Below are 69,969 nucleotides of genomic sequence, written 5' to 3'. Positions count from 1 at the left end.
CTCCCCAGAGTCTGTTCAAAGGCCTCCAAAGCTCCAGAGGGTGTGAATCCCCATTCACTTCTCTGACCGCACCTATTGTCTCCTTCCTTCACTTGTACCATTCGAGCCCCACCAGTCAGGTCTCCCCTTGGAGTTTGTCATAGCCTTTCCTCCTGCCTAAACAATGTGTCCTCCAGTCTCATGGCATCTACTGGATCACCTTCCCCACTGCCTACCTCCTACCCCCATCCTGTCCTGATTCTCTTTCTCTAATCTTTTTTTTTTTCTTTACTTTTTTCCCCTAGCACCTATCATCCTCTAACATGCCCTATACTTTAAGTATTTCTTATGTTAATTATTTATTGCATATTTTCTTCCTACTGGGATATAAGCACTTTTTTGTTATTATATCATCTGTTACATCAGATGTATACATGTTATTTTCCCTGCAGTATTCCCAGCCTTTAGAACAATGCCTGGCAAGTAGTAAGTACTCAATAAATATTTCTTGAAGTGAAGTGAAGTGAAGTTGCTCAGTTGTGTCCAACTCTTTGCGACCCCATGGACTGTAGCCTACCAGGTTCCTCCGTCCATAGGATTTTCCAGGCAAGAGTACTGGAGTGGGTTGCCATTTCATTCTCCAAATATTTCTCAAATATTTCTTGAATTAATATATAAATGGTTTGATTGATGCTGGAAAGGTATATAGGTGGTGGTTGGTCAGATGGATGAGGGTTGAATGGAAGGTAGATGGAAGAATAAAGCTATGATAAGAGAAAATTGAATGGATAAGCAATGGGGAGTGGGTTACAGGTGAATAGTAAATGGATGGATGAGTGATGAATAAATAGGTAGAGGGATTTAATTCATTCAGCTACTATTTACTGAGTACCTACCATGTGCCAGGCACTATACTAGGTACTGGAGATATACTGGTGAGCCGAATTAGCAGGTGCCTGCCCTAAGGGAACTTACAGCTTAGTAGGGGAGACAGATACATGCATAAATAATATATAATAATTATATATAATTAAACATATGTATAATTCCAAATTATAACATGTACTATGAAGGGAAAAAACAGGGTGCTCTGAGAGAGAAAAACATGGATGTTGTTGTTGTTGAGTCGTGTCCGACTCTTTGCAACCCCAAGAGCTGTAGCAGGCCAGGCTTCCCTGCCCTTCACTATCTCCCTTTCCTTGAAAAATGGCAATAAATGGGAAGATGGAGGTAGATAGGACTTGGGCTGAGCTGCTTAAACTTAATGGTCTCAGCTAGCCACACACACCATCCGTTTCCAGACCCAGGGCCCCCCTCACCTCTACCCGTATCTCTAACCTCAGGGACACCATCCTTTCTCTCCCTGCGCTGACTCAGCACCCACCTCAGCCCCCAGTCCCCCTCCCCGGCCCCCACTTCCCCGAAGTGGCCCTGCCTGACTCCCTGTCCAGCCCCCACCCTGCTGAGTCACAGTCTTGGGGTAATCAGAGGACAGCTCCATGGGGCCCCAGCTCAACCTAGCCCCTTGGCCATCCTCATCCTGGGAAGGCGTAAGATGCTCAGAAAGGAGGCCTGCAGGTGCCAAGCTCCCAATGCTTGTGCCTGAGCACAGTTCCTGATTCTCTGGGCCTGAGGTAAAAGTTGGGGCTTAGCTGAGACTGGGATCGGGGGTCAAGATGGGAGAAAGTGGGTGCCCCATCTACTTTCAGCACTCAGCCTGGGACCAGAGTCAGGATCTAGCCATGACTGGGGACAGTGATCAGGGCTTAGGCCACATCTGAAGGTTTAGGTCAAGATTTAGTCAGAGTCCACAGCCAGGGAATAAGGCTTGGTCTATGATGAGGGCTCAGTCCAGGGCACCGGACTAGTCTCCTCTTCCTCCAGGGAGGGGCTGAATGGGCGGGTTGGCCTGGACTGGTTGAGAAGCATCTTCTAGTCTAAGGTTCCATCTCCCTGGACAGATGAGCAGCACCAGCCCCAACCCTCCCCTCCATCTCTGGCCTGGGCTAGGTCACGCCCCATGGTCCAAGCCTGGCTCAGTGTCCCCAACAATACCTAACTATCCCCACTCTGTTACCCCAGGGTATGGGGTAGGGGTAACGTGGGGTGGGGGTAGGGCTGTGGGACAGGGCTCTGTGCCTGACCCAGGAGGGTGCCTTGCGCAAGGCTTTCTGATGCAACCAGCTGCTGGCTGAACACCTCAGCACCCTCCACCCAACACCCTGCAAGCTTTTCTCAGAAAGGGAAGGCCAGGCGCTGGCCTGGATTGAATACTCATAATCCCTATCCTTCCCTGACCCTGGTAGCTTCAGGACAGGCAGGAGGCAGGTCAGAAGGAAGGCCGGGCAGGAATCAGATGAGTCAGCAACTCATCTGCGGCAGTGACTCCAGGATAGCAAGGGGGCTTCCTCCACCCCCAGGGGGAAGGCAAAGATGGGAGTGGGGATCCCTGGAAGTCCAGAGAGCGCCACCCCAACACACACAAAACCGTAATTATGTGGCTGAACCTTGAGCCAAACAAGGTCACCAGCTGTCCCAGGCAAGGTCAGAATCAGAAACAAGTTTTTCTCCTGGGTTTCTGGCTCCACCCACCACAGATGGGGGATCAGGACTCCTTTCACTTGAGGAGGGCGTGGGACTTCCCTGGGAACTTTCTCTCTTTCTTGTTGAGACTCCTGAATCGGTGGACTGACGTGAGCTTTTTGTTGTTCAGTTGTTCAGTCCTGTTCTCTTTGCGACCCATGGACTGCGGCAGGCCAGGATTCCCTGCCCTTCACCATCTCCCGAAGCTTGCTCAAATTCATGTCCATTGAGTTGGTGATGTCATCCAACCATCTTGTCCTCTGTCATCCCCTTCTCCTCCTGCTTTCAGTCTTTCCCAGCATCAGGGTCTTTTCTAATGAGTCAGCTCATTCCATCAGCCAAAGTACTGGAGCTTCAGCTTCAGCATCAGTCCTTCCAAAGAATATTCAGGACTCCGTTAGGATGGACGGGTTTGATCTCCTTGCAGTCCAAGGGACTCTCAAGAGTCTTCTCCAACACTACAGTTCAAAAGCCTCAATTCCTCCACACTCAGCCTTCTTTATGGTCCACATGACTACTGGAAAAACCAGAGCCTTTCCAAAGACATGAGCTTTGGAGCCATTGTGGGCTCAACACTCCCGCTTTACTGTGTGAACCTGGGCAGGTTACTTCCTCTCTCTGATAACTTGGTTTTCTCACTTACAATATGGGCATAAATTCACTTTTAACTCACAGGGTTGTGGTCAGGATTCCATGAGAAAGTAGATGGAAGGCACAGCCCAGGCATGCCACAAGGGGGATGCTCAGTTCTCAAGGGTTGTCTGTTTGGGGGTGGGGTTAGCAGCCTGGGCCCTGTGGACATAATATTAATCACATATCATCAAGTGCTTACCATGTGCCAGGAACTCGTCTAAGCTCTTTGCCTGTAATGAACTCATATAACTTTTCATTTAATCCAATAATAGCTCTCCATAATGGTATGCAGTCCGTAACCCCACCAGGAGGAATCTATCCTCAGTTCGATTTATAGATGAGGGCTCTGGGTCTCGGAGTAGTTAAGTGACTTGCTCAGTATCATCCAACTGGATGCATCCAAAGACCGCCTGGCTCCAAATCCCACTGCCTAGCTCCTCCCTTAGGCCAGTGATGTCACCTCTCTGAGCCCGGTTTCTTCACCTGCCCCCAGGGATGAAAATAGCAACCTGGTGGAGAAGTTTGTGGAGGCAGAGATGATGTAAGGGAGGCACCCACACAGGGCCACGTTGGATCCATGGGCACAAGAATCACATTCCTCGTGAAGAAAACCCAGGGCCATTGGGTAGAGATGTATCACCCAACACAACCATGGTCACCACAGGGCCCCCACTAGGCTGGTGCTGTGCCCAAGCGCTGGTTTTCCTGCCTTTCCTGGGGCCCAGCCTGAGCCAGATCCTGATGTTGAGGGGTTTCTGCTGTGCCCCTGGTAAACCCCAGAGAAGGGGGAGGTACCCAGTCTCCTAATAAATGCTCCCCAAGAGGAGCCCAGGCCCCGAGTTGTAACTCTTGAATAACCCACAATTTCCCCCCAATGGATTGGCCCAAATCCATTTACCCATCTGTATTATTAGTTTCATAGTGTTTTTCTTTCAATCAGCTCATTAAAAAAAAAAAAAAAAAACCCTTAGGTAAAGTCATGTAAAAGGGAAAATTTCAATCACTGATCTCAACTGGAAAACTGCTATCATTTGCCATAAAGAGGAAGTAACTGTATAATTAATTATGAGGAAAGCAAAACAAAATTCTTAAATCCCAGCCAAATCTCATTTCTTGCTGAAGGCTCTGAACTGAGCTCTGCTCTCCCTTCCTTGCCAGTGAGGTGTTAAAAAGACAGATGCTGTTAAATGAGACTGTCTTCCCCAGTAATTGCAGGAACTGGAAGAAAATCAGAAGAAAATACTTGTATCACAATATGATTCAATATCATTTAATAGAGTCTTGAGACCCTAAAACCTCCGGGCATATGTGTGTGACATATTGGGGAAAACCCTGACCTAATCCAACTCTCTTCCTATTTTACACATGAGAAAATTAAGGCTCCCAAAAAGGAGAGGAGGTGACTTGCCCACCATCTCACAGGGCAAGTGACTTCAGCCAGACCTGGAATGCAACCAGAACTCTTCCTAAGGCATCATTTCACTTTTGTGGGGAAAAACTGAAAGAGGAAAGTTTGAAGGACACCAGTGGTGAAATTTCAGGCTTAGAGCAGAAACCAGGGACGTCTGGGTGCAGAGGAAGGAAGCAAGAGTGGCTGCTATGACAGCCATTCACGACGCCCCCTCCCTTCCTTCCTCTGAGTTCCTCCTGGAGGTGCTGAGCATCCTCAGAACTACAGCAAACAGAAATGCAACCTGATGGCTCAGGCATCTAGATAGAGGGATGTTCTGAGCCTGGAGAGAAGGAAATTCATGAAAGCCGAACTCTCTTTTCAGAAAAGTGCACATTTTTTTGCATTTAATTTGAAGAGGGAGTGTTGGTTACCATTTATTTTCTCACTTTTTTAACAAATGCTTATATCAGATTTATATTCCAGGCACTTCACAAACACTGCCATTTAATCCTCACAACAAACCAATATTCCTGTTTTAGTCATTCAGTTGTGTCCAACTCTTTCTGACCCCGTGGACTGTAGCCCTGCCAGGTTTCTCTGTCCATGGAATTCTCCAGGCAGGAATACTAGAGTGGGTTACCATTCCCTTCTTCAGGGGATCTTCCCCACCCAGGGACTGAACCCAGGTCTCATACAATGCCATCTGAACCATCAGGGAAGCCTGACAAAACAATGAAGTAGGTACTATTATTATCTCCATTTTACAGATGAGGAAACTGAGGCACAGAGAGTTTAAGTAGCTTGCCCCAAATCTCCCTACTCAGGAGTGGTGAGATTTGAACCCAGAAAATGTGGTTTGACTATGACATAAGGATGCTTCATGCATTTAATCCTCAGGCCTACAATGCATGGAAGGTATAATTAATTTCATGTTATAGATGCAGAAACTGAGGCTCAAGATTATTTGGCACCTTTGTTGTAGATTCAACAGGCTCTTCACATTTTGCTATACTCCCTGGATTCTGTGCCAGGGATTCTTGGTCTCAGTATACCAGCATTTGCTGTAGGTAACTACTGACCATTTAATCTGGCTAGGGTGACTGACAGGCTTCCTAGGTGGCTCTGTGGTAATGAATCTACCTACCAATGCAGGACCCACAGGAGATACAGGTTCAATCCCTGGAAATCAGGAAGATCCCCTGCAGGAGGAAATGGCAACCCACTCCAGTATTATTGCTGGGAAAATTCCATGGACAGAGGAACCTGGAGGGCTACAATCCCTGGGGTCGCAGAGAGTCAGACATGACTTAGTGACTGAGGATGCACACACGCACAGGGTGACAGAGGAACTGAACTTTTCATTTTTTTTGGATTTTAATTTTAAAACAAGTGAAACAGTTTCTCCATTAAACACAACTTAATTGTTTTGATACTTTAACTTACTATAACCACTGACAATTTTACTTTAGTCACTGACAGCTTAGCTTCCATGTTGATTTGTATCCAAACTAAGTGTAAAGTATATGCCAGATTTTAAAAATTTATTTATTTTTGGGTGTGCTGGGTCTTCGTACACAGGCTTTCTCTGGTTTCGGCGAGCACGGGGCTACTCTTCATCGCAGAGTACTCACTGCTATGGTTTCTCTCGCTGCGGAGCACTGGCTCTAGGCTTGCAGGTTCAGTAATTGTGATGCATGGGCTTAGTTGCTCCTTGGCATGTGGAATCTTCCCACACCAGGGATCGGACATTTGTCCCTTGCATTGGCAGGCGGATTCTTTACCACTGAGCCGTCCGGGAAGTTTTTGAAGACATTACTATGAAAAAAAAATTAGGTTATCTCATTAATAATTTTTTACCATCTGTTGAAATGATCATAAGCTACAGGATAAATAGACTATATTATTAAAATTATTTTCACCTGCTTCTTTTTATTCTTTAATGCATAATTAGAAAATTTGAAACTATATATTAGGTTCATGCTGTGTTCTATTGAAAAGTCCTGGTCTAGAGAATTGGGGTTTGATACCCCTAACTGTGATAACGTCCTCAGGCCTGGGGTCCATGCCCAAGGTACAATTCCAGTGACCATACCACAAGTCTTAGAGGAGGCTGCCAGGTTGCAAAGATTGTGAAATGTCCCTGGACATTGTGGGCACTGGAGTCAGCTGCCCCAGATTCAAATTTCAAATCTGCCTCTTATAATAAGATGGGTGGTCTTGACTCATCTATAGACTAGAAGTGACATTGCCCATTTCACAGTTCTGTAAGTGCCCCAGGGCCATTACACATACTTTTTCCTCTGTCTCTTCTCACATGTTTCCACTCCCCCTCTTTTTTAAGATCTTAGTTTAAACATCACCTTCCTGATGCTGCTGCTGCTAAGTCGCTTCAGTTGTGTCCAACTCTGTGCAACCCCATAGAGGGCAGCCCACCAGGCTCCCCCGTCCCTGGGATTCTCCAGGCAAGAACACTGGAGTGGGTTGCTATTTCCTTCTCCAGTGCAGGAAAGTGAAAAGTGGAAGTGAAGTCGCTCAGTCATGTTCGACTCTTAGCAACCCCATGGACTGCAGCCCACCAGGCTCCTCCATCCATGGGATTTTCCAGGCAAGAGTACTGGAGTGGGGTGCCATTGCCTTCTCACCTTTCTGATAAGTTTTACTAAAAATAGCCACCTCTCAGTCTTATCTGATAGAGAATAAATTTATGCTATTTATTTAAGAAAACACATGATGCATAATCTATTTTAAATGATCCTGGATTATTGATTTTATTTTCCTGAGAGATGTCTGTCTCCTCCACTGATTTATAAGATCAGTGAGGGCAGGGATGAGTTGGTCTTGTCACTGCTGAGTTCCCAGCACTTGGATCAGGGTCTAACACAGCATGAAACAGTTAGGACTGTATAAGCAAACCCAGCCACAGTTTGGTTTCAGAGAGGTGCTGGGAAAACAACCTGCCAATCTTTCCTTGTCCTCTCTACAGCTGTGGGTGTGTCCATAGGAGTCTAAGTTCTGGTGTAGAAAATGAGTTCATTCATTCCTCCCAGATTTGGGAGTCTCCAGGGTTAAATGAGATCTGAGAACATCCCCCCACTGTGCCCTGAAGACTGAGACACAGGTGAACTGGTCCCTGGAGTTCTGCAACCAGGGAAACAAAGGTGACTCCAACTGCCTCCCATCAACCTCTGCCTGCAGGAGTTATTTTTTTTTTACATTGGTGAATTCAGATATCATGGCCTTAAGGGGACTGGACTCTCTGGGGCTGCATAGGGATGCTTCACCAAACAGCAAGTGGCACCCGGGCTTCCCAGCCTGGGGTGCAAGTCCTACTATAGGTACCATTCCTCTCTAAGCCTCTACCATCTCCCACTCTGTTTACTGAGCTTCTACCATTCGGTGGTAAAGAATCCGCCTGCAATGCAGGAGACAGGTTTGATCCCTGGGTAGGAAAGATCCCCTGGAGAAGAAACTGGCAACCCATTCCAGTATTCTTGGCCGGAGAAATCCCATGGACAGAGGAGCCTGGTGGGCTACAGTCCTTGGGATAGCAAAAGAGTCAGACACGACTTAGCGACTGAACAGCAGCAGCAGGATTATGTGCCACAGAGTACAAAGTATTTGACATGTGTTAACTTATTTAACCCATTTCCTGATGTAGCACAGTGGGTTTGGCAGAGTTAGGGTCTGGGTACACTTACGCAGACTGGTTCCAGGGTTTTCCTGTTGTTCAGTCGCTCAGTTGTATCTGACTCTTTGCGACCCCATGGACTACAGTATGCCAGGCTTCTCTGTCCTTGACCATCTCCCAGAGTTTGCTCCAACTCATGTCCATTGAATTGGTGGTGCCATCCAACCACCTCATCCTCTGTTGTCCCCTTCTCCTCCTGTCCTCAATCTTACCCAGCATCAGGGTCTTTTCCAATGAGTTGGCTCTTCACACCAGGTGGCGAAAGTATTGGAGCTTCAGCATCTGACCTTCCAATGAATAGTCAGGGTTGATTTCCTTTAGGAGGGACTGGTTTGATCTCTTTGCAGTCCAAGGGACTCTCAAGAGTCTTCTCCAACACCACAGTTTGAAAACATCAAATTCCAGGGTACTTCCTCTTAACTTCCAGGCTACACTGCCTGCATCAAGTGAGTGCTGTGAAGGCCACTGGACCCCAGGCCTCTCCAGGGCACCACAATGGTCCTGTTGAGTCTGGAGTCAGCCCCTAAGTCTGTGGTCTTTGCAAAGCTCCTGGGTTATTTTCTCATAGTTGGGCCTCAGGCTGCCCCTTGGTAGAATGGGGAGAATGGAGCTTCCTGCCAGCCCAGGGTTCTCCTAAAACGTTCAATAAAGCACTGGTGGGAAAGTGCTTTATTACCAGCGGAGTACCCAGGGAACTGTTAGGGTTTGTTTTTTTATCCTCCACCCATCCTGAGAAAGGGTGTTTTTCCTTCCATTTCACAGATGGGAAAACTGAGACTCAGAAAAGCAGAATACTTTTTCCAAGGTGATCGGGAGAGCCAGCCTCTGGCATCGCTTTCAATCTTCGGCCGCTGTGCGGGAGGGGTCGGGGGAGGGGGGAGGCAAAACACCCCTAGAGGGCCAGAGGGAGGGGTTCCGGGACAGCTAGTTGTTCGCACGGGAGGGGCGGGGCGCGCTTGGAGGTGACGGGCTGGGGGGCGGGGGGGGGGAGGGGAAGGGGGCGGGGCTGGGGGGGGAATGGTGCAATCCCCGGCCTGAGGGCATCAGGCGGTGGCTGATTAACTCAGGTTTACATCACCCGGGCCAGAGCTGGAGCCCTGCTCTCCGCGCTCCCGAGACACTCGCAGCGGAAGCGGCGGCGGCTCCGCACACGTCCGGCCGCTGGGGACCGAGGCCAGAGCCGCACCCGGAGCCGAGCTCGGCGGCGGCGGAGTAGCGTGGGCCACCGAGGAGTGCCAGGCGACCCTGAGCTCTTTCTGCGCCAGGACCCCGCCGCGTGCTAGGGCAAGGTACTCGGTAGGGGCGGGAGGGGCGGGCAGGAGGGGCGGCTGAAGTTGCCGCGAGTGACACACACTTTTAAGGAAGCCCGCCGTCCGGGGAGCGATGTTGGCTGAGTGTTCCCGCTGGGTGACGCGGCTCCGCAGGGCGCGGTGTGGCCGAGTGTGGCCGATCGGGCTGCGGGACGGTGGATCCCCGCTGGGCGGGGAGGCGTGTCCGGGGGAGGAGGGTGTGCGCCGTCCGAGTCTGTCTGAGCGTGGGGCGGGTCCGGAGAGGTCCGTGGTTGGGTGCGGGGAGGTCTGTGGGGTCCCTGGGAGTCAGGTGGTCCCGGGTGCCTGTGAGATGTGTTCGTGAGGATTTGCTGGAGTCCGCGTGGGCCGGTGGATTCCGGGTGGGGCCGTATGTCCGAGGACCGTGCGGAGGCCTGGGCACTGGGCGGCAGGTACTGGCCTTGCCGGGACCCACTGGGGTGCCTGTGGGCGGGGCGGGTGCGGGGTCAAGGGCGGCCTGGACGCTGCGCGCGCGCACAGATGTGCGGGGCCTGATGACCACCGGTTCGCCAGCTGTAGGATGCGCGCGTATTCTGTTTCTGCCAATGATGTGTGTTGTACCTGTTGATTCTGGGGTGTGCGGGCAAGGCCGCTTATCTCAGCCCCAGGGCCCAGCCTCCTTCCCTTTGCCTGTCCCCTCCCAGTCCTCTAGCAGCCCCTCGGTTTCCGCTCAACCTTCTGCTGGGGGTCGGGGGCGGGGACCGAGCGGTACTCCTGCAGCCCCGCCGCTTCCGCTCCCACGGGAGGAGCCCAGCTGCTGAGGGTGGGGCGAGTCCGCCCACTGCCTTCTCCGTGGGAACTTGGGGGGGTGGGGGGGTACAGACTGGACGTGTGGCCTTGTTGGTATCCGTCCTGCAGTCGTGAGTATAGTTGGGAGAGCTCTCGGTGAGTGTGCCTGCACCCTTGCGGGTGGAGGGCCAGTTGTGTGTCACTTAAGGACACGGATGCCCCTTTCTGCCCTGCCCGTGTGCCATGGGGGCCGGTTTGGACGACTGTGTTTGGGAGGGGCGCTTGTACACCTGCCTGCCCTGGGTTAAGTGAACATGTGTGTTGGGTGTGACCCACCCTATTCCCCTGGGAGGGATAGGGACCGGCAAGAGGTAGAGACTAGGGGCTGCCTCCATCCTACTGCAGAGATTCTAATCTTGCCCTGTGGCCTGCAAATTCCTGTATTCATCTATAAACTCAGTTACCCCGTCTGTCCACTGGAGCTCATCCCAAGCAGGACCAGGCTCCGAGCCCTGGATAAGGCCAGAGCAGCCTGGGGTACTGATGTAGCCAGGGGAGAGTCACTCCAGGGAGTCTCGCTTTGCAGGACACAAGGCATCTACATACCCAGGGATCATCTTGCTTTACTCTTGGAATAACCAGTGCAGTAAAGAGTGTTATCCTAGCCTCATCCCTGGGGAAGTTTCTGAGACTCCCAAAGGTAGCACTTCAGCATCTTCAGCTGTGAATAATAATAATAATGAGCCAATGGTAGTGACCGTTTTCCTGACACCCACCCTGCAACAGGGCCGTGTTAATTTATTTGTATTTTCATTTCATCATCACAAAATCCTATGGGCTTTGCATCCTGTTTCCACTTTACAGATGAGGTACAGAAAGTCTGAAGAACTTGCCTAGGGCTATCCAGCCAGGAAGGGTCAGAGACAGGTTGAGATCCAGGGAATATATGATGACAGCCACCCCCTACTGCATTCTCACCAAAACGGGATTACGGCTTTTCATTCAAGATGATGGCTCCTTCCCTGCCAAGGCAGCCCATGCATTTGGGAGCAGCACGACTGGAGAGGTGGGCATCAGCCTGAGAACTGTCTCTGAGTGATGTTCCCTCTAATCCTGCCTGGGACTGTTGGGAAGGTCTTTACCTGGCTGCAGTCCATTGTCCTCTAACACCTCATTCCTGGGCTCCTTGTTCCTCCCCTGGAGCCTGGATGGGTGGGCAGACGGGTCCTGGAGAGAACCTTTCTGCCCTGACATGCCATCGCCCTCTCCTCCACGCACCACACACACACACTGACACAGCTGTGTGGGGGCGGGGCGGGGAGAGGTGCTTCCTCTGCAGTTGAGTAAGTGAATCCTGGGGCTTCCAGCGACCTTGCCTCCCTGCCTCATGCTCACCTGACGGTAAAACTGAGCTGGCTGGTGGACTAATTCCGCACGTAGATCCTGTGATTCTGGTAGCTCTTGGGCCATCAGTTGATTGCAGACAAAGTTCACATTTGAGAAAAGAAATAAACTCCATCTGTTTTGAAGTACCCAAGCACTAAATAAATGTAGAATCTTTATTTTAAAATACTGAAATCGAACATTCCCTTGCCTCCCTACTGAGTCCCTTCCACTCCTGGAGTCTCCCAGAAGGCCAGAAGCTGCTGTGGATACACACCTGTGTATACAAACAGGGCTTCTCTGATGGCTCAGCTGGTAAAGAACCTGTGTGCAATGCAGGAGACCCAGATTCAACCCTGGCTTGGGAAGATCCCCTGGAGAAGGGAATGGCTATCCACTCCAGTGTTATTGCCTGGAGAATTCCATGGACAGAGGAGCCTAGAGGGCTACACAGTCCATGGGGTCACAAAGAGTCAGGCATAACTGAGCTACTAACACTTTCGCTTTCACATATATCATATTACACACTTGTGGGATTTTTTAAATAAATGAGATCATTTCATATAAATTTTTCAGCAGCTAGCTCTGTTCACTTGACAATGTTTAGTCATTCCAGAAACATCCATTCATGTGTACATTCAGTATATACATCATTCATGCATCATCCTTCATCATCCTTTCTCCTCCTCTCCCTCCTCCCATTCTTCCCTCCCTTTCAGAGGTAATAACTGCCTGTGCGACAGCACTCAACAGGTACAGTACAAAGTCTTTCTTCCTTTTCTCACCAACCATCAAGTCCATCTGTCCTCTGTACTTTTTTTTTTTCACTTAACAGTTAACTCTGGAGACTTTTCCAATTAGCACATAAAGGATTTCCTCAATCTCTTAAATGGCTACAACTATTTTATATATGGTGAAATATAATGTATTTAACCAGTCCTAACAATGGATGTTTAATTGATTCTATCATATGGACTGTAGGAATAACTTTGTACTTGCCCCACTGCATCAATATATAGAGAGTTCTTCATCATTTTTCAGAGCTGTATAGTATTCCACTATGTGGCTGTATCATGATGGTTTGACCGACTTCCAACTGCTCGATGTTTGGGAGAATTTCCTACTTTTTGCTGTTAGACACAAGACACTGATGAGCAGCCTTTCACGTACTTCATTTTTTTGGTGAACATTTTATTTGGAAGATAAATTCTCAGAAGTGGGTCACTGAGTCAAGGATATATGCGTTTGTTCATTTAATACACACTGCCAAGTCACCCTTCATAAAGGCTGTGCCAGTGTAGCCTCCCACCAGCAGAGGAAGAGAGGAGCCATCAAGTAGCCTGACTTCAGTGCCTTTCTCCACTTCTTTATAGATGCGAGCCAGCCCTCTGGCTGTTCCAGCAAGTGCCCCCTCCAGGAAGAAGCGGTTGGAGCTGGATGATGACCTAGACACTGAGTGTCCCAGCCAGAAACAAGCTCGAAGTGGGCCCCAGCCCAGGCTACCCTCCTGCCCACTGACGCTGAACCCACAGCCTGCTCCTGTTCACACTCCGGATGTGACCACTGCCTCCAGGCTTGGACCCTATGTTCTCCTGGAACCCGAGGAGGGGAGCCGTACCTATCGCGCTCTGCACTGTCCCACAGGCACAGAGTACATCTGCAAGGTACATGTCCCAGAGGCCATCTCCATGAGCATCACTGGGGCTGGGAAAGGCTTTGGCTCCAAAGAATTGCCAGGGCTGAGGGGCCCTTATGTTAATTTAGTTCTGTGTTTACTGGGGAAGCAGCCAGTGAATACCTAGGCCGAGCTGAAACCAGAAAGGTAAACCAGATGGTCCCAGCCCTGGGGGAATACAGAGCTTAGGCTGTATAGTGTGATAAATAGTGTATATATATATGTGTGTGTGTATATATATATATGTGTATATATACATATAGTGTATATGTACATAGTGTATAGTATGATTGCTGGGGTGAGGCTTAGGGGCCAGAAGTGCACAGAGAAACCTCTATTATATTAAAAGGCAGAGTCAGAAAAGGCTAAGGAGGAGTCAGCCAGGGAGAAGTGGGAGGAGGGGGTTCCAGGAAGGAGAAACAGCTGTCAGAGGCCAAGAGGAGTGAACATGGTACTTCAGAGAATGAAAAGGACTTCATTATGACCAGAGTGGGAAAGGGATGCAGACAGGGCTGGCAGATGAGAGCTAGCAGCCGTGGATTGTGAAAGCATTAGGAAGAAGCCCCGCTAGGCTTCTGAAGCTAGGGGAGCCACTGAAGGTATTTGTACCAGGGAAGGATGAGATATGGTAGACATTAGAACTCCTGGGACCATGGAGGTCATTGGGCCTACTCGTGACCATTTTATAGATGGAAAAACTGAGGTCATGAGAGAAGGGCCATGCATGAAGCCACATGGCATCAGACCTGGATTCTAGGGCAAGGTCCAGGGTTCCTGACAGAAATCAGAGTTCTTGACAGAATTCAGGCGATAGGCAGAGACACGTGATCCTTACAGGACACTGCCAGGTCTCAGCCCACAAGGACAGAGATGAGAAAGCATTTGTTGTTGTTGTTTAGTTGTTAAGTCATGTCCAATTCTTTTGCAACGCCATGGGCTGTAGCCTGCCAGTCTCCTCTGTCCAGGGGATTTCCCAGGAAAGAATACTGGAGTGGGTTTCCATTTCCTTCTCCAGGGTATCTTCCCAACCCAGGGGTCAAACCTGCATCTCCTGCACTGGCAGGCAGATTCTTTTCCACTGAGCCACCAGGGAAGGCCCTGAGAAAGCATAATCGTAGGTATCTACTGTGGACAAAGTACTATATTGATTGTGCCGTCTGCATCCTTTCTATTTTTTTTTTTTTTTTGCATCCTTTCTAATATTCACACAATCTATGAGGTAGTTACTATTATTGGGCCCATTCAATAGAGAGAGGACAGGTTCTGAGGCTCAGAAAGCTGTGGTTACTCGAAAGTGAACGTGTTAGTCACTCAGTTGTGTCTGACTTTTTGCGACCTCTTAGACTATAACTCACCAGGCTCCTCTGTCCATGGAATTCTCCAGGCAAGAATACTGGAGCGGGTAGCCATTCCCTCCCACAGGGGATCTTCCCAACCCAGGGATCAAACCCAGGTCTCCTGCATTGCAGGCAGATTCTTTACTGACTGAGCCACCCAGGAAGCCCTGGGGTTACTTGCCACCTCACAAAGCCAGGAGGTGTCAGAGCTGAAATTGGGCCAAGGCAGGTTGAACCCAGAGCCTTGGACCCCATGCTAGGACAGGTGGTTCAGATACAAGCAGGACAGGTTTGCTCTGGTGGGCAGAGGTAAGGAGGATAGGGGAGACCCAGGTACACAGGGAAGGGTAGAAGGGGGCTGGGTCCCCTTGGGAAGGCACAGAGAGCCAGGGGGACTGAAGCCTCCATCCAGCTGGCCGGGGGATGAGGGGAAAGTAGCAGCAGTGGCTCCACTTCCTGCTCATGGGGGTGCAGTGGGCAGGGCCACATCTGGACATCAGACACCAGCTTTACCTGGGCTCTGGCTGCTTGATTCAGGTTCCTAGGTCCACCCCAGGTGTTCTAGGGAACCCTTGAACTCTGGCTCCCCTTACTGCAGCATCACAGGTTTTTTCTGGTCCCCCTACGGAGGGAAGTCCATACTGAAAGGAATGACCATGGCAAGCTGGAGTCAGAACCCCTGTGCTTTCACATGACCCCAGATATTCAGGAACATTTCGGGCAATCTACTGGGAGTGCCTGTTCCTACACCCAGCGTGTAGGGACTGTGGGACTGACCTGCTGTTTCCACATTGCCTAGGCTTTTCTGGTCGGCATGTAGAAAAATCAACATCCCATCTTTCTAGACTATTGCCTTATTCATTAATTCAACAAACTCTCAGTGAGCACTTGTATACTCCATGCATCATGCAGTATGCACCACGCCATAGCTAAAAAGTGGGCCAAGCTGTGTCTGCACAGTTCATGCTGCAGGTGAATGAGTAACATATATATCAGGTGATCTTAACTGCTATGGAGAAAAACTAGGAGCTGGGAGAGAGGGGAGTGGGGAGGGGAGAAGGTACAGGTGATCTTAGGTGGGAAGTCCACCTCGGAGGAGGTGACCTGAATAGTGTCTTGAACTGAGGGAGCCAGCCCTGTGGGTATCTAGAAGAGAATGCTCAGGCTGCAGGAAAAGCAAGTGTAAATGCTCAGAGGCAGGGATGCACTTGCCCTGACTTTTAAAAAAAGTCTCCGTTTGTGGATTATTTCCTCCAAGCAACCCCAATTGCTTTAAGACATGTACTTACGTCTTTTCATGGATTAAATGTGTATATGCTTTATTTATTTTTATTGGCTATATGTCCTAGACAAAATGACAAGCAAAGGGTTAATTTTTTTATTTTTATTTTTTACAAGCAAAGGGTTTAAAGGCAGATAAACCAAAGTGCATAGACTGCTCTGCCAGTGATGAGCCATGTGGCTTCCAAGTCACCATCCTCTGATCCTTTCAGGACTATGGCATGGCTTCCATCTAATGTCCATAAACCCCTAGCATCTTTCCCTACAACCTCACCACACTCACCATAGGCCCCACCTTCCCTCCCATTCCAGCCATACTGAGCTTTGGCTGGGTTTCTAGAGCAGCGCAGTTTCTTTCCTACCTCAGGGCCTTTGCACTGCCTGTGCCTCCTACCTGGAAAGCTTACTCCTTGGGCATCTCAATCATTCAGGTCACTTCCTCAGAGTCCCTTCTGGACTATAGTTTCTAAAATAGGTGTCTCTTGCCAAAATATTTTTTATTCCAGCATTCCTTTGCAATGGTCATCAGAATTTGTAAGTATTTAGTTTTTTAAGTATTATTTAGTTTTTTAAGTAAGTATTCAGTAAAACTGTCTCATGTATTGGACTGTGAGCACCAGGAGGGCAGGGACCATGGCGGTCGGTTAAGTTATAGTCCCAGTGGCTGGCACAGGTGGGCATTCAATGCCTGCTGGTGGAATGAAAGAAAGGGTGGTGGGCAGTGAATGCTAGAGAATGGTAGCCATGATGGGTGATGACGACCATAGGTTACTTCTGTATTGTCTACTCTTCCGGATTCCTCTTGATTTAGTTACTTTTGTTCTGGTTACCTGATATTTTTGAAGTATCTCAAGTTTAAGAGCACATGAGCTGGTAGCTAAGAGCACAGATGATGGAGAATAGGGATTGAAATCCCAGCTGTGCACCTTGCTGCTTGCCAGCCCTCAGCTTGGTCAGTATTGAGTAACATGCAGTGGAAGCGCTGGGCACAGGGCCCAGCCCACAGCAGTGCCTAAAGGATTGGCTGTGACCTGCTGCACGGCCGGCCCCTGCCGCCAGCCCCTGCCACCTGCCCCCTGGAGTCCCCACCCATGGTCACACCATGCTCTGCCCACAGGTGTACCCGGCCTGCAAGAGCCTGGCGGTGCTGGAGCCCTACTGGAGGCTGCCCCATCACGGCCACGTGGCCCGGCCGGTGGAGGTCCTGGCCGGCACGCAGCACCTCTACGCCTTCTTCCCGCGGCCACATGGGGACATGCACAGCCTGGTGCGCCGCCGGCGTCGCCTCCCGGAGCCCGAGGCCGCCGCGCTCTTCTGCCAGATGGCCGCTGCCCTGGCGCACTGCCACCAGCATGGGCTGGTCCTCCGCGACCTCAAGCTACGGCGCTTCGTCTTCACCAACCCAGAGAGGTGAGTGTGGCAGCCGAGGAGGCCCCTCGGTGTGGCCTTGACTGATGCTCTGGTCATGCTTAGATTGAGGTGATGCATTTTTTTGGCAAGAATACCACAGAAGCCCTGGGGCCTTCTCAGCCGGTTCTATCAGGAGATTCAGGCTGTTGAAGGGAACTACTGTGATGTTAACCTCGGTCTTTGGTTACAGGGGCTTCTGCCAAGCTGTCCACTGGAAGGCTCCTAATTTACCCTTTGTGTACCTTGGGTAATTCTTTGTCATTAATTTGTCATTAAAAACCTTGAGGGTTTTTAAGGCTTTATGTGTGAATATCCTGTTTCTGCTCAAACTTTTGCCCAGTAATTTCACCTGCCATCCATTCTATAGCAGTTACTCTTATGATATTTGTCTAAGGGTGGTTTTCTTTTCTTTTTAAAAAATTTTTTATTTATCTGGCTGCACCGAGTCTTAGTTGCAACATGTGCGATCTAGTTCCTTGATCAGGGATTGAACTCTGGGCCCCCTGCATTGGGAGCAATGAGTCTTAGCCACTAGACCACCAGGGAAGTACCTGAAGGTGGTTTTTCCTTTTAAAGCTGGTATTTCCTTTTACCTTTTATACTACAATGACCATGCTTTAAGTAAGAAGTAGAATGCAAATTTTATAATGATTTTTAAGCTTTTCAAATAATTTCAAGCTTAGGGTGAGTACAACACCCCCAGACCTCCCGGAAGTGAGAAAAGTGCTTTCTTCCCTTTTCAAGGCAATAGTTTGAGAAGCACCATCAGTAAATGACAGATAATGGAATCATCCTGGGGTCAAATTCTGGCTCTACTTCTTTAACCTGTAGTTTGGCCTTGAGCAATGGCTTCATCTGCCTGAACCTTGACTTCGTTATTTATAAAATGGGCCAATAATGCTAACGTCTCCACCCACCCCCAGTGCAGTGATTGACAGGACTGGTCAGCATTTTCAGACAAGCACCCAGGAAGTAGTGCCACAGGAATAAGATTAGGAGCAATAGCAGCGCTATGCTTACTATTAAAGTAATCTAGAGCACTCTGTGGGAGTCAGCTAAAGCAGAAGTTGCTCAGGTTGGTCCACACACTTTTTTTTTCTTTGCACCACATACCTGTTCATTTGTGAGGTTTTTTGTTTTGCTTTGATTTTTGCTTGTTTCCTTTTTTTCTTTCTTTCTTTATTTTTAGTTGAGGGATAATTACAATATGGTGTTGGTTTCTGCCATACACCAATATGGGTCACGCTCATTTGTGTTCTTAATTGAAATTGGTTGCTAACTTTTTAAAACCTGTTTTTTTTTCCTTTAAAATGTGATTTCTGAAAAAAAATAAAATAAAATAAAATATGATTTCTGGGTTATTTTGTGGAAAAGGGGTACCATGGAGGCACCCTGGGAACCACATGAGCAGCTTATAGCACTGGCCCTGGGCAGGAGAGAACCAAGGTTCCGTCTCAGTCCTGCTCCCCTGCAAAATGGCATCTTCCTTACAGGCTGTATGAGGGTGAAATGAGGTGTGATAGATAGCTCAGGGCGAGGTACGCAGTGGACACTCCCAAATATTAACTGTAGGTTTGTGCTGAGACAGTTGGCACAGTCCCCACTTCCTGTTTCTCATTTTGCTTTCTGCCTAGACCCCGAGTTTGCATCTGGCTTCAGAGAGTTTTAATGCCCTCAGCCCCTCAGCACAGCCCCACTTCCCCAGCCCCCAAGTCAAGGTTCAGGCAGGTGAAGCCATCGCTCAAGGCCAAATTGCAAGTTAACAAGTAGAACCTGAATTTGACCCCAGAGACTTGGAAAAATGTGTTCCTCTCAGAGTCCTAGTTCAGATTTAATTGCTGTGTGACCTTGAGAAATGAATAAACCTCTCTGAGCCTAGACTTCCTCATCTGTAAAATGGGATCAGCCAAGCAGCCTCACAGGACTGACTCATGTCTGGCAAATGTCAGCTGGTACTGGGGAAATGGGGGCCATGCAGGGTGACAGTGTGGGGTGGTAGAAGAGGGGGTCCCACTAGCTGACTCCCTGTCTCTCTGCCTGTGTAGGACAAAACTGGTGCTGGAGAACCTGGAAGATGCCTGTGTGCTGACTGGGCCTGACGACTCCCTGTGGGACAAGCACGCATGCCCAGCCTACGTGGGCCCCGAGATCCTCAGTTCCCGGGCATCCTACTCAGGCAAGGCGGCAGATGTCTGGAGCCTGGGTGTGGCACTCTTTACCATGCTGGCCGGCCACTACCCCTTCCAGGACTCAGAGCCTGCCCTGCTCTTTGGCAAGATCCGCCGTGGCGCCTTTGCCCTGCCTGAGGGCCTCTCGGCCCCCGCCCGCTGCCTGGTCCGCTGTCTCCTCCGAAGGGAGCCAACTGAGCGGCTCACGGCCTCGGGTATCCTGCTGCACCCTTGGATGCGGGAGAACGCCATCCCTGCAGCCCCACCTCGGTCCCGCCACAGTGAGGCTGACCAGGTGGTCCCCGAAGGGCCGGGGCTGGAGGAAACAGAGGAGGGAGAAAGAGATGTGGGTCTCTATGGCTGATGTCACCTGACTGGACTCTCAGCTGCAGACAGCGGGTTGAGTCTGGGGTATCTCTAAGCTCTCTTCTGCCTCTTTGAGCTGAGCCAAACCTTAAGTGCCTTCTGGGAAGAAGAGAGGAGGAGGTGTGTGCAGAGCATGCTGGACACACACACCTGTGCAGACGAGCTCGTGCCCCACCGAGTCCTTCTCAGGAGCTCCCTCTGCCACGCCCTGTTCCGGATGCTGGGAACACAGCAGTGGACGACAGAGACAAAGTCCTGCTCAGAGCAGACAATACTTTCCATGCCCATGAGTCAGTGTCTACACTGAGCACCCACAGTGCAGGGGCTGGCATCCACTCGTGCTGATGCCCAGGCACCTCTGACGTGGGACGGTCCCTGTCACAAACAACCCAGCTGCCTTTGTATCTCATGCCTTTTCAGGGGAATGGAAGCTCCCCTGTGCCAAAGGCTCCAGGCCTCTCCCCTGTGATTCAGGACCCTAGAGCTCAGACCAGGCTGGGAATTGTGCTCCCAGCAGCTCTGTCCTCTTGGCCAAGGGCTTCTCCATCCAGGCTTGAGCCAAGGATTTGGGCTGGAAGATCAGGAGTGCAAACCGTGAGGCTGGTCCTCATTTTACTGAAAGAGTAGTTTGGAGTGAGGGTCCAGGTCTGTCCACCTCCATGGACCAAGCACCAAGATCAGGCAAGTTCTGTCCCCTGGCCTCCTGGAAGGTCTCAGGTCCAGGGCCCTACATTAACAATATGAGTTTAGATGCCATGAGTGTGTATTTTTTATCTTGCGGCTCATAAAGGAATTATGAAATGCTGTCATCTCTCTTGGATATTTCATCCATCTTCTCCTCCCCATCTCTTCTGAGTTTTCCATACCTCTGAAACCAGCCTCAGGGTGAAAGGTCAGAGGCCTTGTGTCTCAATCTCTGAGTGGTTCGTGAGAATAGGAGACCCAGTGGGTCTTCTCTCATTTACTCTGTTCTTTCTGGATGTTCCGATGTCTCAGGGTACTGTTTGACTGCAAGTCACTGAAATCTTGAGTCAAAGTGGAAAGAAAGGAGACGAACCAGAAAGTCAACAGGCAGAGAGGGGATAGGCTTCAGGGCTCATTTATTCATCTGGCTCAGTCGGTAAAGAATCTGCCTGCAATACAGGAGAACTGGGTTTGATCCCTGGGTCAGGAAGATCCCCTGGAGAAGGAAATGGCAACCTACTCCAGTACTCTTGCCTGGAAAATCCCATGGAAAGAGGAGCCTGGTGGGCTGTAGTCCATGGGGTATCACAAGAGTCGGACACGACTTGATAACTAAACCACCACGGAGCTGTTAGGAAGGACCCTGGCTCCCTACGTTCATTCTGTCTTGGCTCTGTTGTCCCAGGTAACTGCTGGCACAGTGGCTACAACCATCTGTGGTATCACCTAAGACAGACCCATGACCAGAGGAAGGAGGAGGGTGGCACCTGAAAACTCATTACTCTGGAGTCAGGCTGCCTGGAATTAAATCCTGGCTCCAACACTCACTAGCTGTTCGACCCTTGGCAAGTTTCTTAACCACTCTATACCACAGAGACTTCATCTGTAAAATGAGAGATAACAGTACCTAACCCAAGGAAGTTGAATGGGTTATTTTATTTAAAGCACTTAGAATTAACAGTGCCTGGCATAACAAGTCCTCAGTCAGAGTTAGGTGTTTCTCTCTATAACTTTTCCACAGGATGAGGAAAACTTTCCTAGGAGCACTCTGAACAGATTTGCCCACATTCCTCATTGGCCAGACCTGGGCCATGTGCCTTCTCCTGACCAATCACCAGCAAGGGAAATGCAGTTATGTTAATTATCATGTCAATTCTCCAGCAGTTTCCCTGAGGCTCATGCTACATATAGGGAGTGGGGATGGTGGGGGAAAGATACCTGCACAAAATCAAATTCTGAGAGTGAGGAGGAGTGGGGAAAAGTGCAGAGGAAGAGAACTGAGGAAGCTCCCTCAATAGCTTGCTAACTGCAGACAGGTGAGGGAGGCTATCGTAGACAGCCCAGCCATAAGTTGACCCTCCAGCTGACTGAAAATGCAGAGTTCAGTTAGGTTGACCCAGACCAGAAAATTTCCCCAACTGACCCACAGGATCATGGGCTAAATAAAATGATGATTGTTTTAAGCCATTGAGTTTTAGTGTTTTGTTACGCAGCAAATGCTAACTGACTCAGACAGGGACAAGTCAGCCTCCTCTCTGTGCACCCAGCATCACCCAGAACAGGGCCCGGCTGTATCTAGGGTCTCAAGGAGCTGCCTCCAACCTTTACCCTTCCATTCAGCCTCCAAAAGACCCTGCCCCAGCTCCATCACAAGCTGTGCCCAAGTAGCAAGGGCAAGAGGGGATAGTTCATATAAAACGGGAGCTGCCAAATGGCAGGTCTTTATCTATATTACACAGAGACTCATCACCATTTCACAACAACCCTATGAGGCAAATGCTTTTGTCATTTCACTGACAAGAAAAATGAGGTTCAGAGACAGCAGAAGATTCATCCAAAACCACACAACAGAGAAAAACTCACCTGGTTTTTGCCTTGAAGCAGGAGCTTTTGCCAAGTCCACTCTGAGGCAGCTGTATGAGAACTATCACATAAAAATGTAAATCCTCTCTTGCCAAGCAATGCACATAGCCACACCCCTGGCTGTAACTAGTAGGGACTTTCATGTTCTGTTTGTATTCTTTGGATGATCACTGTGTAAGAGATTTATAATATCAGGGGTAATGCATGTGTGTTACTGGGAGGGAGGAACTGTTAGACATTTAATTGGGGATTTTCTCTGCAACTGGGAGCTAAACACAAAAGATCATACCGTGACCTGCCCAGTTATTCATTCAACTAGCAATTAAACTACTATTCCTAATGCCAATTGTAGGGTAGGCCCCTACCCTACAATGGATGCAACATGGTCCTGCCCTCATGGACTTCAGTCCAACAGAGGAGACAGATATTAAACAGGTAACCACACAAATGAAGAAGTTAATTATATCTGTGGTATGTTCTTTGTGGCAAAGACAGGCATCACCACTGTGTCCCATGCTCCCCTACATGCCCTGTCCTCCCTTTCAGTCAACGGGACAAGTTCTAACCACTAATGTGTGTATAGAAGTGACATAAGTGTGGTCACTTCTAGGCTGAATCGATTGAGAGCTGGTAGGCCTCCATACCAGTCTTTCCCTTCCACCTTGAGGTCTCGTGTTCCCTTAGCTGTAAGAAAGAGGAGATCCAACCAGTCCATCCTAAAGGAAATCAGTCCTGAATATTCATTGAAAGGACTGATGCTGAAGCTGAAACTCCAATACTTTGGCCACTTGATGCGAAGAACTGACTCATTGGAAAAGACCCTGATGCTGGGAAAGATTGAAGGCGGGAGAAGAAGGGGAGGACAGCAGATGAGATAGTTGGATGGCATCAGTGACTCAATGGACATGAATTTGAGTAAACTCCAGGAGTTGGCATGGACAGAGAGGCTTGGTGTGCTGTAGTCCATGTGGTCGCAGAGAGTCGGACACGACTGAGTGACTGAACTGAACTGAACTGAACTGAGAGGAGAACCACTGGATTCACACTGGATTTTACTGAGCAAGAAACGAAGCTTCCTGTGTTAAGTCTACAATTTGGAGTTTGTCTGTTGGGCAGTTAGTGTTAATTACCAAGAATAAGAAAAACTTGCTACAAGAGAAGGAAGGAGAATTCTCTTCCCCAGTAACTAGGCTGTATCAGTCTTTGCTGCTTTACAATTCCGCAAACGTCCTGGTTCGTGATTGTCTGGGTCAACAGACAGTCAGTGTGATGCTGGTCATTCCTGCAATTGCAGAGAGCGGACAGCTCCACAGGGTGGCTCAGCCTCACTCACTTGGCTCCAGGGAGGCTTGGCTGGGGAGGGTCATTCCTGCTCCATGTGCTCTTGGTGCTGGCTCCTTCACTGGTGGTCCAGTGGTTAAGCATCTGCCTGCCAATGCAGGAGGCACAGGTTCAATCCCTGGTCTGGGAAGGTCCCACATGCCCAGGGGCAACTAAGCCCCTGTGCCACAACTACTAAGCCTGCTCTCTAGAGCCCTCGAGCTGCAACTACTGAAGCCTGTGTGCCTAGAGCCCATGCTCTGCGACGGGAGAAGCCACTGTAATGAGAAGCCCCTGCACCACAAAGAATAGCTTCCTCCCTGCAAAAAGTAGCCCCCACTCGTCACAGAGAAAGCCCACGTGTAGCAATAAAGAGCCCGCACAGCCAAAGATAAATAAATATATAAATAATAATAATAATAATAACAATCTCCATAGGTGATGCTGTTGAGCATCCCAGTTGGAGAACCCCTGTGTTTGGAGAAAGCCTGCCTCCTCGGGGACTCAGAGAACTCATGTTAGCTCCTCTCTGTCTGTTTGTAAAATGGGTGTAACTTGGGCATAAATTCTACCTGCCTGTGATGCTAGGATGGACTCACAGATGTGGGGAGCTTTACTGGGTCAAAATCTGAACCACCACCTCAGTTGTACCAGCTTTCTGGGGAAAGAAGTGTAGCCCTATTCCGTCCTCGCGCCCTCTCCCCTCACCCTATTTTGTGGGTCTTCACAGCACTTAGCACCACCTGGCAGGACATTCTCATCTGTTTGTGTGGGGTTTCATAAGTCTAAGTATCTGCTTTGTTTATAATTGTCTCCCTGACTCCAATAACAGCACCTGGCACATAGAGCCGCTCAATAACTGTTTGTGAGTAAATGTGGTTGCCGTGCAGGCCCTACATGCCCAGAGCAGAGCCAAGACACATATTAGGCATGGTCAATGTTTACTGAGCACATATGACATGTCAAGCATGGTTCTAAGTGCTTTACGCGCATTATCTCATTTGATATGTGATAGCCAGATGGCCCTCAGTGATCCGTAGCACCTGGTATCCATGGGTTTGTATAATTCCATCCTACCTTGAGCTGGGCTGACAGTAAATAATAGGAAACTGAAAATAAAGAGTGTGACTTTAAGGATAGACCATAAAATATATTATGGCTTCTATCTTGCTCTTCTGGATCATCTATTCTAGGAAAAGCCAAATGCCATGTTGCTAGGACACTCAAGTAACCTATGGAGAGATACATGTGACAAGGAACTTATACATTCTGAAATAACCAGCACCAACCAAGTCTGTGAGTGGGCTTTAATCTTCCAGCCTCAGTCAGGCTTTCAGATAACTGAAGCCCCAGCCAACATCTTAACTATAACTCTTGAGAGACCTTGCACTAAAACCACCTAAGAAGCTGTTCCTGAAATCCTAACTCATAGGAATGCTATGAGATCTTCACGTTTATTATTGACTAACCCGGTGGCTCAGATGGTAAAGAATCTGCCTGCTAAGGCAGGAGACCAGAGTTTGATCCTTGGTTCAGTAAGATTTCCCTGGAGAAGGGCATGGCAACCCACTCCAGGTTTCTTGCCTGGAGAATTCATGGACAGAGGAAACTGGTGGGCTACAGTTCATGGGGTCACAAAGAGTTGGACACGACTGAGCGACTAACGCACACATAGGACTGAATCCAGGCTTGCATGATACACGGAGTCTACCCACTGAGGTGAGGGATGTCCGAAATGAATGCCAACGCTTCCCTTGAAGGAACAAGGATAAGACCAGAACACTGAAAAAAAATGTATCTGCCTCCAGTACAAATTTGTGCTGGCTGAAAGAAACGTGAACCTAAGAAACCAGCAGTCTCAGAAGAAGAAAACAAGCCAACAGGAGTGAAAACCAGCAGAAACAGACACTCAGAGTTCAGACAGCAATACTATCAGAGACATACTATAACAGAAATATTTAGTGCACTTAAATCTATAACAAGCTTGAAACTATTTCTAAAGCATAAGAAGTTATATCAAGTAATGTAATGAATTTGAAAACCTAAATGGATTTGAACTTCTAAAATGAAAAATACAATAACCAAAATAAAACATTCAACAGATGGGTTAAACCACAGATTAGATGTGGCTACGAGGGAACTAGTGAGATAGAAAGCAGACATCAATCACAGATTTAAGAGACTCCATATGTTTTTACACACAGACACATCATAGTGAAAATGCCCAACACCAAAGACAGAGATCTTAAAAGCAGTCAGAGGGAAAAGGAAAAAAAACAGATTACTTTCAAAAGAACAGCAGTACAACATGGATGAACCTCAAGAACATTATGCTAAATGGAAGAAATCAATCACAAAGAACCATATATTGGAAGATTAAATTTATATAAAGTGTCCAAAATAGGAAAATTTATAGAAACCAAAAGTAAACTAGTGCTGGGGGGTAAGAGAGTAGGAGATAGAGAGTGTCTGCTAATGGATACAGGGCTTCTTTGCAGGGGTAAAAATGTTAAAAAATGAGATCGTGGAGACAGTTGCACAACTCTATACTAAAAACCATTAAATTGTACACTTTAAATGGGTGGATCTTATAGTGTATAATTTATTTCTTGGTAAAGCTACTTAAAGAAAGAACAGCAGTTAGACTGACAGGTGATGATGTCTCAACACCAACCATGGAAGTTGGAAGACAATAGAATGCTATTTTCAAGGTGCCCAGCTAGAATTCTATATCCAGCAAAAATGTCAATCAAGAGTGAGGTGTTGGGCTTCCCTGGTGGTTCAGTGGTAAAGAATCAACCTGCCAATGCAGGAGACATTGTTTCAATCCCTGATCTGGGAAGATCTCACATCGGGGGGAGCAACTAAGCCCACAGGTCACAACTATTAAATCTGTGCTCTAGAGCATGGGAACCACAACTACTGAGTCTTTACACTGCAACTACTGAAGCCCACACACCCTAGAGTCTGCTCCATAACAAGAGAAGCCACTGCAGTGAGAAGCCCGCACACCTCAACTAAAGAGTTACCCCCACTCACCGCAAATAGAGAAAAGCCCGCATGGCAATGAAAACCCGGCACAGCCAATGAATAAATAAATAAAATTATTTTTAAAAAAGAGTGAGGTCTAAATAAAGATTTTTCAAACAAAAACTAAGAAAGTTTGTCACCAGAAGACTAACCCCACAGGGAATTCTAAAACAGCAGTTCTCAAATTTGGCTTTTCATTAGGCTCACCAGAGAACATTAAAAGCTCCTGATGTCTGGGCCCACCCCAGACATTCTGAATCAATTGATCTGAGATATTAATCTGGCATAAGATTTTTAAAAGTTCCACAAGAGATTCAAACGTACAGCTCAGGCTGAGAACCTCTGTTTTTTTGGGATCTATTTCAGGCAAAAAGAAAGTGATCTCAGAAGAAAGTCTGAGATTCTTTCATTCATTTAACATAGTCTGTGGGCACCTATCAGGTGTTGGGGAACTGTGACGAGACACCAGGAACACAGCAATGAGCAAACAGACAAAGGTCCCCACCCTCTAAAAGAGGGGAACAGACAAAAAAAAAAACAAGATAAGTAAAATATGCTGTTCGATAGTAATAAATGCTTTGGGAAAAAATGAAGCCAGGAAGGAAAACATAAAACGCTGGATGTATGTGCATGTGTGTGAAATTTCAGATAAAGTGGACAGGAAAAGACTTTTGGTAAACGATAGAAAGACTTTCGGCTAAAGACATAAAAGGGAAAGAGCAAGCCATGAAGATATTTGGGCTATGGGAAGTGCAAAGGCCCTGAGATGGAAGGGTGTCTGCCTTGTTCCAGGATCTGGGGGCCAGCGGGTGGACTGAGCGAAGGGGAGAGTAGTCAGAAGGAGCCACAGCACTCTGCAGGCCTTGGGAGGACCTTCACTTTTACTTTGAGCAAGATGAAACCCATGGGGAGTGTTCTGAGGAGTGGCACGGGTTGATTCTAACAGGGCCTACCAGCATCTGGGTGGAAGTGGACTTTAGTGACCAAAAGGGGAAGCAAAGAGCATAGTCAGGAGGCTGGAGGATGGTGCTGGAGGAAAAAGAATGGAGGTGGATTGGGATGGTGGGTGGAGGAGGTGAGAGGTGACAGATTCTGTATCTATTCTGCAAGCAGATCCCATAGGATCTGCCAATCTACAGGATGAGGGGCGGGAGACAAGTTCAAGGGTGGGAAGACAGGAGGATGCGAAGAGCTTCCAGCCTGTGTCCGGGGAAAGCAAACTTCATTTAGTGGCCCAATTAAAAGGTGGAGAGTTACATCCATCTCATTAGAACTGATTCAAATGAATTCTTTTTAATGGCTGAGTAATATTCCATGGTGTATATGTACCACAGCTTCCTCATCCATTCGTCTGCTAATGGGCATCTAGGTTGCTTCCATGTCCTGGCTATTATAAACAGTGCTGCGATGAACATTGGGGTGCACGTGTCTCTTTCAGATCTGGTTTCCTCAGTGTGTATGCCCAGAAGTGGGATTGCTGGGTCATATGGCAGTTCTATTTCCAGCTTTTTAAGAAATCTCCACACTGTTTTCCATAGTGGCTGTACTAATTTGCATTCCCACCAACAGTGTAGGAGGGTTCCCTTTTCTCCACACCCTCTCCAGCATTTACTGCTTGTAGACTTTTGGATAGCAGCCATCCTGACTGGCATGTAATGGTACCTCATTGTGGTTTTGATTTGCATTTCTCTGATAATGAGTGATGTTGAGCATCTTTTCATGTGTTTTTTTGCCCATTATACAGAGCGAAGTAAGCCAGAAAGATAAAGACCATTACAGTATACTAACACATATATATGGAATTTAGAAAGATGGTAACGATAACCCTATATGCAAAACAGAAAAAGAGACTCAGATGTATAGAACAGACTTGTGGACTCTGTGGGAGAAGGCGAGGGTGGGATGTTTCAAGAGAAGAGCATCGAAACATGTATATTATCTAGGGTGAAACAGATCACCAGCCCAGGTTGGATGCATGAGACAAGTGCTTGGGGCTGGTGCGCTGGGAAGACCCAGAGGGATCAGGTGGAGAGGGAGGTGGGAGGGGGGACCGGGATGGGGAATTCATGTAAATCCATGGCTAATTCATTTCAATGTATGACAAAAACCACTGCAATGTTGTAAAGTAATTAGCCTCCAACTAATAAAAATAAATGGAAAAATAAATAAATAAAAGGTGGAGAGTTAACCGCCGAGAGGCAGCATTCGGCTGGCTAAGGGTGGGTTCCTTTTGCCCGACCTGCATTTAAATCCGGCTGCGTGGCCTCGGGCAGGTCAGAAACAGAGCCTCGGATTCTTCTGTCAAAGGAGTAGGGATCAGCATGCCCACCAGTGCTGGGGCTGGTGGACTGAGCCAGGGCGCTCTCCGCGCCGCGCCCCGCCCTCCCGGCCCAGTCCCCGCCCCCGGTCCAGTCCCCGCCCCTCCTGGCCCCACCCCTCCCACGGCGCTGCTGGCTGGAACCAGCGGGTAAGTGAGGGTCACAGAACCCGGGTCTGGCCCGGGGCGGCGTGGGAACGCCCCGGACAGCGGGACAAGAGCGCCCTGGATTCCCGTGACCCGGAGCGGGGGCCGCCGCCGGGTGGTCAGGCAGGGGTGGCGGGGAGACCCGGATCCGGCGACAATCTTCCGCCCCATTTCCGGAGCCGCCACTTTCACTTTCTCTTCCGCTAAAGCTGCTGCGCTCCTTCTCGTGACTGACAGGGGCCGCCGCGGGCGAGAGGGAGTTGGGCTGAAATCCCGCACCCCTGAGGGCGCTCCTGCTCCCAGCTGGGAGAAGGGCTCCAGCCCAGCGCCCTGGCTGTGCGGCGCCCCTCCTCCCCTTCCCCGCAGCCAGGCCTGTCCAGTTTCCTCTGTCGCCCAGAGCCAGCTCGGCTTGGCGCTCCCTCTCACCTCCACCCGTTCCCCTTCCCAGGCCCCATCCCCGGTCCTCGGGTAATGTGATGCTACCCGATTGCCACCCGGGACCCTGAGGCACCAAGAAGGCTCGGGCCGCGCCAGAGGCCGCCGGCTGGGGCTGAGTTTCTCGTGGTCTGCCCGTCCTCTAGCAGGTGACCGGGAGATAGCATTTCCCCGGAGCTGCAGCCCGCCCCCTCCGCGGGGGGATGGGCACAACCACGCCCGATGGACGAGAAGATCAAGAAAGGTGGGCACAGCCTGGGGGCGGCTGAGAAGCTTCGGGTGGGAGGTGGGCCTTGCCAGACGCGGCCTCTCCTCCCAGAAGAGACTGGGAGAGGGGTATTAACCTGTCCTCCTTCTGCCCACTTGCCCCTCAGATTCCTCCCTTGCAGGCCGGTTGCTTCCAAGGGCATCTTGTCATTCTTCTTTTTGATGCCCCTAAGGCCTCCCATAGGCCAGTTCTGCTGAGAAGAGGGTGGGAGGCTCCCAGAGGGCAAGAGACCACCCACGCTAGTGGGGGCCCAGACCTCAATTGACCTGAATACCAGGGTCTTGGCCTTCCACCTCGTGCCTTCCACTCGGGTTGGAGAATTTAAGTTAGGTCATGTCACCAACCTGCGCACATACCCCTGTGTTTGTTCCTAGAACAGAAGCCTAGAGCAGTTGGGTAGCTCACATGCTTGCTGACTTTGCTCACTTCTGCTTTTGCTCATCTCTGCCTTCCCCCATCTGGCCCCTCGCTCATTCTGCTGGGGCTTCATCAGCTTCTCTGTTCTAATCTGACCATTTCTTGACCAAGGTCTTTCATTTTCTCTCCACTTGGAACACTTTTCCCCAAGCAGGTCTTGACATTATCCAACATCTCCTGCTTCAGGTCTCAGCTTCACTGTCACCTCCTTTTCTCTTTCCTGATCTCCTTATCCTGTTCATTTCCTTGCCAGCATGGATCACAGTCTGAATCTTTTTCTTTTGTTAAACTTGTTAGTTGTCTTCTTACTGGGCTGGGAAGTCCATGAGAAGAGGGCCCCTGTTTATGTTATTCACTGCTGAAGCCCAGTTTCTGTGAGAGTGATTGGCACAGAGTATGAGCTCAATCCTAAAGGAAATCGACCCTGAATATTCATTGGAAGGACTGATGCTGAAGCTCCAAATACTGTGGTCACCTGATGCAAAGAACCAATTCATTGGAAAAGACCCTGATGCTAAGGAAAGATTGAGGGCAGAAGGAGAAGGGGGCAACGGAGGATGAGATTGTTGGATGGTATCAATGGATATGAGTTTGAGCAAACTCTGGGAGATAGGCAAGGACATGGGAGCCTGGTGTGCAGCAGTCCTTGGGGGTCACAAAGAGCTGGATACAACCTAGTGACTGAACAGCAAGAGCTCAGTAAATGTTTGTTGGATAAACAAGTGCAAGTATGGAGGACCTGGGAGTATGAAGGGGAAACAGAACCACATGAGCAGGGGTGGGGAGTGTCAGACAAGGCCTCTCAGAGAAAAGGGACTTTTAAGCTGGGTGCTGAAGGATGTGTAGGAGTTTACCAAGAAGACAGAGAGGAAGCAGCATATATAAAGAATCACCTCCTTCCTCACCCTCCTTACCCACAAGAAGAATAAACCCTGCGCTAACGTGCTTCCACTGTGGATTTCAGCTGAGGAGGTGGCCCAGAGACTCACACGAGCAGTGGCTGGTGGGGATGAACAGGTGGCTATGCAATGTGCCATCTGGCTGGCAGAGCAGCGGGTGCCCCTGAATGTGCAGCTGAAGCCCGAGGTCTCTCCGACACAGGATATCAGGTGAGGAGTGCATGGCTGACCAGGAAGCCCAGAGTTCAGAGCTTCCTGAACCCCAGTGGGCTGCAATATAGTGTTGGCCGGTAGAACAGTTAGAGCTTTCCTGGTGGCTCAGTTGGTAAAGAATCCGCCTGCAATGCGGGAGACCTGGGTTCGATCCCTGGGTTGGGAGGATCCCCTGGAGGAGGGCATGGCAACCCACTCCAGTATTCTTGCCTGGAGAATCCCCACGGACAGAGGAACCTGGCGGGCTGCAATCCATGGAGTCACAAAGAGTCAGACATGACTGAGCAACTGAGCACATAGAACAGTTAAGTTATTCTTAATGGCAGGTTCTGGTGTCAAGAGCCCTAGCTTCAAACCCCAGCTCTGTCACAAATCAACTCTGCGATCTAAGGCAGATCATTTCACCTCTCAGAGTTTTTTTTTTTTTTTTTTTAATTTAAAAAATAGAGCAGTGATAGTAGAGCTGTTAATAGGGTTGTTAGGAGGTGTATTAGAATGATAGGTCTCATAGAACAGAAAAAAACATATTAACAGTGACATAAACAAGTTTGATGGTAGGCACTCCAGATGTGGAAGCTCTGCTCTCTGTAGTTCTCAGAGCTCCTGCTTCTCTTGTCTTATTATTAGGCCATTCATGACCTCCTTTCTTAGGTTCACCTTATGATCCAAAATGGTTCTTCCCGTTCCAGCCATTACATCACCACTCTTGTCAGTAGGAAGGAAGAAGGGCACACCCTCTCACCCTCCTCTTAAGAACACAGCTCACAAAGTTACACACACTTGTTCCACTTAACTCCCATGGCCAGAAATTATTTGCACAGCCACACTCAGCTTGAAGGAAGGCTGTCTGCCCCAGGAGACTTAAACTTGATGCTGAAATGCTCAGCACAGTGCCTGGCACATATTAAACACTCAAATGTTTTTTTCCTGCTGTGTAGTAAGACCCTTTTACAGTTTCTAATTTTCACTATTGGATCCCATTTGATTTTTTATTGAGATATAATTGACAGACCCTGTTCAGCAATTTAAAGTGCATAGTTCGAGGCTTTTAGTATATTCACAATTGTGTAACCATCACCATAACCAATTACAGAACATTTTCATCATCCCATTAGGAAACCGCATACCCATTAATAGACACTCCCTATCTCGCGACTTTTCTTTCCTCAACCCCTCAACCTTAAGCAACAACTAATTTACTTTCTATCTCCAGAAATTTGCCTACTCTGGGAATTTCATATGAATGAAATGGAATTATACACTATGTGGCCTTTTGTGTCTGGTCTTCTTTCACTTAGCATCATGTTTTCTAGATTCATCCATGTTGTAGCATGTATCAAAACTTCATTCCTTCTTATGACTGAATAATAATCTATTGTATGGGTATACTGTATTTTCTTTATCAGTAGATGGACATTTGGGTTGTTTCCACTCTTTTGGCTAATGTGCACAATGCTGCTATGAACATTTGTGTCCAAGTTTTTATATGGACATATTTTTTTCCCCAGTTTTATTGAGATATCATTGACATACAAAACAGAGTTAGTTTAAGGTATTGTGACTTACAATAAGAAATGTATATTCTTTCTGTTCTTGGCACTGAGCTCCTAAAACCCTTGGAATTTCTTAAGTGATGAGAATGACAAAGGTGCATTTTGTTACATTAGTGAGGTGACTCTTGGACTGCCCGTAAATTGCTTAAGGATGGAGGCTGGTCATAAGAGGAGCCAGCCCTGTGGTTAGAGAATTGGAATTTTCAGTCTCATCATCCTGATCTCCAGGGAGGGGAAGAGGGCTGAAGGTTGAATCATCAGTAGCCCATGGATTAATCAGTCGTGCCTATGTAATAAAGCCTCCATAAACACCCAAAAAGACAGGGTTTGGAATTTGGAGAGAATGATTCCCCTTCTCACATACCTTGCTCCATACATCTCTTCCATTTGGCTATTATACCCTTTCAATAAAAAAGGGTAATATAGTGAGTAAATATTTCTCTGAGTTCTGTGAGCTGTTCTAGCAAAATAATCAACCCATGGAGGAAGTCGTTGGAATCCCTAATCTATATCCAGTCAGTCAGAGAACCAATGACAACTTGGGGTTTCGATTGGTGTGTGAGGTGGTGGGAGCAGCCTTGTAGGAATGAGCCCACAACCTAGGAAAGCTGACACAGTCTCTGGGTAGAGAGGGCTAGAATCAAGTTGAATTGTAGGATGCCCTGCTAGTGTCTGAAAATTGCTTGGTGTTGTGTGGGAAGCCTTCCCTCTCTTTCCGTTTCCACATGTTGGAAATTGAACTTTAGAACCATTTTAGGTGTATGACATATGCTTTAATATATATATATATATAGCACAATGATTACCACAGTAAGTTTAGTTAACATCCATTGCCTGACATAGTAACAAATTACTTTTTCTTGTGACAACTTTTAAGGTTTACTCTCTGAGCAGTTCTCAAATATACCATATTGTTAACTATAGTCACCGTGCTGTACATCTCTGCTTTAGAACTTAACTTATCTTAAAACAGGAAGTTTGTAGCTTTTGACCACCTTCACCCCTGCAACACCCCAATCAATCTGTTCTGTTTCTCTGACATTGCTTTTAAAAATTCCATATATAAGTGGTATAATACAGAATTTGTCTTTCTCTGTCTGATTTATTTCACTTAGCGCAATGTCCATGTTGTTGCAGATGGCAGAATTTCCTTCATTTTATGGCTGAATAATATTTCATTGTGTATATATATGGAAACAACTGAAGTAACCATGAATGAATAAAGAAACTGTGGTGTGTATGTATACAATGGACACCTATTTTCTTTTCCCATTCTATGGATTGTCTTTTCACTGTATTGATAGTGTCCTTTGAAGCACATGTTTTCAATTTTGATGAAATACTTTTATCTGTTTTCTCTTGTTGTTTGTGCTTTTGATGTCATTTAAGATACCTTTGCCTCATCCACGGTCATAAAGGTATACCCTTAGTTTTGTTTTTAAAGAGTTTTATAGTTTTAGCTCTTACATTTACATCTTTGATCCCTGTTGAGTTAATTTTTGTTACACTGAGAGGCAGAGATCCAACTTCATTCTTTTGCTTGTGAATATCTAGTTGTCACAGATATTTTTGTTAAAAAGACTGTTTTGTCCCTGTTTAATATCTTGGCACCTTTGTTGAAAATTATTTGACCATAAGTCTGAAGTTTATTTCTGAAACCTAATTTCTAGTCTGTTGCTCTGTATGTCTGTCCTTATACCAGTTAGACAGTTTTTATTATTATAGCTTTGTAGTAAGTTTTTAAAACAGAAGCATAAGTACTCCAACAGTGTTCTTCTCTTTCAAGATTTTTTTTGGCTATTCTGGGTCCCTTGTATCTCCATATGAATCTTAGGGTTAGCATGCTAATTTTTGCAAAAAAAAAAGTGAGCTGGAATTTTGACAGGGATTGCATTGCATCTGTTGATCAATTGGCCATTTGATTTCAAATAAAATACTTGTATATCCATTTCTTGATATATGCACTTAAGATGGTATCTGTGTACACTCCTTGTTATGAAAAATGAGGACTTTAACATGCTCATCTCACTGTTCCCTTTTCCTAACTTCCTGGGTTTTGTTAGTACTATAGTAGAAGTTCTCCCAGTTGACCTCCACTTGATTCCCCCAATTAAATGGCACTGTAGCTGCCGCTGTAAAACATACCTCTGCACACAGCTTGTTTATATCAGTTGTACTTGTTTCCATGGCATAATTTAATAGCTGTTGTATCAATCAACAAAACATGAGTGCTAAAAGAGAAATGCGACCAAAAACAAACAAAAAAAGGCTGTTCATTTTAGGGTGAGTGAATTGTAAAAAAAAAAAAAAAAAGAAAGTGGTAAAAATCCAAAAGGGCTCTCTGTACTCAGATGCTTTGAGAGTCTTAAGTTCTTGCTCCACTTTAAAGAAGCTTTAAAGAAAGAGATCAGAAACCATGTATAATGGGTATAGTTCATACAAAAAGAAAAAAAAAATCACGGGAAACTCCAGTAGCAGATTTGTACTAAATAAAAAACAAAACCAGTGGCCTTTTTACCTAGCGATTGGCCATTGAATGTGCGTTTGTATCCTGTAAGGTAAAATTAAGTGTTAAAGTCTACAACTATGTCTGCATTTCTCTGCTGTAATGAATTTTCTGACTAACGGATCACTACTGATCTGGTGACAGCAGAAATGAGGGCTCCAATGGTGCTTCTCTATTATTGGTGTTAAGGTTATAGGTTTTATTTTATTTTTTAAATTGTATTTATTTATTGGGTCTTAGTTGTGACACATAGGATCTTTGGTCTTCATTGTGGCATGCAGAATTTTTTTTTAGTTGTGGCATGTGAACTCTTAGTTGTGGCATGTGGGATCCAGTTCCCTGACCAGGGATTGAACCCGGGCCCTCTGCACTGGGAGCTCGGAGCCTTAGCCACTGGACCACCAGGGAAGTCTTGGTTATAGTCTTTAGATTTTGTTTTCTAAGTAAAATTAAGGCTTCTATGCTTTGCCTCTAGGTTGATACTGAAAATGTAAACCCAGTAAAATAACATTTATAGTATTTTGATTATGGAAATATTACTCGGTGTAAAATAAGTAGTGCAATTGACACTGTATCTTTCATGTTTCAAAACCCCTGTTGCTTGAAGAAGAATGTCTTGAAGGTTAAGGTCTTTGAATTTCCTTTCCTTCTTTAAATTCCATTTTAGTTTTCTATTCTGCATCAGACTCAGCTATTCTTGTTTCTTGTATTTCAAAAACTTTTCATGTGGAGAAGTGGATGGTAAACTTTTGTTGTCTTTATGTGTCTAAAACTTGCTACTTTCATTGATGGTTGGCTAGATGTTGAAAATCTTTATCCTGAGAAATTTTGAAGGTATTTTCTGGAGTATTTTAAAGCAAGTCTCAGATGTTAGCTCATTCATAAGTCTTTAAAACTAATGACTTAAAAAATAACCTCAATACCATTATTACACCTAAAACATTAACAACTCCTTAAAATCCTCTTATACTCTATATGTATTAAACTTGCCTTGATTATCTCATTAGTATTTTTTATAGTTGGTTTGTTCTAATCAGGAGCCAAATGAGAATTGACACATAGCATTTCTTAATGTTGTCTAAGTCTTTTATTCACTTTCTCTATTTTTAGTGACATTAATTTTTTAGAAATCTGGCTTTTGATCTCCAGAATTCTTGACATTCTGAGTTTACGAATTGTCTCCTTGGAGTGTCATGGTATCTCTCATTTTCCTTGTGAACCTGTAGATGGATCAGATTAGTCAGGAGTTACTGTTAGATTCCCAGCAACTCTTCTTCATTTTCTGATTGTTTCCTGCTGTTCTTGCTTTAAGGATACAGCGTTTTCCCAAGTTGCTCTGGAGGTTCTAAGTGGGCTTTTTTCTGTGTCCTGAAATCAGTTCTGTTTTTTTGTCTCAGCCCTCCATTTTCGTGCCATTGGCCTTCCCAAAAAGTTTTCGCATCTTTGAGAAGGTTGGTGTTTAAAACCACTTTCTCTGAAATACTCCTGTTTGGATTTAAATCCTGCCTCTAACAGTTATTGTTTACTCAGCGGAGTCACTATAACCTCTCTGTGCCTCCTGTTTTTATCTGTAAAATAGGGGAGACAACAGTACATGTCTCATGGGTTCATTGAGAGAATTGAGTTAATACATGTTAAGTGCTTTAAAGAGTCTTAGCATGCAGTTAATAATAGCTGCTGTGGTTTGGTTAAGGAGCCAATAATAGCCAGTAATACAAGAGACTGAAGGGGCCAGCGCATTAAGGCCCTTGATGCCACGGGAGTTTGGATTTTATTCTGAGAGCCGTGTGGAGCCATTGCAGGGCCTAAGCAGCGAGTTCTGATCCAGGAGGAAGCACAGGGGAGTGGGAATCCAGGAGCTAGCTGGTGGCTGAGGTTGGACCTTCGTCCAGAGCCCTTGCCCTCCCCGCAGGCTGTGGGTGAGCGTGGAGGATGCACAGATGCACACAGTCACTATCTGGCTCACGGTGCGGCCTGACATGACGGTGGCCTCCCTCAAGGACATGGTGAGTGAGGGGGTGAAAGGGAGGGTGGAGGTTCCCCTTTTGCCCCCACCTGTCTCTCCTCTGCTCCTCCCTCCCTACGCTTCCTGTCCATCCTCCCTGACAGGTGTTCCTAGACTATGGCTTCCCGCCAACCCTGCAGCAGTGGGTGTTTGGGCAGCGGTTGGCCCGGGACCAGGAGACTCTGCACTCCCACGGCGTGAGGCGGAATGGGGACAGCGCCTACCTCTACCTGCTGTCCGCCTGCAACACGTCACTCAACCCTCAGGAGCTGCAGCGGGAGAGGCAGTTGCGGATGCTGGAAGGTAAGGCTCTGCTCCCTGGGGATGTGGACTCACCTGTGGGCGTGGGGCGGGAGGGAGCGAGGTGTAGAGCCCAGGGGCTTTCCATCAGGGACTTGACTGGAGGACCTTATCCATAGTGGGGAAGAGAGGACAAAGGACACCCCAGGAGGGAGCCATCTGGGGAACCCTTTAGAGGACAGCCAGTCTTGGGGAGAAGGGCTGAGTTCAGTCCCCGCCCTGGCATTTATCAACTCCTTGACCTAGGCAAGTTCCTTCCTATCTCTCCTCAGTTTTCTAAATCTGTAAATTGATGTAATAGCTAGTTGTTAAATTTTTTACTTCTTATTTTGAAATATTTCAGACCTACAGAAAAGTTGCAAAATTGTACAAAGAATTGTATAAGGAATTCCCATGTACTGTTCATGTGGATTCCCCAGATACTATTTTGACTGTATTTGGTTTATCATTGTCTTCATGTAAAATTATTTACTTATGCATAAATAATTTTTGGAACTGTTTTGAGAGTAGGTTGCAGACACGATGTCCCTTTTCCCTAAATACTTCAGTTTTATTTCCTTTATAAAAATAAAAAGGTCATTTTCTTACATTTATTGTACAGTTAGCAAATTTAGGAAATTAACTTTGATATAGTAACACTATCTAATGTGCAGATCTTGCTCACATTTTACTAGTTGTCTCACTCATGTCCTTTATAGTGAAAGACCTGGCTCTTGGCCTTGGTGTTTCTCAGTCTTTGATCTCTGGTCTCCCCTTGACTCTCCAGGCCAGTTTTGTTTTTAGCTTTTCTGCCCTATGTGCCCTCGGGAATGGATTCAGGTTCAGTATTTTGGCGGGGCCACTACAGAAGTGGTGTTTGTCCCTTTCAGGTCCAGACACTTGTGTGGACACTTAGGCACACAGGAGATCTGTTTTCAAGCAGGGTTCTTAAGCCGGGTGGATCTAGGAGCAGTGGTGGGTGGAAGGAGGGGCTGTGACCCTGTGGGAGCCAGAACACTCAGCCATGGCTGGGTCCACCTGGCAAGAGGGAGCTGGAATGTCCTTGGAGCAGAGGGAGAGGATAGAAGGGGGGTTTCCTGGCTGGCTCAGGGTGTGGATGAAATTGGCTAAATGGATCTGCCACCCCTTGAACCCTTCTCCCCAGATCTGGGCTTCAAGGACCTCACACTGCAGCCACGGGGCCCCCTGGACCCAGTTCCCCCAAAGCCTGGGGCCCCTCAAGAGCCAGAGCGGGGGCAGCCTGATGTAGCGCCAGAGCCCCCGCCGGTAAGCTGCCACACATGTGCCCCTATGCGCCACCCCCCCATTTAGTCTCCCTGCCCTCACTGCCCCTCTGCCCCCAGGTGGGCTGGACGTGCCCCGGCTGCACCTTCATTAACAAGCCCACTAGGCCCGGCTGCGAGATGTGCTGCCGGGCACGGCCCGAGGCCTACCAGGTACCCGCCTCGTACCAGCCAGACGAGGAGGAGCGAGCGCGCCTGGCCGGTGAGGAGGAGGCGCTGCGCCAGTACCAGCAGGTGGGCGCCGAAGTCCCCGGAAAGACTCCTGCAGCCTGGAAGGGGGAGGCATAGGCCAGAAAGGGAGACACGTCCACATTGCTCCTGACCCTATTGCTGCCCCCTTGTGATCACACCGATGGTGGTGACCCTACACTTGACTGTAACCGGCCTCTCCCTGAGGTCATTCATACTATCGCTGAGACCCTGCTTCCTGGCTGTGATGCACATCCAGGCTTATTTGTGCTCCCCCCTCCCCCATCCCCGTGAGCTGTGGCGCCACCGCTGGCTTTGACTTAACTTTCCCATCGTGCACTCAAGGGTACCTGGCTCTGACCCCAGCATCCTAGCCAAGACCCAGACCACGCCCCCGTTTCATCCCGCTGTGACCTAGGTATTGCTCCATTAGCTCTGACCTCATCCTGAATCCTACTATTCCTGACTCCCAGCCCCCCACCCCTTCCTTTCTGGCTGTGGCCCTCCTAGACTTCCTGAGAGCCTGGACCCAGCCCCTCTCTGCCCACTTGGAGGCTGACCTGCCCCCGTTCTGCCCCTCCCACTGTCGTGTTACACACGCACAGATACATAACCCTGAGCGGTTTCCCATTCTGATCCAACGTCCCCATCCCGCCCTTGGACCTATTGCTGGCCATGACCTCATTGTGGTCCCATTACAATCCTGGCCTAGACCCCGGCCTCTCTCCCCCTGGCTCTGCTCCCTCGCTTTATCACCGCCCCCCATCCCCCTGCCTTTCCCCCTGAAGCTACCCCTGCCCTGCTTCTTGGCAGAGATGGGAGCCCTGCTTCCCCTGACTCCCCACTCAGACCCCGGCCCCATCGCCCCCTGACTTGACCCTAGGTTGTAGCCTTAAGCTGTGCCTGCCTGGCCTGCCTCCTGCCCCACCCCCATGTTTGGTTGCCTCGCTCCTGGTCCCACCCTTACCATCTCGAGCGCTTGCCCACTGCCTGGGCCATGCCCAGCCCACCCTAACCCCAGGATCCTTCCATGTGCCCCCCTTTGCCTCCCGTTGGGCCGCCTGAACCATCCCACCCCCCTGCCCCGGTCCTGCCCCCCAACCTGGTCCTGCCCGCCCCCACCTGGTCCTGCCCCCTTCCTGGTCCTGCCCACCCCTGAGACCCTGACCCGCCCCGCGGCCCCACCCCCGTGTGCCCAGCGGAAGCAGCAGCAGCAGGAAGGCAACTACCTGAAGCACGTGCAGCTGGATCAGCGGAGCCTGGTTCTGAACACCGACCCCGCCGAGTGCCCGGTCTGCTACAGTGCCCTGGCGCCGGGTGAGGCCGTGGTGCTGCGCGAGTGTCTGCACACCTTCTGCAGGTGCGGGCCCGCCCCCGGCCCCAGCAATGTAGTACCCGGGGCTGGAAGCGGGTGGGGCCCAGGACTCTTCCAGCTGTTTGGGCATCCTCACAAACTTGGGAGGTAGGCACCATGTCCCCGTCTTGCAGAGGAGGGATGTGGGGTACAGAGAAGCCGCACAGCTCAGACCTTCTGGCGCCAGAGCCCACACCCTCCCACCCACCGCCGGGCCCGTGCAAGGGCAGTGAGGCCCTTGCCTGACAGCCTGGGCCAGCCCCGCCCTGCCGCTTGCTGGTGGACAGTCTGCCCTCTGAGGCTCTTCTCCTAGCCCTGGCTGTGGAGAGCATGTCCTCCTTCACAGCACACATTTGATGAGCTGCCTTGGCTGCCAGGGACTGGGCTAGGTCTGGGAAGCCCTGAATGCCCACAAAAGCTCAGTTTCTGCCTGCTGAAGCTTACCTTCCCAGGGGCAGGCTGATGTTAATCAGATAATCACTGATATAATTGTAAATTGTCTCGTAAGTTAAGTGTCAGTGGCTTTTGATAAGCAGCAGAGGCCCTGCCCTAGAAGGGGTCAGGGAAACCCCTAGGGAAGCCAGGCTTGAGCAGACCAGGGGGTCCACGGTGGGTGCATGCCTGGCCTGCCTGCCCAGGAAGGGGTCAGCGTGTCTGGAGCAGAGGGATGGAGCGGGTAGGGCATAGGGTCAGAGGTATTAGGGAGGGTGTGTCCCCACGGCTTTCAGATTTGCTCTGGGTGGGGTCGGATGGGAGGTTATGAGGAGGGACATGGCTGATCCAGGGAGTCCAGTGAAGAGGCTTCTGCAGTTCTGCAGGTGAGGGGTGAGGCAACCTTGGCTGGAGCAATATGGATAGCAATGAGGTGGACAGACATGGTGGGCTGATGGGAGGCACCAGAAGAAAGGAAGAAATTGGGGAGGAGCCAACCCAAGGTTAGGCCTCACCATGTGAGGGCCGCAGTCCTGGGGGGTGGGGTTCAGATGACCCCTAACCCCCACCCCTACCCCCTCCTCACCCCTCCCCCAGGGAGTGTCTGCAGGGCACCATCCGCAACAGCCAGGAGGCTGAGGTGTCCTGCCCCTTCATCAACAACACCTACTCATGCTCGGGCAAGCTGCTGGAGAGGGAGATCCGAGCGGTAAGACCTGGGGAGGGAGGGGCACCCCCCTGCCCCACCCCCACCCCCCCATCCCAGGGAACTGGGCCGGGAGCTGGCCAGTGGGAACGGGTTTGAGAGTCCCAGTCTTGGGTTCCAGGCATTTATCAAGAGCCTTCTCTGTGTGGGATGCTGGCGGCCCAAGTAGTGGGCAGGATAGAAATTGGGGGAAATAGCTAGTAAGGAAACTACCCTTGTGGGGAAAAGACAGCAGAGAAGTTAACAACAGTGGGGAGAGGACTTCTGGGGCCAGATGGCCCGGGTGACCTCAAAGGCAGATACACAGCCCCTCGGTGCTTTGGTTTGCTCACCTTGAAGGGATAGCAAAAGTGTTAGTGGCTTAGTCGTGTCCGACTCTTTGCGACCCTGTGGGCTGTAGCCTGCCAGGCTCCTCTGTCCCTGGCATTCCTTTTGGCCACACTTCGTGAGTCCCAACCAGGGATCAAACCCTCACCCCCTCCAGTGGCAGCACAGTTTTAACCACTGGACTGCCAGGGAAGGCACTAACCTGTTCTTTGGATGGAGTTTGTAAACACTGCTGTGTTGGACTTCATGGGTTGGGGCTTCCTGAGGGTGGCCAGAAGGGCATGCACCAAGGTTTCTGAGTCTCGGGCACCAAGGTTGTGGTCTGCTGGCAGCTCCTGAGCCCCGAGGATTACCAGCGGTTTCTGGACCTGGGCATCTCCATTGCGGAAAACCGCAGTGCCTTCAGCTACCACTGCAAGACCCCGGACTGCAAGGGATGGTGCTTCTTTGAGGATGATGTCAATGAGTTCCCCTGCCCCGTGTGCTTCCATGTCAACTGCCTGCTTTGCAAGGTGGGGACAGGGACCCACCCTGCCCAGTCACTCTGGTCCTGCCAGGAGCTCATTGCAAGTCCAAGCTTATTATGGGAATAAGAGTAGAGAGCTGGTATACTGACCCAGTTCCCATGGCTTAGAGCTGTGTGTCAGTGGCTGGGTGTGGCTTGAGTCCTGACCTGAGCCTAACCCTTAGATTGAGCCCTGACCCTGGACTGAGCCTCTAAATAACCCTGGCCCAAGACTGAGCCCCAGTCCTGCCCTCTGACTAATTCTGAGCCTAAGTCACAGACCAACCTCAGCCCTGGCCTCAGACTGTCAGCCTCTGTCCTGAATGAGCCCTGACCCCAAACCCGGACTGAGCCCTACCTGACTGTCACTTCAGGCCATCCCTGTCGTCATTCTGTCAGCTGATGACCACTATAGAGACTGGTCTTGAGGGAATAGACAGGGCCGAGCCTGGTCACAGCCCTGTAAGCTCACTCTCAGAGCATTACACCAGCAACCAGGGCAGAACTCAGCTGGGGACAAGGGGCTGTGCCCTTGTCCCAAGGAGAGGTGCTTTAGGGGTTTCTCTGCCTATTCAGGACTTAAATAGTTATATATATGATTATTATCATATGTGATGACCCTGGCTTCACCACGTTGGCCTCAGTGTCCTCTTCTGTAAAATGGGTATGTAGTTTACAAAGGAAGCCTCTGTCGCTGACACCATCTAGGCATTAAGTGCTTGTGTGGATGCCTGCTCTGGCCCTAACTCTCTGGGAACTTTCTCACCTCGAGCACCTCATCCGCTCCAGGCCGTCCATGAGCAGATGAACTGCAAGGAGTACCAAGATGACCTGGCCCTGCGAGCTCAGAACGATATGGCTGCCCGGCAGACGACGGAGATGCTGAGAGTGAGGCTGGGTCAGGGCTGAGGGCCGAGGATCTGAGTTTTGGGGAGCGAAGGGGGCTTCTTAGCCAGGGCTGTGGTTCATGCAGCCCTGGAGGCTCTGAGCTCCTGCTGGCATCTCCCCCATCCAGAGACAGCACTCAGGACACGTGGTCAGGGGGCGGGCAGCAGAGAGTGTCAGGGTGAAGGGAGGAGGCTGCATGCAGCTGGGCCTGGGTAGAGCAGCATGGGAGAGTGAATCAGACCCCGGAGGGTGGCCGGTTTCTCTCTGCAGTGGGGCGGGGGCCGAGGAGTGGGCTGGGTCTGAGGTCAGCACCTTCTCTGCTCCAGACCATGCTGCAGCAGGGTGAAGCCATGCACTGCCCACAGTGCCAGATCGTGGTGCAGAAGAAGGATGGCTGCGACTGGATCCGGTGCACTGTCTGCCACACCGAGATCTGCTGGGTCACCAAGGGCCCCCGCTGGGGCCCTGGGGTGAGTGCCCTGAGGGCTCAGGAGTACTGGGGGAGGGTGCCCTAGAAGAGAGTTCGGACAGGTCAGCCCACCGGCCAAGTCTAACCCCAGAGCCTGCATTTGTGAAGTTCTTGAACTAAGCTTTTTGCATTTTTTTAAAATGCAAATCAGTGCAGTGCATATCAATACCTGTGGCTGATTCATGTTGATGTTTGGCAGAGACCAACACAATACTATAAAGCAATTATCTTTCAATTAAAAATAATTTAATTTTTAAAAAAGAAAAAGAGGGAGGCTTGAAGCTAGAAAGCCTGGGTTCTAACTTTTCCACAAACTAATTGTGTGTCTATTTTTGATTAAATGAGAATAATAACAGAGAAATACAGTTTAAAAAATGGTTGAACATATTAAAAGGAGCATATTTTGTGACATGTAAAAATTATATGAAACTCAAATTTTAGTGTCCATAAGTAAAGTTTTGTGGGAGCCCCGCACATTCGTTGGCATACTGTCTGTGGCTGCTTTTGCGCTGCAAGGACAGAGCCCGTCTGGCTGGCAGAGCCTCAGGTAACTGTCTGACCTTTTACAGAAATGTTTGCCCACCCCTGCCCTAGAGGGTGCATGTGGGAATCTAAACTGGAGGAGTGGGTCCCTGGCTCTGGCACACACTGACCGTGTGGTTATGCTGTTACTCCCTTATCTGAGCCTCAGTTTCTTCTTCTGTAAAATGGGGATGATAGCAGAACCCATCTCAGGCTTCTGTCAGAATCAGATGGAAAACATGCGAGAGCAGTGGTATCTGTCATCGTGAGGAGTGTCCCTGGAGTTGGGGCTGGTGTTGTTCATGTCCAGGCAGACAGTGAGACAGGTGGAGGTGGAAGGAGCACTCCTGCCGCCAGCACGCTGACCCCCTCTAAATATGCAAAAATTCATCAGGTCCTTTGCGACTCTGGGTCTAGGGTTGGGTAGATAGAGACCACATAATTGAAGGTGCTATGAGAGACCAGAAAGGCCTTGAGAGCTGCCTCCATCTGGTAGCTGAGGCTGTGAGGATCATTCTTAGCAGCAGAATGTGTCCAGGCCAAGGCCCAGGGTGGGCGAGTGTGCTTTGTGGGTGCGATGTGGTGCCTGGGGTGGGGGAGGGCACTGCTCTCTTCTCTGCCCTGACCTTCTCTTCTCTCCCCCGTCATCCCCTAGGGCCCAGGAGACACCAGCGGGGGCTGCCGCTGCCGGGTGAATGGGATTCCGTGCCACCCCAGCTGTCAGAATTGCCACTAAGCTGAGGATGGTCTGGTCCCCCTGCTGACCCAGCCCCACATCTACAAACTTCTGTGGGACAGACCTGGTGCTTTGGCTCTGATTTCTGGCCGGGAAGATGCCTTTGTGCTTGGTTGAGACAGGGGCCCTGAAGTGGCCAAGGCCCCTGAGCTGCGTGGATGGCCTTGTTTGCTGTGGGCATTGCAAGGGCCCTGCCTGAGCTGGCCGTTGTCCATGGCTGCATCTGCCCCAGTGCCTTTGTCCTTCCCCTGGGGCTCCCATCTGTCTGACCCAGCCTTAAACACAGCCCCAGCCAGAGGCCTTGCTGGATGGAGCCTCTGAGAGTCCCGGATGAGTCCATACATCCCTCATCCACCACGCTCATCTGCTGAACACTCAGCCTGCGGCCTCCCCCGTTGGCTTTCTTGGGGTGACTTTTCTCTGGCTTTGCTGTTGGAGGCCTGGGGGCCTCTTAGAATTGCTGCTAATTCTGCTTAGAGCCAGGAGGGAGACCTGGCATCCTGAAGACAGCCCAGCCAGTTCAGCTTCTGTACTCCCTCTTTGCTGCCTGTGTACACTGATTAAAATGGTTTCCCTTGAAGGCCTGAGCGTGATGTCATGAGAGAGAGCAGAGGGGTCCTGGGCTGGGACTCAGCACAGAGACAGGCAGGGGCCCAGGCTCTCTGGGAATTGCAGTCAAAAGTTGATGCATTGGCCCTGTCAGTGTAGAACGAGGGTGTGAACAGAGCACAGGGATCCTTGCTTCGGACTTGGCGCGCCTGCACCCACTTGAGGGTGGCATACTCTGGGTCAACCTTGGCCTGGCCAGGTAGCTTGCACTGTGTTGAGAGTCTGCCAGCTGGTGTCTGCAGGTGTGTGTGGGCTTCAGGCGGGGAGGGGGGTGCTGAGGCAGCAGCTACAGGCTGGCAGGAAATTCTTGCTGTGAATTTCTAGCCTCTCAGTGGGCATCCACTATCAGGGAACAGAGATATTTCAGGAAGAGGTGAACGTGCCGCTGCTGTGGGGTGATGCCGTGAGCATTTTTAACATCTGAGATAAAACGGCACATTGGTCCAGTGCTCTTTACTAGACCTATTCTGTGCTGGTCAGATGAATAAAATATGGTTCTGGGTGTTCATTCTGGAAGTTTTTACCTCCTACTCGGACCCCTCCTACGCCCCCCTGCCCCCAGTGAAGGCCAGCACACTGTCTGAGCTGGGATGTGGAGCATGATTACAACAGGTGGAGGGCATCTTTGTGGCTCAGTCTAGACTCCAAGAGTTTTGAAAGTGTTAGTCACTCAGTCGTGTCCAACTCGTTGCGACCCCATGGACTGTAGCCTTCTCTGTCCTCTGTCCATGGGATTCTCCAGGAAGGAATACTGGAGTGGGTTGTCATTTCCTCCTCCAGGGGATCTTCCCAACCCAGGGATCAAACCCAGGTCTCTCATATTATAGGCATATTCTTTACTGTTTGAGCCACCAGGAGTTGGGGGATGTCATTTGGAGGGAGAGGGAGGGGAAGGGCTTATTCTAGACCCTAGAAAGGAACTGTCATTCTGTTCTTGGGTGCCAAGGTTCAAGAGAGTTGACCCCAGGCTCTGTGAGCAGAGAGGTGAGAGAATGTGAGCGCTTTCCTGCTCTGCATCGGCTCATGAAGCTTTCCCTCACTGAGAGTCAGGAGGAGTCAGGTAGAGCCAGTGACCAGGGGAAACAGCAAGCTGAGCTGAGCTGGGCCCCAGGAGAGCGCGGGGCCCACCCAGACCAGGACCAGGTGCTTGCTCTCACCAGCTCCTCCAGCCTCCCTCTCCTGCCAGGGTCTGTCTTGGCCTTGGTGAACCATAGAGGCCTGTTGTGGAGCAAAATAGACCACTCTCGGTGCACAGGTACGAACTACTAAGCCCCAGGCTATAACCTGTCTACCTAGTCTTGTTTTATAAACTTGAAATTGGTTGCTAGTATTTTTACATTGAAGATGCTACATTAAAATCTAGATACCCAACTTGAAAAATGTTGAAGCTCGGTAATCTGGGTCATTTCCACGTGGCAGATCCAGATCACATGATGTTCCTGATCCAGCTCACTGCAGTCCTTCACCCCTAGCGCTTGTCACACTACACTTCCCAGTGTCCTTACACCATTCTTTTGAGATTGAGTACTAAGAAATGTTAATGAAACATTTCTTTACCCATGGCTGTATCAAAAAAAAGAGGACAAGAAGGAAGTGGGAACTGCATGGGCCGCATTTTTCACTTGGCCCACTCCATCTGCACCAAGGCAGGCAGTGGGTTTATGTCTGCTGCAGCCAAATGGGGGGCCCAGGAGGGCAAATGGGAGGGTGCAGGGCTGTCCCAGGGTTCTAGCTTCCAGCACCATACATCACATGCCAGAGCGTGAATAATCTAAGATGGGCAGGCTCACAAATGCTCCCCACTGCAGTCAAGTGGAGGTACCACCCTCTCCCAAGGAGTCACCCCAAACAGGGCCCTGGCACGAACTCTCCGGGGTGGACTTGAAACCAAACCCACAGGCTTTGAACTCAAGCCATCTACCTGAGGAAGCAGCAGGAGGTCCCGGATGTACTTGTGTGACACAGGTTTTCTCTCCAGGGCCAGTGGAAGCACACTGCTCAGATAAAGGGCAGCTGCTGATGTGGGCAGGAAGTGGCGGATGGGCCCCACAGCCTGTGTCAGAGTAACACATGTCTTCTAGCGTCTGGGGCTGCCATGAAAGCCACTCATTTAAAAAGCAGGAAGCTGGAGGCAAGCCCATAGCCTTACCAGCTCACAAAGGCTGCTCGAAAAATTCCAACCATATGTTAAGTCTGGAGAAAAGGGCCTTTGAGAACTGGAAAAAAGCAGCAGGATCCATCAGCAGCAAACATGGAGGGGACAGTAGGGCAAATGGAAGAACGCAAGCCAGGCTGAGCCTCAGGCACCATCATCTGGTAGTTGTATTTGGCAGAAGCTTCTGGCCTGTTCTTCAACCACCACTTAATCCAGGGATGAGCTCCCGGGGTGCAAGTGCAAGGCTGAATTAAGGTGTTTATTGATCCATATATGTTCACAGGTATGAAATCAAAATACTTGTACAACTTCAGTTTGTAAAACTTTTTCACACATCAGTTCATTAAACCATCCATGGTGGGATGAGACTATTTGTATTTTACTGTCATTGACAATGAGTTGAGAGATGTAGTGCCTTGGAGAAGCTCACATTGCCAACGAGGGACACGTTTGCCATCATGTCATCAGTCACTCTCTCCAAACTGAGTTTTGGTCATGGCCCATCCTCACCCTACAAACTGCCTACAGAGGAAGTCCCAGTTGCCTTCCACGACTCTCAAAACTCTCCTCCGCCTGAGCCCCAAATCCTCTTTCATTGACAATGCACACTCCATCTCTGTACAAAACACCCACACTTTTTATTCAGCTGTTATTTTTAGTTTTCCCTTCAGCCTTGTGTGTTGTGCAGTACCTTCTTCACTCTAACGCTCTCCCAACTGAGCTATTTCGGCGAGGCTTGTGCAGTACTTTCTGTATCACGTTTCTCCAATTCTCCAATAGCAACTGGGTGTCCAGTAATTCAATCCAGTTCTGACACTAACTACCTGGGGAGTTAGCATCAGATGCCACAAGTTAAAGTGCTCAGTCCCACAAGGCTGTCCCATTTCAGATCCAGTTGCAAATGTGGTGCCCAGACCACCTACACTTCTGCCTGGTCAACTACAAGTTCACTAGTTTCCACAAAACCCTCTTAGGTTCAATAATTTGCTGGAAGTGCTCACAGAACTCAAGAAAACACTTCACTTACATGTACTGATTTACTGTAAAGGACACAACTCAGTAACAGCCAAATACAAGAGATGCAGAGGGCAAAGAATGGCGGGAGGGCTGCGATATGCCCAAGCTTTCTTGGACCATGTGATCCTCCCAGCACTTTGATGTATTCGGCAACCCAGCAGCTCTCTGAATCTCTGAACCAAGAGTTTCTGCAGCACTCAATGACCAGTCTCTCCTCCCCTCCCAGGAGGTCAGTGGTTAGGCTCAAAATTCCCACTATGTAAATTGGTACAGCCACTATGGAGAACAGTATGGAGGTTACTAAAAAACTAAAATGATCCTGTAATGCCACTCCTGGGCATATGTCCAGGGAAAAACATGATCTGAAAGGAAATACACCCCCCCAGTGTTCACTGCAGCACTGTTTACAACAGCCAAGACATGGACGCTACCTAAACGTCCGCCGATAGAGGAATGGATCAAGATGTGGTACACGTACACAATGGAATACTTCTCATTAGAATAAGTGAAATAATGCCATTTGCAAAAACATGGGTGGACCTAGTCATACTGAGGGAAGCAATTCACACAAAGGAGAAATATGATATCCCTTATATGCAGAATCTAAAAAAAAAAAATGATATGAATGAATAAATTTACTTAGAAAACAGAAACATACTCACAGACTTCATGAACCAGCTTATGGTTGCCAGGGTGGAGGGGTGGGGATGGAAGAGGGGGTAGTGAGTTTGGGGTGAACAGGTACACACTACTGTATTTAAAATGGATAACCAACAAGGCCCTACTGTATAGCACATAGAATTCTGCTCAATGTTATGCGGCAGGCTGGATGGGAGGAGTGTTTGGGGGAGAATGGGTACATGTTTATGTATGGATGAGTCCCTTCACTGTTTACCTGAAACCATCACGTTGTTTGCTAATTGGCTATACTCCAATACACCATAAAAAGTTATAATAATTCCCCACTGTATAATCTTTCTGGTGTTCTGTCCCACCCTGAGGCTATTGAAGTGTCCAACCTTAACTCACCTCATTAATATCAACCCAATTGGAATCAAAAGGAAATCATTATGAACAACAAGATACCCCGTCACTCAGAAAATTCAAAGGCTTTTAGGGGAACTGGTGACAAAACCCAAATATTTATTATACCACACATACCTTTCCTTCAGTTTTCCATTTATCAAAACTCCCTTTACATTTAATCAACTATGAAACTGCCACTGAAAATACCTCACTCCTTCAATGCAGCTCTCTGGTGAGCTCCTAGAGGCAGGGCGGTGTCCTGGCCAGCCCTGTATCCTCCATGAGTCAAATCAAAGGACAGCATGGGCGGCTGGCCTATGGTGGTGGGACACAGTCAGAGAGCCAAGTGATGCCTGCTCAGCTTTCAGCCCCTTATGTCTCCCTTTGGGGCAAGGAAACAGTAAACTCAGACAAGTGAGTTCTTGCCTCAGGTGAAAGAGAAACTGTTTCAAGTTCTCCAGGTAAGTCAAAGCCAACCAAGAGTCCACAGCTTAAGGCGCAGCTCCAGGTCAGGGGTGGAGGGAGGGAGTATCCAGATGTCTAAAGCCAGAGCCACTCCAACAAGGGAAGAATGACAAGAGGGGTCTGTAACCACACATGGCTGTTTATTTCATACAGGGCTCTGTACAAAATATTTACACGTATTCTTTACAGAATAGTAAACCACTTGAAGGTAAAAACTCTTTCTTCTCATTGTCAGGGGCTAATCCTGATGTCAGCAAAGCTATAAATCATATGAACTTTCTCCTTTCTAGGCCACAACAGAAGCAAATGCCACCTGCTTTCCTGGAATCCAAAAAACCGTGGCCTTGGGACTCTGATCACATGCACCTCCCCGCTTCCTCTTCCCCATCATTTCCCTTCAGTATTTACAGACAGATCCGAGATTTGTGGCAGGAGGGGCCCATGCTGTACACTTGCAAAGATGGTAAGACAAACTTGCTGTGGAAGACTGGGAATATCTGTCACATTTAGATCTTGGAAAAATTCCTGCTGTCTTGATAAATCTACCTTTTTCTAGATTAATCCATTCACATCACACTAACCCCAGATGGGACTCCTGCTATGGAGAATGATCCGTTGTTTTTGGCTGTAAAGTGCTTAGTGTAACTCATGTAAGTAGATGCCTCTTCCAACCACTCTGCACACTGTGAGAATACGGGGAGGATGTGGAGGTCTGGTGTGGTGGGAGGGAGTGCTTCTGGCATGTTTAAGAAAATACCTGCCAAGAGAGAACAGTGCCCGAGACAGACCAGGAAAAGAAAAGTACATGGCTGCTTCTTACCATACACCCCAGTTCTTCAAAGCAGCAAAAGGCACTTTTTCCCAAGCCACAGTTAATCTAAAACAAACCTAGGTTTGCTTACACGAAAAGCCGTATCAGAAGAACTGAATATGCATCGTGTTCCCCAAGGCCTGGAGAGTCCTTAGGAAGCCTGGAGCAGCGGGGCTGGCTGTCCCAGGCTCCCACCACACGCTTCAGGCTGCAGTTCGTCCCTTTCTGGGTGCTGACAAGTTCCCAGTGACATTTCCAACCAGGAAGGAGAGACCAGCAGCTGAAGAGATAGGTCAAACGCAAAAAACAAAGCCAAGAGCATGACTGGATGCTGATCTGGGGGGTAGAAGGGAGACTGAAGGAAAACATGAAGGAAGGAAGGGAAGCTGGACAGGAAGTGGGCACTGTGGAAGTGTGGGGCTGTTTACAAACAGCAGCTCTGGCTGAAGTGAAATGTTAAATGCTTGAGTAGAAAGGAAACCTCAGGGTTTTAGAAGCTCATCCTTCTGATGAGAACTATTGTTTTCTTCCATGAAGGAACTATTATTTTAAAAGTGGTGGTACTTTACATGGATGTGTGTAATTCTAAAAATAGTAGTAAATGTACATTTTTATAACCACTGTGTGGCTTGTGGAAGAGAGTAACAAGAAAAGAAAAAAAAGGCAGGCAAAAACCGGCCTGTGTCAGGGGTCCTAAAACTTAACATTCCTTCCTGTCTGACTGGAAATGCCCAAGTGATTTCTAGGCTGAAAATAGGTAGGATTTACCTATTAACCTAGTTCACATGTGTCTCTTAGATTTCTGACCAGCTTGGAGCTGTTCTTAAAAGGGGCCAATCTTGCATCCAGGCCAGCCTCCTCTGCCCCATCCCCTTCATTCCCAGGTCTGACTAAAGCAGCAGCTCCGTCCTTCTTTGTCCAGCTGAAGCAGACAGACTGGAGGAGCCACCAGGAGGGCCTTCAGTGGTCCAGTTTCCTTACGAGCAGCCAAGACACTCCCCAGTGACCAGGCCCAGCAGGTTCCAGAGGCACCCAGGAGCTGCAGAGACCCATTTCCTTCAGCACAAGAGGAGGCAGCAGAGCGCCCACTCAGGCCACAAAGGAGAGGAGCTCTGTGCTCAGGCCCCCGCGTGCCCAGCGTCATGCAGGCTCCGCTACTGGCCTCTGAAGCAAAGGCATCCATGGACAGGAGGGAAAGGGTGCAGGAATAGAAAATCCTTGACAGAAACCCTTTTAATAAAGGAAATTCCACCCCCTCCCAATCTGTCCATGGAAGGGTGAGACTGTGACGTCATGTAAGAGGAAGTATCTTCTCTGGCATTTAGGGAAACAGCTGCAGTTGGAACTTTGGGGCCCACTCTAAGGCACTTTTCACCACGGCTAGGGCGGCCGCTCCAAGCGCCACTGTCAGCCCCATCACCGCCAGCTTCACAAAGCGGTTGGTCCTTGGTTTGGTCAGGACATCTTTTGTTCGCTCATCAGGCCGCAGGAGTCCCCGAAACCGCTGCCGCAGTACCATGTCGGGCCTCTGCTGTGCGGATGCCAGCTCAAAGTCTTTGAACGTAGAGGCAGCCGTTCTGCAGAGGGGAAGGAGACAGAAGGGAATGGCATGAAAGAAGAAGGGGAAAAAAAAATGGACTAAATATTCTTGAGGGCAGAGCCATCCACTGCTCAGAAAACTCTTCTTGATCAAGACCCATGAAGTCTCAAGTGGGGATTCCACTGGCATAAGTGCAGGTCTCTGGAAAAACCACTCCCAGCCCGGTCCCTACCAGACACAATCGTCCATCACTTCTGCTCACTAACAAACACCCCTGTGCAACCAGTGCCTCGACGCCACTCACTTCTCGGCTTGCGGCTGGGCAGCTGCCTCTCGAGCAAGTTCGGACGGGGGAAACTGAACAAAGAGGTCTCCTGCTCTACTGATCAGTGTCTCATAGGGCAGGTCCTGAGGGATCTGGGACAACAGGTGGTGGACCGAGGCCATGTCGCAGTCACAATCCAGGACTTCCTGCTCTCGATACAACACGATCTGTGGGGAGCAAGGCCTTGCGTCAGAGACCAAAACACACAAGGGCTTGGCCCCTCCATTTCATTCTCCTTAGAGGTAATATAAATTGGTACCAAACAGGGCTCACCCAAAATGTCCAGCAAATTCCTGTATCTATCTGGGAAGTGATGCTATACTTATTTGAGTGCTTTTCCCAATGGGCCAGCACTTCCTGCTAGAGGCAAACTTCCACACCAAGACATGAAAGGCTGACAAAGGAAGGAGGTTTTTTAGGAGGAAGGAAAGGAGAGAGATTACTGGAGATACCTTGAGCTCTAGCACAGAAGAAATGGTTCAAAACAGTAGAAAGAATGGTCTTGCTTCCTTTAAAACACAATGAAGAACACCATCTCCACCCTCATGTCTGATAGTTCAGGCCTCTCTAATAACTGGAGGCCCTCATCCCCGACTAAAAACCATTTTAAGTTTCCATCATAGTATCATGCCTCTTCTTAAACCTGGAGTTGGCCATTTGCACTAGCTCCAGGAGTTGTCAACATAAACCCTGATAATTCACAATGCACATGAGCATTTTAAAGGTTAAGAAGAATCAAACAGTAAACAATCTAACAACTTTGATTAACCAGTATTTCCCAAACTTATTTTTACACAGAATATTTTTGACTCCCATGCCTCTCCCAGTAACATTCCAAGAACAGTGTCCAGGACGCCAGCCTAGAAAGTGCTGTCTTTTTTAATCACCAGGTTTCCTTTTAGGGAAGATGATCAAGCTGGTCTGGGGGGCACACGCCAAACTGCTGGCTCATGGTCTGTACCTACCACAGCTGCAAAGTAAATGGGCATCAGTGGGTGGCAGGCCAGGAAGAAGTCGTATAACCGCACGACGTGCCTGAAGTCAGACAGGACGTGCCCGAACCAGGTGATAAGCCAGCTGAGCGCAAAGATGGTCCCCACCTCGGCACTAGGAGCAAGGGAGTCCAGATGTTAGGTTCCCTGCTGAGTTATCCTGTCCCTCTCCCTGGGCCTTCTTTGTCCTCAGTGCTGTGTGAAGAATGTAACTGGGGAACATGCTTTCTAGAAAATTCAGCTGCTGATAAATTCAGCATCTTCTCCTCACAAAATATTATAGAAAGTCCTTGCAGAGGAGCCACTCAGCAGTGGACCTGAAGAGGCTGCTGCCAGCAAGAGCAGTGGCTCCAGGAAAAAGAAAAAGCTCCGAAAGCTATCCCAGGAAAGTTAGAATGGACATCTTCCTGGTGGGACATAACTTCCAGAGGTATTCCCCATCCCATCCCCTAGAGCCCAATAAAAATAAAAACAACAACAACAGAAAAAACAAAACAAACAAAAAAGAAAGTCCTTGCAATATACTCCACATCATGGCAGTAATACCACTGTAGGGTCCTGGTTGGCCTTATCTCCTTGGTTGCTCTCATAATGACCAAGAAATGTCAACTCCAGGAACAAGAATCAGCTGTTTTCAGAGAACTACATCATTTTCCTTCTGGAAAAGTCACACCCTTTTGGGGGGCACAGGCATCTATTCTTAGGCTTGAAAACATAACCGTATTAATTGTATAGTTAACAAGAAATGACTGAAACACCTTAAGACACAGTCTTTTTTAAGAGAGGCAGGTATTGGTCAAGGACACACTCCCAACTAAACAGAAGAGAAAAATCATACAAGAATTATAAAGAAATATTTCTTCTCCTTGGTGTGTGGTAAATAAAACAACCTACAGATGGCCTTGGGTCCTACAGGACTCTGTACTTCTGTCATAGCAACAACCTCAAAGTCCACCCTGGCATACTTAGCTTGCCCACCCCTCTCCACTAAATGTAAACTCTTTAAGGCTTTGGGCTGTGACATCTGCATTCCTTGAAGACCACAGCACACAAAAGTGTTCTAAGACTGTGCACAGAACTGAATTATCTAGATTGCTGGTAACTGGAAAGGACAACTCAGAAGAACCTAACACTAATTAACATAAGATGATGATGCAATTGAGCTAGACTTGTGAGGAATAAACAAAGGCTAGGAGGAAGCTGAAGAGGGGTGTCTCTTTGTGTGTGTGCACATGTACACATAAATGTAGACACATATATACCTCTGCATGAAGTCATGGAGTTCTGGATTCACCTGGTCAATGATGGGCATCAGATAGTTTAATATATGCTTGGTGTTGTCCATTGTTGGGTCCATGAAATCCCTAGGAGACATTTCAATGAGCTTGGTCAGACCAAACACTTGGATCAGGGTTGGGGGGCAGTTGGGAGTGGGGTTCAAATCACTAAAAACACCAGCTAGAAAACGGGCTGAGGAGTTATCCCCAGGGGGAACTGTCTTCTGCCCTTTTGCGCAGATACCTGAGATGGTGGGTAGACAGCTTCTCTACCAGGGATGTTGCCAGCCTCTCGCCAAGTACCAGCAGAAACGTGACCACGATGTCGTGGTAGCCCTGGTAGTAGTGCAGCTGCGGGTTGCGCTCCAAGATGAGGAGGATGATGTCGATCAGCTCTTCCTGCAGCCCTTCTCTCTGTTCTTCTGGCATGCCTGGGGGAGGGAAGTGGAGGGGAGAAGCACTTGAACAAGGCAAGCAGTCTAGGAACATGGAGGTAAGGAAGACGGTAAGCTGCGGATATGCAGAGAAACTGTTCAATAAAGTAAAACAACTTGGCAACACATTCATGATCCATACGCTGGTGATAGCCGCCTGGCCATGTTGGAAAGAGCCACAGACTTGGCAACATTACAGTCGGGGAACCCAGCCAACAACACCATCTTAACCAAGTCACCACAAGGCGTGATGCCAGCAGGGGGACTACTGGGCAGCATGTGCCTCCTGATGTGCTGGGGTGAAAAGAACTCAACATTGCTTCTGTGGAATTCCTATCAAGAGTGCATCACCTGAATCTTACAAGGAGGAAATAAAAACTGAGGGGGATTTTATAAAGTAACAGGCCTGTCATAAAATACAAAAGAACTAGTCCAGACTAAAGGAAGCTGAAGAGATATGAAGAGTGAATGGAAAATGTACATTTCCTACAAGGAACGTTATTGGAATAAATGGCAAAATATGATTAAAATCTGTAGATTAGATAGTAGTATTTTTTGTTACTGATTTTAAGTGTGACTATGTAAAAAAGAATTGTGATTTTAAAAAACACACACTGAAATATTTAGGGATAAGGGGGCACCATGTATGTAATTTATTCTTAATAGCTCAGAGGGAAAAAACGTGTGTATGTATGGGGAAGGAGAGAAAGAAAACAATACTACAGCAAAATCTAGTCAAAGGTTGATGTATAAAGAAATCTGGGAAAAAGCTACCTGGGGAATTCTGTGTCCTATTTTTGCAGCCTCTTTATAGGTGTAAAATTACATAAAAGCAAAAAAATGTAAGAGATGTGTGCTCCCCTCAGAATCAAACTAAATACCATAGGAAGCACTGATCTTGACCCAGAGATGCAGCTGGAAACAAAGGAGCTGGTCTCGGGAGCTCTTTCAGTGCAGGCACCTAGTCTGGCAGCGGTCAGCGTGGCCCCTCAGCTCTTCTGGCTCTTACTATAAAAATGCCAACCCTCAAAAAAACACATGAAAAGATGCTCAACATCACTCATTATCAGAGAAATGCAAATCAAAACCACAATGAGGTACCATTACATGCCAGTCAGGATGGCTGCTATCCAAAAGTCTACAAGCAGTAAATGCTGGAGAGGGTGTGGAGAAAAGGGAACCCTCTTACACTGTTGGTGGGAATGCAAACTAGTACAGCCACTATGGAAAACAGTGTGGAGATTTCTTAAAAAGCTGGAAATAGAACTGCCATATGACCCAGCAATCCCACTTCTGGACATACACACCGAGGAAACCAGATCTGAAAGAGACACGTGCACCCCAATGTTCATCGCAGCACTGTTTATAATAGCCAGGACATGGAAGCAACCTAGATGCCCATCAGCAGACGAATGGATGAGGAAGCTGTAGTACATATACACCATGGAATATTACTCAGCCATTAAAAAGAATTCATTTGAATCAGTTCTAATGAGATGGATGAAACTGGAGCCCATTATACAGAGCGAAGTAAGCCAGAAAGATAAAGACCATTACAGTATACTAACACATATATATGGAATTTAGAAAGATGGTAACGATAACCCTATATGCAAAACAGAAAAAGAGACTCAGATGTATAGAACAGACTTGTGGACTCTGTGGGAGAAGGCGAGGGTGGGATGTTTCAAGAGAAGAGCATCGAAACATGTATATTATCTAGGGTGAAACAGATCACCAGCCCAGGTTGGATGCATGAGACAAGTGCTCGGGCCTGGTGCACTGGGAAGACCCAGAGGGATTGGGTGGAGAGGGAGGTGGGAGGGGGGATCGGAATGGGGAATACATGTAAATCCATGGCTAATTCATTTCAATGTATGACAAAAACCACTGCAATGTTGTAAAGTAATTAGCCTCCAACTAATAAAAATAAATGGAAAAAAAAAAGATGCCAACCCTTGGCCTCATGACCTGTGTTAGGAGGATGGCACACAACACAGCTTTCCCTCAACATTAGGTTTTCCAGTCAAAAGCAGATCTTGTGAGAGAAAATAGCTAACGCAACAGCCCAGACTGAACTGAAAGAAAGGTTTTTAGGTGACAGTGATGCTCGTCTCTTGTGCACTTTTACCCACCCCTTCTCAAAAAGGCATATTGTAGAAGATAAAAAAGAAAATGGGAGTAAACCAAGTACTGTGGTCAGGTAAAGTAGAAGCAGTGAGAGAAAAAAGTAAGCCTTATTTGAATTTTTGGTATAAAAGTGGTCAGCTAAGCTCAGAAGAACATGAATGTAAAAAGAATATGAAACCACATGGAAAGTTCTATCTGGAAGAATAATATCCTGGACTGATGTCACATAAATGGAAGAGGAATAAAGGGCTCAGAAGGAAACCAGGTTACCTAGGGAAAAATATGAGATGCATCTGTCCTGTGTGGTCTCCTCAAGTGACCAGAGGAACAGGAGAAGGGGACTGGACCGCAGGTGTATGTGTTTATCAAAACCAAGACGGCAAGCTACTGGCTACACAGAGTCATAAAAGACTTTCTGGGAACCAAGACTGTAAACAGAAGGGATGCCCTTTAATAGACAAAATCCAATGCCAGACCATGGGCTCAGAAGAGTGAGGCAATGGGTTCTGAGACTCTTGTTCCCTCTAGCAACTGTCCTCTCTTCAATTCAAGGACTTAAGAGGTGGAGTTGCAAAAGGAAGAGAAACAGATGAGGTCCACTGCCCAGTTCCCTTCACTGTGAAAGTGGAGACAACTGTCATTCTTAGTATTTCTGGGAATGGAGAGACAATTTCAGTAACAGACTCTTTAAACATGTAGTGACTGGCCTTCATTCTAGTCCAAGGCAAGATTGTTTGTTGTTGTTTAGTATATATAGTATATATACATATATGTATATGTATATGCAAGATTGTTTGTTGTTGTTTAGTCTCTAAGCTGTGCCCAACTCTTTTGTGACTCCAGGGACTGTAGCCCTCCAGGCTCCTCTCTCCATAGGATCTCCCAGGCAAGAATACTGGAGTGGGCTGCCATTTCCTCCTCTAAAGGATCTTCCAGACCCATGGATTGAACCTGAGTCTCCTGCAATGGCAGGCAGATTTTTTACCACTGAGCCGCCAAGGAAGCCCATAGGCAAGATACTGCTACTTATAAATGAAGGTATTAATAGTTCCTGTTAGTGACACTTTCAAACCTATCTGCTCTTTAAAGTCAGACTGATGGCTCTAGAAATCCCTATGAAGTCTCTTCTGTAGCTCTAACGGGCAGGGGGAAAACCCTCTTCTCTCATTTACCACCTCTAAGCCAAGAGAAATTATTTTGGGCTCGGGCCTTCACAGTGGGGGTCTGAACAGACATGGCCACGTTCTGTGCTAGGATGTAAACGTCTTGGGACGAGCAAGGCCAACAGAGTAATGTAATTGAAACTGGACTAAAGCCACCCTATCAAACCTCCCCCTCCCCACTCCAAAGACAGACAGAGCGTGTCTCACCAGGTGGGAACCGCCGTAAAGACCGCCGGACATCCAGGAGCACTTGTTGGTAGTCCTTGCTCATCTCTCGTAGGTTTTTTCCTATTGGAGGAGAAGGAACACGTTATTGTAGGAATGCCTGGGAAGCCACAGCAAGAGCAAGACATCCTGGCATGACACAAAAGGCCTGGAAGACTCACTCAAGGCTTTTCCTTAAGGGGATATGACTCAAGATACGACGTTTGGACAGGAATCCCTGGTTTAGTTCCAAACATGCTCTTTCAAGCAAGTCATGATGACCGTGAGAGGAAGGAAGACAGATTATCCAGGAGCAATAGAGCAGCAGCAGAAAAGTCAGGAGGCCAGGACTCACTGTGAGTCACTGGGAACCACTCTGAATTTCAAAGTTCACATCTGTAAAACGGGGATTATTCCCTTCCATGTATACCTCTCAGATTTCTGTTAAGCATCAAGTAAGATCATGAATGTGGAAACCACAGACCGCTGGAAAAACTCTAACATCTATAGAGTGTAGGGAAGACTGAGCTGTTCAGAAAGGAGTATTAAGATAAATGTATACGGAGAAGAACCTAAGCTCTCTTAACCCTGAAATTCTAAAACTAAAACACTGGTAATAGGAGACAGTACTTGTGTTCAGTTGCTAAGCCCAACTGAAAGCAAAGAGGCAGACTCTAGCTGTTATATATGTAACAAGTGTACATTTCCTTCATAACAGAAATCAAAACTTACCAGAGGAGCCTGTAGAATACTTCCCCATACACAGACTTCATCTTAAAAAGATATGAGAAATTTGGAATTTGACAGAACACCATCTCAGGATTTAGAGTGTGAATATGGCAATGCCTATTCCTTCCAACAAAAGATCACTGCTCTGAGGCAGCCCAGTTCCAAAGACAGTAACAAATGGCAACTTAAAACATCTACTTGGCCACACCATGAAACTGTGAACTTTTTATTGGCCGTGGCTGTTTTAATCATCTCTGGTACCTAGCACACATGAGGAGCACAACTGTGTGTGTGTGCTCAATCAATGCATCCCCATGGACTGTAGCAGAATTAGTACTTGCCAAATTAATGAAAGAATCCCCAACACCTGGACTGTTGCCAAACATAGTAGGAAAGCAATAAATGTAGACTCAATGAATGACAGAGTGGATTCAGAGTTTTCTGTACTTTCTTTTGTATTCTGCACTGTATTCCAGAAACTTATTTTTTTATTACATGGGCCTTGCAGATAAAGTACAGTTAGTTGTCCCTTGGTATTCGAGGGGGATTGGATCCAGGACCCTCAAGGATAGCAAAATCCACTGATGCTCAAGTCCCATATATTAAACAGTTTAACATTTGCACATCCTCGTGTATACTTAAATCACCCCTGGATTACTTTCAAAACCTAATAGAATGTAAATGCTATGTGAATAACTGCCGGAGCACAACAAATCCAAATTTTGCTTTTGGGAAATTTCTGGAGGTTTCTTCCCCCTAGAATATATGTGTGTGTGTGTACGTGCCTTTTTTTGGCCTTGCCAGGTGTAATGTAGGATCCTAGTTTTCTGACCAGGGACTGAATCCATGCTGCCAGCGTTGGGTGTGTGGAATCTTAACCACAGGACCTCTGCGAAAGTCGTTCCAGAGTATTTCTGATACATGGTTGGTTGAATCCTTGAACTTGGAGGGCCAATTGAAACAGCTTTTCACAGAATTACAGAATTTTAGAATTCAACATGTTCTTAGTATTTCCCTATAAAAAATATTTTTTTGTTGTTTTTAAGGACTATAAGAGGCATTATATCTCCACAGAACCCCACGTTTCTGAAATGTCCATCTGTATCAGAATTATGTGGGATTTTTGCTAAAATACAGATTCTTGCAAACTTACCTCTAGGTGAATATAAACTGGAACATGCATTTTGTGTTTTGGCTGCACTGTGTGGTTTGCGGGATACTAGTTCCCGGATCAGGAATGGAACCCGGGCCCCTGGCAGTGAAAGCGAGGAGTCCTAACCACTTGACCATCAGGGAAATTTCAGGGAATTCCCAGAACATATATTTTTAATAAACTCCCCTAACTAGCCAATAATAGCTCCCTCCCTACCTAATAAAAGCTCATTCCATTTTTAATTAAAATTTTATTTCACAGTTTGGTCTTATTTTCACAGTAGGCCCAAGCATATCCTAAAATGCTTCAGGTATTTACACGTCTACTCTTGGTTTGAAATGAGCATAAAAATTAAAGACCCTGGAATTCTTTTTTCCTTGCCTCCTAGCCAAACTCCCATCACAGCACTTCTTCCCCTAACTACCTGATATAGGAGGTGGATCATTGGTGTTGACATTGAGGAGCTTGGGCCACACTTTCCGCCTGATCTCATCGGTCAGGAGCCCTCCTTCACTGATTGCCATGCGTCTAAGGGCAGCCACATCAGTGGGCTCACTGTTCAGAGCCTGGTAGATCTCTGCCACTTTCTTTTTCCTTTTGGCATTAAAGTCTGCAAAACAGAACGGAAAAGGGCATTAGGCACATATTTACTGTGTATACCTTTTCTGTTCAGGGCTCAATCTCCTTACTTGGTTTGAAGTAAGGTAGATATATTTAAAGTCAATTTACTGATGAGCACGGGCTTCCGAGGTGGTGCCAGTGGTAAAGAACCTGCTTGCCGAAGCAAGAGACACAGGAGACACGGGTTTGATCTGTGGGTTGGGACGATCCCCTGGAGAAGGAAATGGCAACCCACTCTTGTACTTTTTTCTGAAAAATCTAACAGACAGAGGAGCCTAGAGGGCTACAGTCCACAGGATCTCAAAGAGACACGACTGAAGTGACTTACTATGCACACATACACACTGATTAGCATATATGATGTGTGAAACACTAAGGAGACATACCATATAAGTAACAAAAAAGGAATTACAGTAAATGCTCAGTACATTTAGGCATATCTAATAGCTACCATTCATGTTTTCCTAAAGAATGCTGTGCTTCATTAATGCTAAACTTCACAGAGCGTTGTTGTTGTTAAGTCAACTCTGCAACCCTATGGACTGCAACATGCCAGGCCTCCCTGTTCCTCACTATCTCCTAGAGCTTGCCCAAGTTCATATCCATTGAATCGATGATGCAATCCAACTATCTCATCCTCTGTCGCCCTCTTCTTTTGCCTTCAAACTTTCCCAACAGCAGAGTCTTTTCCAATGAGTCAGCTCTCCGCATCAGGTGGCCAAAGTATTGGAGCTTCACCTTCAGTATCAGTCCTTCCAATGAGTATGCAGGGTTGATTTTCCTTTGTATTGACTGGTTTGATTTCCTTGCTGTGCATGGGATCTCAAGAGGCTTCTCTAGCACCACTGGAGAAAGCATCAATTCTTCAACGCTCAGTCTTCTCTATGGTTCAACTCTCACATCCATACATGACCACATATCTCTTAATATAATAAATTTTCTCTGTTATTTACTGAGGAAAAATGTACATGAATTTCACCAAAATTCAGTATTACATTTTTAAACAAAACCACATGTGAAAAAAGCCTCTGGTTACATGCTAATACAATTGGAAAACATCAGAATCACATGGAGGTATTTTCAAAAGCAGAATGTCAAAGGGTATACTTAGGACTCCAGTGAAGCTAGCGGTAAAAGGGGCATGCTTCTGTTTCTCAAGAAACACATTAATCACTGGTGATCAGGAAGTAATGTATTAAGCATCTTACATCCTTATGTGATAGTTTGTTATTTATACACAGGCATTTTGCTGTGTTTAAATTACTTTTTTAGGAGATTAGTTGAGAGTTTTTTGTGGTTAACGTGCATCATATTATAACTGGCTCTATTTAAAATAATGGGGTAACAGGCTCTCAGAATTTTCATGCAGAATGTTTACTTCTAGGAACAGCAAACACAAGAAAAGTTAAAACTATTCAATCCACTGAAGAGATGTCACATAGCAGTGTGCTGTAATTGTCTGAAAAAAGGTACGAGCAGACACCAAGAGCTCAGACAGCTGTGGGTCAGGCTAATCTAAGAAAGTATTATGGAAAAGTGAAATTTAAAAAGGGGAGGATTCAGAGAGGAGAGGAGGAGACCAGAAGAAAGGCTTGAACACAGAAACACAGGCCCTTTCATTTAACAGTAAATGAAGTCATTAGGAAGTATTTATGTAGCATATACGAGGGGCAGGGCATTAGTGTTAATGTAAAGTAGAAGATAACACTGGAAGGTAGGTCAGGCCTTAGAAAGGACTAACATCAGAAGGTAAGTGAGGTTTTTAGGACAGACACTAAGCAGCCTTCCTCAGTTATGTTCTATTCTGAGGCAACAGTATACAAACTGTTTCCATGACAAAGCTGCATATTGTTAACACAAATGAAAGGTGGTTCCAATAAGCCTGGTTACCTATCTATGAGAGAGAGAGCTGTGACATAAACCTTATAAACTCAGGCACCGACTGGTTTGGAGTTCCATGCAATTGGAGGTACAGACAGGACAGGATGCTTTTTCACCCAGGTAAACCTGTTCTCCTGGCTAGACTATTATTTTCCCTGGTGACCTAGTAGGTGAATCTGCTCCAGGCAGTCTGAGAGATTTCTGGTTTACATCTATATTTCTGGCATAATTAATTGTTCATAGCAAACCCCTTCTCCCATCTGCACTCCCAAAAATGTCCCAGGTTGATGCTAAATTCAATGGTTACTCTATCTAGAAATCAGGAAAAATCAAGTCCCAACTCCCAATCAATCAGCACAGCACCAACTGTAACAAAATGTTTATTTACAAGGTGCTTCAAGCTCTTGGCTTGGACATGTCTTACCATCTATCCACGCACCTACCTGTCCATTAATGTATCCATTCATTTAGCAGCCCGTCATTTCATGAGCAACTACTCACAGTGAAGCGCCAGGCTGTGCTGCGCTGCGCTTAGTCCCTCGGTCGTGTCTGACTCTTTGTGACCCCATGGAGTGTAGCCCGACAGACTCCTCAGTCCACGGGGAGTCTGCAGGCAGGCATACTGGAGTGGGTCGCCACGTCCTCCTCCAGGGGATCTTCCCAACCCAGGGATCGAATCCAAGTCTCCTGCACTGCAGGCAGATTCTCTACCGTCTGAGCCACCAGGGAAGATCATGAATACTGCGGAGGATAGCCTATCCCTTCTCTGGGGATCTCCTCGACCCAGGAATTGGACCAGGATTTCCCACATCGCAGGTAGAGACTTTACTGCTGAGCCACCTGCGAAGTCCATGTAACAACATAGGCTGAGACAAAATATGAGCAGAAATTGAATTTTTAGCAAAGAAGAAAATAAGATTAAAAAAATTTTTTTTAACTTGAGTGTTCTTGTACTTTGTACTTTCTACACATCACAAATTAAGAATACTTAAATGGTAATACTAAATATTTTTTGAGGTATCATATTTAGAAACCTTATTAATCTATTTGCTAAGAGCTTGGAAATTTTTCCTCAATTATTTTTAGACATATATCTACCCTGCCCCTTTTTCCACTTAAGCTATTCAGCAATCTGGGGGAAAGGAAAAGTGAAAGTGTCAGTCGCTCAGCTGTGTTCAAGTGCAACCCTATGGGCTGTAGCCCACCAGGCTCCTCTGTTCACAGGATTTTCCAAGCAAAAATATGGCAGTGAATTGCCATTTCCTTTTCCAGGCGGAAAGGAAAACCACTGCTTATATCTTGGGGGAATTAACACTGTTTGCAATCAAGAGGATTTTTAGTGTGTGTTACATTTAGTTGTGTCCAGCTCTTTGCAACCCCATGGATTGTAGCCCAACAGGCCCTTCTGTCCATGGGATTCTCCAGGCAAGAATACTGGAGTGGGTAGCCATTTCCTTCTCTGGGGATCTTCCTGACTAGGGATCAAACCTGGGTCTCCTGAATTGCAAGAAAGTTCTTCACCGTCTGTTTTACTATTTTTGAACCCAAATCATTGCTCCAATACTTATTTCTCTCAAAACTCTGTTTGGATTCTATTTAAGTCCCACATTTCAAAGTTTACTGCTGTCATCCTGATTCTGATGCTCTGTGGGAACTCAATACATATGGGCGGAATAGAATAAATAATTTAACATAGCTACTGTTCCTCTGGAAAAATTGGCCTATAGTAAATGGCATTATTTCCCCATATTACTATTAAGAATATCCTCACTGTAGGGACTTCCCTGGTGGTCCAGTGGTTAAGAATCCACCTTCCAATGAGGAACTATGAGCCCACATGTCATGGGGCAACTAAGCCAGTGTGTTGCAACCAGAGAAGCCTGCATGCCACAACGAAGAATTCACGCTGCAATAAAGATGTGACGCTGTCAAATAAATAAATAAATTTTTAAAATTAAAAAAAGACAATACTCATTGTATAACTCTAAATAGATTTACAGGCACTTTGGCCTTTTTCTAAATCTACTGGTGATTTCCAGGGTAGAATGCTGCTCAACTGTAGATTTTAGCTGTTGTCTGTTCAGACCCCAACATCACCTTTCTCAATCCCATATTTAAGTGATAAAATGTTAGTGGAAGATGAAGAAGGCACTCCAATGTGTGCCACACACAAATATTTTATTGCACCTAATGTACAAGTTTTGATTGTGACATTAAAAGGTAGGAGAATATAGAAAAAAACTTAAATGATCTGGAGATGTATAAATTACATACTGATAAGGTCAACTGTGAGACTACACAATGAGGGAGAAAAAATTAATCGGAGTCTCAACCGAACAATTAATCTACACATATCCTCTTTGCTGTAGAAGGAGAAAAATCAGAGCTACTCTTGGGATGCGTGGAAAAAGGTTAAAATAACTTTCCTTCTCCAGGGGATCTTCCCAATCCAGGGACTGAATCCGCATTTCCTGTGTCTCCTACATTGGCAGGTGGATTCTTCAGCAACTGTGCCACCTGGGAAGCCCAATGTCTAACTATCTATTTTAAGATAAATTTTACATATGGATTTTGGGGTAGGACACATTTCTGGACTTGAGAATGCTTTATTTGGCTATGGGATAAAAGCCTACATTTCATCTACCAATTGTATGAAGTGAAGTCGCTCAGTCGTGTCCGACTCTTTGCCACCCCATGGACTGTAGCCTACCAGGCTTATCCGTCCATGGGATTCTCCAGGCAAGAATACTGGAGAGGGTTGCCATTTCCTTCTCCAGGGGATCTTCCCGACCCAGGGATCGAACCCGGGTCTCCCTCATTGCAGGCAGATGCTTTAACCTCTGAGCCACCAGGGAAGCACAGAGTGTATACATGTAAGTCAAATCCCCTTGAATCCTTTCTTCTGCAGTTTTGCTCTGCTTATATGAGATGTACTATATATTCCAAAACTGGTATCTTCCAAACTCCTTTATAGTAAAGGTCTTGGCTTTCACAACCATGACAGAATGAAATGACTATCCTACAGCTGGCTGCAAAATATAAGGCACTGCTATAAATAAATCCCTGCTGTCTGAAAAGTAATTCATTCAACAGAGGAAAAAGGAATGATATTGGCAATACTTGACCAGCTCTCCATTAAAATGATCATTTAAATAAGGGGCACTGAAACAGTAGTTCTTAACAACTCTGATAAGGATGACTGAGTCTGTTATTGTCTCAAATCTCTCTCTACTCTGGCTATGGAAGTCAAGTAAAGATTTCTGTTTCCTCAGAGCAACAGGTATCTTCAAAAGCATCTGGCTTGGGAAACTTAATATATAGTTAAGGACAATGGCAAAAAATGAGCACTAGCTACGCTTCCTCTAAAAGTTTTTCCATATCAGCAAAATATGTATCAGTGACTTAAATCAGGTAAATGATCTATACACTTAATATGCATCTTATGTGCAAGAATAAAATTCCATACTGATTATTTGGTTTAAGCTTGCATATCAAGAAAGCTTTACAGACTTTAAACAGAAGTTAAAATTAGCAACGAATTATTGCTGTTGTTTAGTTGCTTCAGTCATGTCTGACTCTTCTGCGACCCATGGACTGTAGCTCCCTAGGCTCCGCTGTCCATAGGATTTCTCAGGCAAGAATACTGGAGTGGGTTGACATGTCTTTCTCCAGGGAATCTTCCCCACCCAGGGATCGAAACTTGTCTCTGGCATTCCAGGCATATTCTATACCACTAAGACATCAGGGAAGCTCCCCCAGGCCTTAATCAAAACAATGGAAGAGCCAGTCAGATAGAGAGCCTCCCAGATAGACAGACACCCCCAGCTCCACTCCTTGAACTCCTGATGTTGATGCTGGAAATTAACTTAAAAATTTATGCTTACAAAAAAAGAGAATTAGTGGGAGAGGAAAACCTAACCTTACTCTGATAAAGTTTAAGTGTTAGTTGCTCAGTCATGTCCAACTCTTTGTAACCCCACAGACCCTCCAGGGTCTTCTGTCCATGGAATTCTCCAGGCAAGCATACTGGAGTGGGTTGCCACCCCCTTCTCCAGGGGATCTTCCCAACCCAGGGATCAAATCTGAGTCTCCTGCATTACAAGTGTATTTTTTACCATCTGAGCCACCAAGGAAGCCCTATTCTGAGTAAGGTTCCCATCAAAAATAAACAAAAAGAAACTGATTTTGGAGGTCCCAATTAGTTTCAACAAACAGTACGCAAATTAGCAAAGATTCAACGACTACCTGAAAAATAAAGACAAGTACATATGAAGAACAATTGCTCAATCCACTCCCCAAAATGGAGAAAAAGAGTAAACCAATCCCATCATAACCTCTACAAAGGAGAGTTAACAGTATTAGTAACCTCTCCAATTCTCCAAGATGATGAAAACCAAACACCAAAAATAAATAAATAAAACTCCTCTCATCTCTAAATTCCTCCCATTTATCCAGAGAAGCAAAATTCTGGACACTAGAGGATAGTCTCGCAACCTAGGCACAGCTGCACTCCAACAGGTCACAGGACCCATATGCCACTTGGGGCAATGACTATTATGCCATGAGGACAGATGTCATACAAACATCAGGAAAAGGGTTACAAGGCCAAAGGGCCCAGAGGAGTAATATGAGGAGTGAGCTTCATTTCCATAGAGGACTGGAAGAGGAGAAAAAGGTAATAACAAAATGAACTCAGAGAAACAAAACTTGGGTTGCACTGGTGGTTGGTTCTGCTATGGGAACCATCCACCAGAGGATGGAAAAGTGGGAAAGTTACCTTACTCTTTCCCAGAGGGCAAAGAGATTTCATCTGGTACAGAGTAAACATTAATAATTTTAACCGTCATGTATTAACCAGTAGGTAAAACATATTTGAAAACATAGTGCACAATGAAACTCTTTCATGGAAATTAGTTTAAGGCAGTATAAAAAATAGACTTGCTTTTTACACAATTCAATAACATTAAAATAGGCGGCACAGGATTGGGACAGAGACTAGATTGGTAGTTGGCAGGAGCTGTGGAGAACGGGGCCTGCGGAGGGATGGTCTTCCTTTTTGGCATTAGAAATGCTGTGGAATTAAGACAGTGCGATGGTTGCCCCACCTTGTAAAAATTACTAAGAACCACAGAACTGTACACTTTAAAGGGTGAATTTCACGGTAATTAAAAGAAATACGTGTCCAGCGCGTCAATCCAGACGACGACGACCGATGAATGAAGTTTGGAAAACTAGCCTGGCCCGGAGCCTGCGGACGTGGCCGGACAGTCTCGGCCGGGAGCGAGGCTTGGCCTCGGGTCTCGGACGAGATGGGACGTGGGTCCCCGCCGTCCTTCCCGCTAGGGGGCTCGGGTCTGCCGCCAGTGTTCCTCCGGTCCCCTCAACATCCGCTGACACCCTCCCCCCCCATTCCAGGCTGTCTTCCCCTTCAGACGTGACACGGGCCTTCAGTCTTTTCCTTTTTCGCTGTCCCGACCCTGGCCGGCGGCCCTGGGCGCAGCCCGCGCGGTCGTCCCGGGACACCCGGCCTGCGGTCCCCTCCTCCCGCAGCTGTCCCCTGCTCCCCGGGCCGCCCCTATCCCGCAGGCCGCTCCTCGGCGCCCTGGCCGGCTTCCGTACCTGTCTTTTCCGCGCCGCCGTCCCAGCGGCCGGAGGTGGGGCCGTCACCCTGGGCACTCCGGACGGCCATGTCCCGGGGGCCCGGGCTCGAGCCCGAGCCCCGGCTGGTGGCGGAGCAGACAGAAGACGCGGCTTCGGCCGCAGGTTCCAGCGCCTGCTCCGTGGAGCGAACTCGGCTTGGTCAGCCCGCGGCGCGCAGGCGTCCCCGCGCCGGCCCCGCCCCACGCCGGCACGTGACCACCCGCTACGCCGCGCGGGCGGCGGCGGGGCCGCGGCTGTCACCGGACTGGCGCGCAGGCGCCCTGAGTGGCGAGCGAAGAGCGCGGGGAGCGAGCCAAGGAGAGTTCGTTCCAACTGAATTTACAGAGCGTAGCAGTCTTGAAGTGACGTGTTCAGAAGCAGATTTTTATCATTTCTTTTGGTTTTATTTATCTGTAAAGTGATACGGATGATTATAGAAGTACTGGACTCACAAGAGTTCTTGGAAAGTGTTTAGA

The 69,969-nt window shown here is 47.7% G+C and overlaps 3 protein-coding genes across 6 annotated transcripts; 2 read left to right on the top strand and 1 right to left on the bottom strand.

Annotated features, from left to right (window-relative positions):
• Positions 1-9,329: 9,329 nt before the first annotated feature.
• Positions 9,330-22,100, top strand: TRIB3 (tribbles pseudokinase 3). Its single transcript, XM_020900849.2, has 4 exons — positions 9,330-9,565; positions 13,090-13,380; positions 17,127-17,419; positions 19,465-22,100. The coding sequence occupies exons 2-4, from the start codon at positions 13,090-13,092 to the stop codon at positions 19,949-19,951; spliced, it is 1,071 nt and encodes a 356-aa protein (XP_020756508.2). The 5' UTR covers positions 9,330-9,565; the 3' UTR covers positions 19,952-22,100.
• Positions 22,101-29,257: 7,157 nt separating this feature from the next.
• On the top strand, positions 29,258-45,901 carry RBCK1 (RANBP2-type and C3HC4-type zinc finger containing 1). Of its 4 annotated transcripts, none has more exons than XM_020900865.2 (13): positions 29,258-29,317; positions 29,763-29,993; positions 31,399-31,543; positions 37,518-37,611; positions 37,715-37,913; positions 39,055-39,176; positions 39,254-39,427; positions 40,582-40,742; positions 41,766-41,877; positions 42,534-42,713; positions 43,496-43,594; positions 43,921-44,064; positions 45,241-45,901. In XM_020900865.2, the coding sequence occupies exons 2-13, from the start codon at positions 29,972-29,974 to the stop codon at positions 45,319-45,321; spliced, it is 1,533 nt and encodes a 510-aa protein (XP_020756524.2). In that variant the 5' UTR covers positions 29,258-29,317; positions 29,763-29,971; the 3' UTR covers positions 45,322-45,901. The 4 variants fall into 4 exon arrangements, with proteins under 4 accessions (XP_020756524.2, XP_020756525.2, XP_070328598.1 ...); XM_020900866.2 differs by having other exon boundaries at positions 29,268-29,317; positions 29,896-29,993; XM_070472497.1 differs by lacking the exon at positions 31,399-31,543 and having other exon boundaries at positions 29,268-29,317; positions 29,896-29,993.
• A 4,811-nt stretch (positions 45,902-50,712) lies between these two features.
• Positions 50,713-69,680, bottom strand: TBC1D20 (TBC1 domain family member 20). Its single transcript, XM_020900869.2, has 8 exons — positions 69,473-69,680; positions 61,776-61,961; positions 59,473-59,553; positions 55,783-55,969; positions 55,524-55,625; positions 54,235-54,376; positions 53,249-53,436; positions 50,713-52,981 (listed from the first exon to the last, which is right to left on the bottom strand). Exons 1-8 carry the CDS (start codon positions 69,540-69,542, stop codon positions 52,726-52,728), a joined length of 1,212 nt encoding a protein of 403 aa, XP_020756528.1. The 5' UTR covers positions 69,543-69,680; the 3' UTR covers positions 50,713-52,725.
• Between the last annotated feature and the right edge of the window lie 289 nt (positions 69,681-69,969).

This window comes from Odocoileus virginianus, chromosome 9 (genome assembly GCF_023699985.2).
Source record: "Odocoileus virginianus isolate 20LAN1187 ecotype Illinois chromosome 9, Ovbor_1.2, whole genome shotgun sequence".
Classification (NCBI taxonomy): domain Eukaryota; kingdom Metazoa; phylum Chordata; class Mammalia; order Artiodactyla; family Cervidae; genus Odocoileus; species Odocoileus virginianus.
The sequence above is the reverse complement of the archived record's forward strand: the minus strand, read 5'-3'. Positions and strand labels throughout refer to the sequence as shown.

What these genes read in the sequence shown, in the direction of transcription:
- TBC1D20 (XM_020900869.2), bottom strand. Translation starts at nt 69,542, where the DNA reads ATGGCCGTCCGGAGTGCCCAGGGTGACGGCCCCACCTCCGGCCGCTGG. An exon ending in TTTACGGCGGTTCCCACCTG is followed by an intron (nt 55,970 to 59,472) that starts GTGAGACACGCT and finishes TCCCTCCCCCAG; the next exon opens with GCATGCCAGAAGAACAGAGA. An exon ending in CTGTCTACCCACCATCTCAG is followed by an intron (nt 55,626 to 55,782) that starts GTATCTGCGCAA and finishes AATGTCTCCTAG; the next exon opens with GGATTTCATGGACCCAACAA.
- RBCK1 (XM_020900865.2), top strand. Translation starts at nt 29,972, where the DNA reads ATGGACGAGAAGATCAAGAAAG. An exon ending in GCAGTTGCGGATGCTGGAAG is followed by an intron (nt 37,914 to 39,054) that starts GTAAGGCTCTGC and finishes CCTTCTCCCCAG; the next exon opens with ATCTGGGCTTCAAGGACCTC. An exon ending in TGTCTGCACACCTTCTGCAG is followed by an intron (nt 40,743 to 41,765) that starts GTGCGGGCCCGC and finishes CCCCTCCCCCAG; the next exon opens with GGAGTGTCTGCAGGGCACCA.
- TRIB3 (XM_020900849.2), top strand. Translation starts at nt 13,090, where the DNA reads ATGCGAGCCAGCCCTCTGGCTGTTCCAGCAAGTGCCCCCTCCAGGAAG. An exon ending in GCACAGAGTACATCTGCAAG is followed by an intron (nt 13,381 to 17,126) that starts GTACATGTCCCA and finishes CTCTGCCCACAG; the next exon opens with GTGTACCCGGCCTGCAAGAG. An exon ending in GTCTTCACCAACCCAGAGAG is followed by an intron (nt 17,420 to 19,464) that starts GTGAGTGTGGCA and finishes CTGCCTGTGTAG; the next exon opens with GACAAAACTGGTGCTGGAGA.